The sequence below is a fragment of the Ostrea edulis genome, chromosome 9, assembly GCF_947568905.1.
Source record: "Ostrea edulis chromosome 9, xbOstEdul1.1, whole genome shotgun sequence".
NCBI classification, from domain to species: domain Eukaryota; kingdom Metazoa; phylum Mollusca; class Bivalvia; order Ostreida; family Ostreidae; genus Ostrea; species Ostrea edulis.
This window is the reverse complement of record NC_079172.1, coordinates 44,128,460-44,200,548: the sequence shown is the minus strand read 5'-3', so window position 1 is coordinate 44,200,548 and position 72,089 is coordinate 44,128,460. Positions and strand designations below refer to the sequence as shown.

The following is a 72,089-nucleotide window of genomic DNA, read 5'->3' as shown; positions in this document are numbered from 1 at the left end:
CAGCTATATATAACTGACGGCATTTTTTCAACTATCCAATTATGCATCAATTAACTCCTATCGGTATAACTACATGTAATATAATCCCCAAGATCTGAGGAAAAATTCAGCAAAATAAACAAGCGAATATCGTTTGAGAGCATACCTACACTGGGCGTTTCGTATAAACCGCCATTGCGTCGTATGTACACGAACATGGGAACGATGATTGCCGAACATAATCGGGTTGCTAAGAACGAGGTCATATTCAAAAATGGAAACTGACGTGAGTAACTACACGTTTCATGAATAGCAAGAAGCACTATAAGTGTAAGAAAGTAATTTAATTCCGCAAATGTGCCACTCAAATGAAATTTTGATTGTGAATTAGCATGAAATATAATACGTGCTCAGTGCCTCTCTTTCGCTTTTTTGCGAACTGATGACCTCCGAGGTCAATGCACATCGGAGATTACGAGCAGGAATTACCGACAGGATGACAACGATTCGCGAATCGACATTTTCTGCTGATTTGACGGGTTCATTGCTTCAGATTCACTCTGATTCTATTAAGTTATATGTATTCAATCACAAATGTGTTAATTTTAAAATATTTCTTTTATTTTTCAATTTTATATTTACCGTCAGTTACAGCTTGTATTGCTTTAACCCACATTTACATATATTATGTTCATCCTGTTTACATCTCTGTAATCCAGTTTAAGAGAATAAATATATTGTATTTGCTGTCAACTTATTTGATATGCCCATATATGGTAATGCTTGCATCAATGAGAACGCGCTTTCGTCGGCACTTCCTGGCAGCATATGATTTCCCTCTGGTGAGAGAATGTTTGTCGGAATGTGAACAACTACTAGTCTGGATCATCCCGACGTTTGTGTATACGCCGACTCCCCACAAGTTTATGGGAGTCGGGATGATCCAGACTAGAACAACTACATGTTCGCACTGTTTGATTGATTGATTGCTGTTTTCCGCCATTCATCAATTTTTCAATTATCTGGTGGCGCCCAATTTCATTGGTGGAAGAGAGAACCCAGATACAATGTACCAGGAAAGAGATCACCGACCTTCCGAAAGTAAGCTGGGAATTTTTCTCACTTACCCGCGCCGACCTCGCACTGGTTGAGTTTTTAATGTGCTGTCCATGTATGGATTAGCTCCGACCCTTCCTCTCGTGGGGATCCAGGTTAGAATAGGCCTTCAGAACCCCTTACTTATCGTAAAAGCACGGTGGCGAATCACGTGGCTTTGGCATGACATATTACTCGCACAGGGGCTTGTCACGAAATTTTGGTCTTATTAAAATTTGACATCGTCTATTCTATATTTACGTGTAAATATAGAATAGCGAGTGTCGATTCGTGACGAGCCCCTGTGATTACCCGGAAAAATGACGACGAAGTCGCGATTTGTTCCTGAGAAATGTCTTCAAATGTTGATATAAGTTATGTGACAATTTGTTATTGACAAAGGTGTTACTTATTCTTTCGAATTGTCCCTTGTTTGACTTTCGTTGTCATTTTTCCGGGTAATAAGTCTTGCCAAAATCCTGAGTCACAGCAGGTGTGGCACAATAAAGATCTCTTCCTGCTCAAAGACCGTAAGTGCCGAGCATAGGCTAAAATTTTGAAGCTCTTTAACAGCTATGGTGACGTCTCCATGTGAGTAAAAATTCTCGAGTGGGACACAACTAACCAACCGCCTCTTCCACTTACGAGATGAAAGGTGAAGATAACCAACAGTGATCAATCTCATAACTCCTATAAGCAATACAAAATAGAGAGTTGGGCAAACACGGACCCCTGGATATACCAGAGGTGGGATCAGGTGCCTAGGAGGAGTAAGCATCCCCTGTCGACCGGTTACACCCGCCGTGAGCCCTACATCTTGGTCAGGTAAACGGAGTTATCCGTAGTCAAAATCAGTGTGCCAAGAACGGCCTAACAATCGGTATGAAACACGTCAAACAGCATTTAACCCAATGATAGGTTGTATTTGGAAACTAGATCGTTATAACGACCATATAATTTGCGAAATGCTGACTTTAAACGAGACTGTTGGAACCCCTGCACCATGAACTTGTTTGTCAGGAGCCTGTTTCGATTTAAAAACTTACCATAAGCGGAACAAGCTCTTGCGTATCGAATCAGTTGAGAGCTATAAACACCATATGCAGGTGATAATGGAATATTTCTTCATAAACATGGGAAGTTGACGACGGAGAAGCTGAAATCATCCCGTTTGTCATAAAGTTAAATTGTTAGTTTGCCGTCAATATCTACTTTCAATAAAATATCTAAGTATGAAGCAGAAGTGGACGACTCTGTGGTGTCTTTTATTTCGAGTTCACTGGGATATATCGACATATGAATGAAACTTAAAGATCTCGCGTTAACAAGCATGGCGGAACAGACCAAGAATATTGCAGGATATAGGGCTCACGTCGGGTATGACCGGTCGACAGGGGATGCTTACTCCTCCTAGGCACCTGGTCCTGGTGTGTCCAGGGGTCCGTGTTTGTCCGACTATCTATTTTTTATTGCTTATAGGAATTGTGAAATTGATCACTGTTCGTTATCTTCGCCTTTCATTTAATGAAAAATCGTTTTAAATATTAGACATACCCAACCGCAAAGTTAGTACTCTTCTTGTTGTAAACATCATCAGAGACAAATACACGGAACTTCTAGGTTATTCTTAAAGGTATTTTGCACCATTAAGATGATCCTATGTAGTCCTCTTCCGAAAACGTCTGAATGAAAAGAAAATCTTAGAAATGTGCTTATACAGCAAACTTCATTTTGGAATTTAAGCCGAGATATTTTATGGGCGTATTGGTGGAGGTGACGCGACGGCATCTTAACTCCTGATCTTTTCTCATCGACTGGGATTAATTACATAACACTTCATTGTAGATAACACTGATCGGCCTCGCCATTAGTAACTCCCGTACAAACTACCCCCAACTGTCACCTATTCGTTACGCTTCTCGGGACTATAATTGAACGCCGAGACTGAATGATAAGTTAGTCGACGCCCCCTTGACAGTGCTATTGTAGATGATAAGATTTGTTTTGGTCAATAGTAGGTTCCGATGTATCTTCTTAAGAAAGATATGCTACATAATTCACAATGTCGACTTTAAAATTGAGTACAAGTGCATAACAATAGTTGTGTTTATTGACCTATTAGTGAAATGATACATTATATGGAATGAATGAATTTTTACAGACATTTAGTTCAGTATAGTAATTAAATTTGGTAGATTGCAATATGTCACTGTCGAAAAGTGATTTTCAAAACCCCATTGATAAATTAAAAGGTAAATATATGAGAATGACCTTAGATATTATTCTTTATGGTTGAAGACATACGTCTAATGGCATACATGTTTACAATAATAAACAAGTTAACAATTGTATTGTATGGCATGGCATGCTATTATATGGTATGTTACACAATACTGATGTGAATTTATAGACAGAGAATGCTATATAAGTAAATCATTACGTAAATTAAAGGCACAGTAAAGATATTTCCCCAAATTACACAATTCTTGGAATTTTTTTTACACTTAATAATTGTATAAGTTTAAAAGCAGATGGGTTTTTCCAATAATACCTCTTGATATATTTCTTGTGCAATTCAATAAAGTAAGGACATTTTAAAATAAAATGAAATTCATCCTCAATATCTAAATTACAAAGTTTACAATAGCGGTTATTTTTTGCTACATTAAAATGACGTCCACTCTCAATGGCAAGATTATGCGAAAACATTCTAATTCTACTAATGTGTTGTTTTTTTTTTTATAAACATGTGGTGTAGCCTTCATCAAGTAAAATTACAATGAAAAATAGTCATAAATGTACATATCAATTTTACATCTTGGTGAGAAGTTGATTTGTTCAACAATACTCTGAACAAAAATATCAGAAATTCTTTGCTTAATTATTGGGAAATAAGTATTACAATATACGCCATTATATTCTTGATTACACCAAATATGACCCAAACCTATATCAAATAGTTTGTTTTTATATGGATAGCCCAATTAATCACGTGATTTCCATCCTTGTCAGCTTCTTCACGTAAATTTTTGTAACATGTTTTCAAAATACAATTTTCACTTTAAACCAAAATTTAAAAATTCTAAACCAGCGAACAATGTTCATGGGCAGTCTGCCTGTTTCTACATACACCATAGCATTATTTGTATTTTTCCTGACACCCAGTACAGACTTAAAATATTCCAAGTGCACTTTTTCAACATCTTTTGCACTATGGCTACCCCAAACTTCACAACTGTAATTCAGTATACTTGCAACATATGTATCAAATAAGGATAACATTGTTTCTGTGTTTTAAAATACATTTGGCTGATTTCAAGGAAAACATTGCTTTTCTGCCCTGACTGGCCAATTGCTTTTGTGTGGTGCTAAACTTTCCATTGTAATTCATTAAAACACCCAGGTATATGAATTTATCAACAATTTCTATAGGCTCCCCATTCAGATGCCAACTTTCATTACTGTTAATTTTACTCCCACTTCTGAAAATAACTATTTTTGGGGTTTTTTCTACATTCACTGAAAGATCCCACTTTGTGGTATAAGTAAAACGGGTATCCAGCATGCTCTGTAACTCATTAGCACTTTCGGAAAAAATAATCATTTCGTCTGCATATATCAAGACAAACAGATTTAATTCTTGTATTTATACAGGGATCAACCCTTTTGTTAAGAATTCGATCTCAAAATCATTAACATATAATGAAAAAAGTATGGGTGACAATCCTTCCCCCTGTAATAAACCGATATCGTTTTTGAAAAACTCAGACAACATTCCTGCTGATCTGACACAAGACTGCATATTTCCATACATCACACGAATAATACCGATTAGTTTCCCCTTTATGCCAACAATGCTAAGTTTTTTCCCCCATAATTTTATTCTTTCAATTGAATCGAAAGCCTTTTTAAAATCTATAAAACAGCAGTACAAATTTTTTTTCTTACGTAATGTCATATAACCTCCGCTGTGCCCCGCTTTGGCTGAAAACCAAACTGCGCATCGGTAATAACATCCTTGGAATTTGACCATAACAATAATCTCTAGTTCAAAATAGAAGTATATAATTTACAGAAAAAACTAACTAAGCTAATACCTCTATTATTATTAGGGTCTAATACTCCCCTTTCTTAAGTATTGGAACAATGACCAACTTACAATATGTCGAAACTGTAGCTTTGACGAAGTGGAAATCCACTCTGTATTTTGCTGATAAACATAAAGAGGAAAGAAAATATTAGCTGGAATGTATTTCTAAATCTGTAAGTTGAACCTTCAAGAGAAACTTTTAATGACCTGTGAAGATCTGTATAAATGTGGTAAACTGCAACTAATATTGTTTAAACATTGCAATGTATTTACCCTCTTGCAGTTGTCATATGGATCTATAAATTGAATAAATTTGCGAACAATTTTGCATTAGACACAGGGAGAATCTATGGTCATACATGTACATGACATAATAAGATTATTTTAAATTCGTCCCCTTGTGTCTTCTGCATATTTGTTACCAGATCTCATATATACATTGTATTTACAATTGCAATCCTCCACTGGATACAGGGAAAACCCTGTCACATATAACATTAAGAGATCTGTAAGCACTGCCCCTGGTATCCATTGCAGATTTTTAAACCAATTCCATTACATATGCCATAGCAATGGGACGTGTATTGCACTTAGTCATATTCTAGTCTACTCACAATCAATATAAACTGTGTGAACGAAGCTGTTATATGTCTTGTGTACATCTTATGTAATCATAAATGTTATCAGTAATGTATTGCCTTTTGTGGGTCCACGATACTGGTCAATATTATTATTAAGTGTTCATAATGTACACGAACTTTGTAAATTAGGGAAATATTTATGTCTTGCACTTAAGTTGCGAGAAAACCTTGTTTAAGTCATTCTCCGCTGCTTGCTTGAATTAGTACACTGCCATACAATGTCATTTTTATGTACATGTATTTATGAAATTGATGAGATAAGACATATGTCTTAAGCAATAAAGAATATATAAAAATAAATCATATATCATTTGTCGTGGGCGCCTTAAAATGTCTTTAATTTTTAAGGAGATAGCTAAATAGTTTCGTACAATTAACCACCATCAAACAGTTTAGTCGGGTAGACGGTCTGGTATCCCGCGCAGCGAAATATTATGCACATCATGTGACAGGTAGCAAATGGATGGATTTAATTATATGCTAGTTAGAAGGTAAAGCATTGTCAGAAATAAGAAAAAGGTGCTGGGTATTAAACAGTGTACTAGAGCACACGAATTCACAGATATAATGACAATTTCAAAAGTTTTATTCAAAATTGTAGGTTTATACAGATAATTACTGTAGTCGTCAGCCCGCGTGCATGACCTTGTCAATATTGTACATCTATATGTGTAACTTCCCGAATATGTGACTATATTCAGATATGATATTATATCTAAAACACAGGGAAATTCACCATACATATGGATATCATAATACCCACTTCCTTTCCTATTCCAGTCATGACATGCAGAACCAAATCTCCTAGCAGCATGTGACCAGCGCTCTAGACCGCTCGATCATGTAGACAAGATGTGCACAGTATGTACAGCACATCCGTACAAGAACAGTCCAATCAATCGCGTGCGGATATGATATCTCTGACGTATTTGAGTAGATCGAGATACAGCACCTTTTCCAATAATCTCGCTGAGTCGTGTATTAAAATGGAATGTACCTGTTTCTATAAATAGATTTACCTGGCGCGTTGGAATCTAAGGCCAAGTTTATGTTATGTTTCGTTTATTACAGCCATATGCAGGTTTTCGTTTTTAAATACGGCAAAAATGCAAAATGCAAAAGGCCAATTACGTGAATTTATTGTTTAAAAACATGTTATCATATTTCATCATGTGATTTTAATTTATGATTATTGAACAAGAAACAACTTACACAGTCTTGTAGTAGATATCATAATTATGTTGATTATAACTTCATGCCTATATCAATATTTTGATTACTGAAAAATACTATTTAAGCATTTACTTTATTTCATGACTAATCAGGATGTTGTTTACAAACATCAGTCTGGTTATCAACCTGGAGACTCAACTATATTTATCAACCAACTTATGAAATATATAATACTATTATTCTATGGTCGTTATAACGATCCAATTTCCAAAGACAATCTATGATCATTGGGTCAAATGCTGTTTGACGTGTTTCGTACCGATTGTAAGACCTTTCTTGGCACACTGATTTTGAGTACGGATAACTTAAAATAACTGTTTTGAACATTGTTAACAAATTGAGTATACACTGGAGGCTGAATGTGAACATCACCAAATCAAGTGTTGTGCATTTTCGGAAGGAGAAACTCCCACGGTCGACTTTCAACTTCCAAATCACACAAACTGTGAAACAACATCGCTATATAGGGATAATACGTCATGAAAATTTGAAATTCCAGGAAACAGTGGATATACATGTACTATCAATTCTTTATTCTCCTTACCAATAGTAAAGGTATTGAGAAAATACATATAATACAATACAATACAATAACAATACAAATATACAATATGATGTGTTCACAATAAATACAAATGTACAAACTGCAGCAATATAAACAAAGTCATTATAGAGGGGACAGAGTATGATGTATAGCTTTTACTTAATTTTCTTAACGTGACAATATTGTCAGTATTAAAAATAGATTTTGTTGTAAATACACTATCGAGGGCCGGTGGACGAGCACTCGGTGCGGCCGTTTCTAAAGTACACCCATTCAAATATATAGGTTTTCAAACTGTTGAATCGTTATTTAACTCTTATATGTGATACCTGCACTGGATTATTATTTTGGAGTATGGGGATATGAACATTTTCCATGTATTGATAACATCCAATGCCGTGCTTTACGTTATTTTGTAGGACTGTACACTTACATTTACCCTTCTTTCTTGTTTTACATGGCGAAGTCGGATGGCTTCCATCTACTCGACGGTGTTGGTTGAATATGTTCAAGATGTGGAACAGATTGATAAAGACGGAAGATCATCGTCTGATCAAATAAAGCATTCTACTATGATTATAATATTCGGAGTTCTTGGTGCTCACAAATTGAACGTTTTATGTGAAAATCTCGATAATTATGTTTCTCAACCAGTTTTCTATAGATATTACAGAAATTGGAAGTTTGCTATACAGGTAAAATTGCAACATATGTTTAACATATGTTTGGATATTCATATGTTAAACATATGCTTAACATATGTTAAACATATGATTTTATTATCATGTGGTGAACATATGTTTCAAACATACATAATTTCACTAAATGTGTCTGGAAGGATGGATTAACAGTTCTTTCAAAACTAAGAACATACATCACATTTAAAACGAAATATATTCTTATTCTTGAAACCTTACGTCCTATCGAGGCTGTCAAAGCAAGAGAGATCACCATTCCGACGCTCAATTCAGATTCGGAACACTCCATATTCGCGTTGAATCTGGTCGATTCCGAAATGAGCCAATACCGCGTACATGACCGAATTTGTGTTTTCTGTACAATTCCGTGAGTCGAAGACGAAAAACACGTTTCTTTTGGATTGTTCTTTATATAAAAACCTGAAAACCCCACTTCTTATCTTTAATACAGAACAGTTTATCAGTAATGAACATTTGTTTTTTAAATTAGTTAATGACTGTCCTTTACAAACAGCCAGATGTGTTAATTCAGCCTATCTGTTAAGAAAAACATGCATCCATAAATAACAAAATGCATCTGAATGTAAATCAAAAATATAATTCATATCCATTCATTATCCTTACTGAGATATCCCATGGCATGCATTGATATTTCAAATATATAAGGCGACTTATAGGTTCCATGGGCCGGGTGAAAATTGTATGTATATATATATATATATATATATATATATATATATATATATAAAATTCATTTACATGTATGAACTTGTAATGATGCACATGTCACTATTAAGTACTTACTTACTTACTGTACATTTGGGTCGCCACATTTGAGTTTTCTTACCGTTTTGCTTTAATATTTCGGTAGCCACGGATATTGGTTGGTCAGAACATATCGATGTAAACATATTCCTAATACAAAATGTATACAAGTACATGTATTTATAAATGCGGTACTACTGTGGCCTCTGAATTAAGCCCGAAAGTATTTCAGAGCGTGACTTACAAAACGGAACCCTTTGATAGAACATAAACATAAAGGGAAAAGAAAAGATGAAACATCAAAAAAATGTCAAAATATATAGACAAAGTTTGTTGTTGTAGTTGTGTTTAAATCTTTTTGGGCCAACACTCTAACCACTGCGTCAGGAAGGCATTGGTTTCTAGATCTTTCAAGTAAATACAAGATTACAGATTGCATGGTCGTACATTTTAATCATTTCAACACGAAGGCCACCTTCTATCTAATCTATGCAATGGAATTAAGTACAGAGGTACCCTATTAAAACAATTTGAAAAGTTTTGATTCAGGTTAAAGGTGACCTTTTCCAAAATTTGTGACTGTATAGACGATACCTCTACTATTCATGCATAATCTCTGAATTTCATGCTTATAAAATAAAAGAACTGTTGACGTTTAAAAATCCGAGTTCACAAGTACTAAGATACTTAAATTATATAACAAAATATTGTTAAAATTTTGTATTCAAGTAAACAATCCCCATATAGGTAAAAATGCCTCCAAGTGCTTTTTTCAACGGAAAGGGAAGCAACTCGTAACCATTAACGAAACCTCATGCGTGACAATGGCAATGTGTTCATTTTAGAGTTACCCTTCTTTTCATTTGGAAATGATTCATTATCCAAAATGTTTTCGGTGAGAGCATCTCTTTGCAGTGGCGGATTTAAGGGGGGGGGGGGGGGCTCTAAAATTTTCAAATCTATGGTAAATCGTCGTGGTCTCTTGTTTAGAAAAGTGTTAACGATAGAAGAAGCAATCACTTCTTTCACTCTCGGAAAAATAAATGACAAAATCTTTTTATTTATTGGATCACTTTTATTGGGAGAACTTACATTTTTTCCAAAACCCCTTAAAATTTGCGTTATTTTATTAATTTCACCTTACCAAAAATGACAGAAAATAGTTAAAATGACTACACAGGAGACATATTTCTAGCCTTATAAAATGCCGAGCTCCTGAGGGCTTCGCCCCGTAGGCCCCCACCAGGGTTCGCCCTGGACCCACTGGAGGGCCTCAAGGCGGCCCCAGACCCACTGCCTCAAAAAGTTGCGCCCTCTAACCGCAATTCCTTGATCCTCTCCTGCTTTGTGACATCTTAGGCTTTTTATGTCAAGTTTAAAGGTCACTAGCGTAACGAAGTATATACATTGAATTAGGAAAGGTTTATAAATTACTGGCAAACATTGGTAAAAATATTTCTCAATCAAAACATTGACCGTTCTACAAATAAGTATCTATAAATTGTTGTATATTGTGGGTTATGAAGACAATCCACGAAACTGATATGCATTATATTCCCCACCTATATTGCAAACAACCTTGACATTTAAGTAGTCCTTAAATCAGCCACCTGGCGGTGAAACTAAAGGGTTTTGCTCTCAGAATGCCCGGCAGTGAGTCAGTCTCTCGCACTCATTTTCCGCACTTTTTCCTTATTGCCTTGTGATATTACGTGGAACTTTGTAGGTTTCTAGCGAACACTTAATACGATTCCGTGTTCGTCTTCAAATCGTTATGTCAGACCCACTTTTATCAGATTTATGTCCCTTTGAATAAAATCAGTTTACGGACTCTTTTTGGTCATATTCTGAGATATTTAATTATCATTATACGACAAACATCCCTCTTACTCGTTCTCTACATTTTTTTCTTTTTCTCTTTCTATTCTTCAATTTTTGAAGTAACTTGTTTGTGAATATCGACCTACTTTAACCCAAGTTACAGGTGATTAAGGTTGTAGGAGTTATATGATATGTAGCGGTTAAATAAATAGCAAGACTCTTTAAAAGAATTTTCATGAATATGCATGCTGCTGCACTTGCAAAACATTGGACATCAAATTTGGAAGACTAAAATAATTGGCCTAGTTATATATAGTGCATCATCTAGACTGATATTCCTCTCTGCTCGTCCGAAAGTCGCCACACCACCCTGGTGAGGCACTCTTTGTAATGTAGCCCTCTCCGGATAGGCTACATTATTGCAAATCTCTACACAAGTGTATCTATACATACCATTGTATTCATACATAAGTGTAAGAAGTGTATCTATACATACCAATGTATTCATACACAAGTATAAGAAGTGTATCTATACATACCAATGTATTCATACACAAGTGTAAGAAGTGTATCTATACATACCAACGTATTCATACACAAGTGTAAGAAGTGTATCTATACATACCAATGTATTCATACACAAGTGTAAGAAGTGTATCTACGGTATCTATACATACCAATGTATTCATACACAAGTGTATGAAGTGTATCTATATACAAGTGTATTCATGAGGTGTATCCGCGTAGAGGAACGAAATTGACAAGTTTAATGTTGCATTATTGCAATGAGTTTGCACTTCCCCTTTAAAACTAATTTGGCACTTCTAAAGAAGAATATATTATGAAAGCTAAATTCTATATTTCAGACTTATACTTGCCCAGGTCTATCGGGTATCGGGGGTGGGGGTTGTCCTTTACGGCAGATGGAATTCAAATCCCCACATTTTGAACTCGCATCAAACTCCTGCCTAAGTGCCTGTATGAATCGAACAACAACTCCATGATTATATAATTATGCAATCAGATTATCCTAGTTAGGACAATGTTCTACATAGGCGAATCCAGGATTTTGTGAAAGGGGGGGGGGGTTCTAGCACTTGATCTTTTAGGTACTTTTCACAATCTCCACCCCCACCCTATTTACAGATATACATGAAAATGCTCTGATTTTGTACTTGTTTCCCAAATTCTAGTCATTGTTATTGCCAACCCCAGAACTGATTTTAAATAATAATAATAAAAGAAAAAGCCGATTTAAAGGTTACTCCCAATAGGCCGGGGGTCTGGGCGGCCCCCAGAAGCTCTGCGGTAAATGGTGCAAAATCCTGCATTCAGAGCATTTCCTGGCGCACTCCTTTCTCACTTTTAAATTGTCTGCTTCTTAAAAAAACCCTTTATGTTACATATACTTTTGAAGAATTCTTTTAAATGAGATTAATAGAATCCTTCATTAGTACGAGTGTGGGATCGGGAAATTCCACCGAGGGGACAAGATTCGCAGTCTAGGACGAGGCTTTGCCGAGTCCAAGACAGCGAATCTTGTTCCAGAGGTGGAATTTCCCTATCCCACACGAGTAAATAATGAAGGATTATTTTTCTCACATTTTACCTACAGTTTAGTGCATAAATTTAGGAGCTTTGAGAAAATTCTAAATTATCAAAATCCTCATTTGAACTTCGATGCAAAAACTAATTAGATAGGCAGAAAGAGCATACCCGAAAATGGTTTACACTGTAAGTGTAAACTAAAAAACCCATGGTTGTCCAACGGAAAGCTATATACATTAAAATTTAAAGATAACAATACAAAATATTTTTGCTTCACCGTGTAACGTAAATCTTCACCGTGTAACGTAAATCATAGAAAATATATGACGTCACAATCAAATGACGTCGCAGCAGTGTGAGACATATATAGAATATCAAACTCCCCGTCGAGGCCTCATTACGTCACAGTGCCTACGAATAGACCTCTCCTATGTGACGCACCACAATATACAGATTTGTATATTGTGAGTCCGCGATTATCACGCAGACAAATTACACTAAAGAAGTAGTTCGCAGTTAAAAGTCTGAAGATATTAATATTAAAAGCATTAATATAAAAGTATGGATTTTATTTTAAACATAAAATGATCAAAAGATCATTAAAAAGTAGGGATACTCTGTTCAAATTATTGTGTAAAGTAATGAATTTGATGTTTACGTTCTTGTTTTGAAAGTTGGTTACGTTTGACGTTGTTTTTTCGTCATTCTACAGTGACGTCACAGTATACGCGGCCTAAGAAATCGCTATCCCATAATGCCTAAGTGGAAGAGTTTGGTTTGTGAGCAAAAGAACTCTGGTGGAAGTTTGTATAGAATATCACACTCTAATGTTGATCTCGGACCTGGGATTGGCCCCGAGATCACTCGAGGGGCAATCCCAGGTCCGAGATCAACATTAGAGTGTGATATTGTTTATATCATATACCTAAAACACAACAAGTTGATAAACATTTTTTTTTTAAATTGGGGGGGGGGGGGGGGGGTATTGACCCTAACATATATACATGGTATACTATACAACGATATTTGACTATTTTATTCCTTCGGTGAGTTTACTTTAATGGTTATGTTTCCAGTACTATTGGCATTGTGAAACATGCTAAAGTCTGGGTTTTGTAGCTTTATTCCACTGTTGGTCACAATAATTGGATGATTAATCATGGACATCCCCTCATGTAGTCTAGAATCTGGACGTTTCAATTAACTGAACTGCTTGGCTGAGAAACTCGTCATATCTATCGCTGTGCTGTTCATGTACATGTATATACTATTAAGCAGCTCCTAGGGGCCTGCTAATGAATACTAAAATTGGAAATAAGTGAATTATTTTTATTTCTTTTTTCGGATTTACCAAACTCGCCCGTTTTCATATAATTTGTAAGAGTTGTAGAACTTTGTTTACGTGGCGTCATCGTATGAACGGGAATGTTTACAGATCTGATGCTGCTATTTATTTGCTTAGGGAATGTTACCTTATACTGAAGTAAGTTTTTTTTTTTTACCGTTTCCCATCTGTTTAGCATCTATAAGTCGTTGAAAAACGTCGGAAGATATTGGTTCTGCTTTTCTCGTTTTATTGCCAAGTCCTCGGGATTTTAGATTTCAGAAATCGTTTTAAAGCAGTTTTCTACATCAAAATTACCGTAAATTAACATTTTGATCTCCATTAGGACCGGGAATTTCTAATAATGCTTTAGTATCACCCTCCATAATCCTCCTACTGTTTTCTGTCGCCTAGAACGTTGATTGTTTTGAAATGAAGTTAAACGTGTTATTGTTCTAAATAAACAATTGTTACTTGGGTTACCCCCCTTTGCTTAGATACTCGCTACAATTTAGCGCTGTTTTTGAAAACGTTTTTATTTAATTTTTCTGCTTAAATTAAATTTTGTCGTGGAAGAAAGTATTATATTTGAAAAAAATTGTGTCTAACATCATTTTTTCATGTAGTTATGTTAGATTTCAAAAGATTAAAGAAGAAATAGCCATTTGAAATTTGAGGGCGAGACAGCCCCTTGACAACGGGCCGAGACAGAGATATCTCGGCCCTTAGGGCGAGACAGCCCTACCTACTTGCAGCTGTCTCACCCTAGCCAAGATAGGTGTATCAGGGCTGATACACTACTAGGTATATGATATATATAGAATATCACACTCTAATGTTGATCTCGGACCTGGGATTGGCCCCGAGAGTTGATCTCGGCCCGAGCCCGTAGGGCGAGGGCCGAGATCACTCGAGGGGCAATCCCAGGTCCGAGATCAACATTAGAGTGTGATATTGTTTATATCATATACCTAAAACACAACAAGTTGATAAACATTTTTTTTTAAATTGGGTGTGTGTGTGTGTGTGGGGGGGGGGGGGGGGGGGGGGGGTCATTGACCCAAACATAAATACATGGTATACTGTACAACGATATTTGACTATTTCATTCCTTCAGAGAGTTTACTTTAATGGTTACGTTTCCAGTACTATTGACATTGTGAAACATGCTAAAGTCTGGGTTTTGTAGCTTTATTCCATTGCTGATTTTTATTTATTTTTTCGGATTTACCAAACTCGCCCGTTTTCAATATTTCATATAATTTGTAAGAGTTGTAGAACTTTGTTTACGTGGCGTCATCGTATGAACGGGAATGTTTACAGATCTGATGCTGCTATTTCTTTGCTTAAGGAATGTTACCTTATACTGAAGTAAGTTTTTTTTTTTACCGTTTCCCATCTGTTTAGCATCTATAAGTCGTTGAAATACGTCGGAAGATAATGGTTCTACTTTTCTCGTTTTATTGCCAAGTCCTCGGGATTTTAGATTTCAGAAATCGTTTTAAAACAGTTTTCTACATCAAAATTGCTGTAAATTAACATTTTATCGCCATTAGGACCGGGGATTTCTGAAAATGTTTCAGTATCACCCTCCATAATCCTCCTACTGTTTTCTGTCACCTAGAACGTTGATTGTTTTGAAATGAAGTTAAACGTGTTATTGTTCTAAATAAACAATTGTTACTTGGGTTACCCCCCTTTGCTTAGATACTCGCTACAATTTAGCGCTGTTTTCAAAAACGTTTTTATTTAATTTTTCTGCTTAAATTAAATTTTGTCGTGGAAGAAAGTATTATATATGAAAAAAATTGTGTCTAACATCATTTTTTCATGTAGTTATGTTAGATTTCAAAAGATTAAAGAAGAAATAGCCATTTGAAATTTGAGGGCGAGACAGCCCCTTGACAACGGGCCGAGACAGAGATATCTCGGCCCTTAGGGCGAGACAGCCCTACCTACTTGCAGCTGTCTCACCCTAGCCAAGATAGGTGTATCAGGGCTGATACACTACTAGGTATATGATATAGAAAAATCTCACATGGCTGTCTCACATGGGTAAAGTCTATCTCACACTGGTGATAATGTGAGAAAATTGTATCTGACGAAAATATTTATAGGTTATAGACTTTGTATGGGAAAATATGACGACCGAGTTTTTTGGCGCAGACAGACCGAGCTTGCGAGGTCCGTTCGCGACAAAAAAATTTCCCATACATAGTATATAACCTTTTTATTATATACTTTCAATTTCATTTAGAAACTAACAATAATTTTATTTTTAACAATAACTTTATCGGTTTAACTGAGTAAAAGATGAAAAACACGAAAAATTTGAAAATTAACGGCGTAGAAATTTGATTGTGACGTAATGTTTGCGGGCCGGAATGTTTGCGGGCATATATCGTGTGATATATGCCCGCAAACTTTTAAAGAAAAAAGAAGAGATGAAATTGAAAGTATATAATAACGTAAATATATATCAGTGTTTCGTCTTATTTATCCTAGAATTAAAGGATATAGACCTACTGGTGTTAATAAATTCGAATGATGCAATTACATGTAAATATCCACCTTTCATATCATTTCGACTCAAAGTCTCGTTAAAATTGATAACAAAAAGTTTTTGGTCAGCAAAATAAAAAAAAAGGGGGGGGGGGTCCGGGCCCCTGCCCCCCCCCCTTTGTTCTACAAGTAAATAAATTTACACCCCCCTTCTAAAAAAAAAGAAGATATTGCAACTTTTATGAAATTAATATATTTTATTTTATTTCGAATACATTTTTTAAGATACATATCATAAGTGTTGTAATTTTTTTTCCATGACTGATATCAATACTGTTTTTCCTTTTCTATACTTTGCCAGCATTTTAAAAAAGAAAATGCTTATAGGCCTACTTGCTAGGTCTTCTAAAATATCTTTACTTACTGTACAGACCCGTGTCAATCTTATCAGAAAATATCAGTACAACAAAATGATGAGAGACTAGAGCATGTTGGCTATTTATTTGGACCATTAATTGGTTTTTATAGCTATGACTTACTGTTTGCTTTCACCCACTGGGGATTTCAAGAATTTCCATTAAAATCAAGATGACTAATTTCATAGTATGTACACAACAATGCGCCTCCGTACAAGAACCGTCTAGCCAATCGCGTGCCGTCTTTCATCTAATCCACGAAGTGTTTACTCAAACATTCTCCATGTGTCACGGTGGAACAGCTGAAGGCTGAAAATGTATTAGAGTGTGCAACATGTGAAAAGCGATGCGATTATATTAACACCTCATACGTACTTCACAGAAAAAATTATATTTTAATTATCGATACTTATTAAGGACCAAGAAAATGGCGAAGAGTTATTTTGTGTATTTCTTTCTGTGGACTTTCTGTGCAAATTCTTTGGCGGATCTTGACAGCGAGAGCCAAACTACCGGGTGTCACCGAGTGAAGCAAGCCTACCTTCGAGAACACATCGGGCCGGGGGATCTAGTCCCAAGTGAACCAGTTTATGGTATAGAACTGGAAAATTATTTTCGCTTGCCTTTGTACTTTTTTTGTTTTGTTGATATTCTTTAATAAGGCTTGACACTTGGTGCAGCTTCTATAATTCCTAGAATTTTCGCATCCTTTTTGTATTCTAACAGACCTCTGAAATCTTTTAGTTTTAGCTACAGATAACATATTGGGATCAATAATATTCTAGATCTTTGTAAACACACGAAATACCATGGTCCGATTGTTATGTAATTTATCATTCGCTTTCAGATGGAGACATTTCAATATGCTTTAATGCAGCGTCTAAACCTACAACTGAGAAATCCTGCTGTTCCAAATCCTCAGAGCTCACTTATGTCACGGCAGCAGAAAAATTCATGAGAGACACAATACGCACTAAAAATGCGTACCTTAAAAAATTAGTTATGGACCATATTGAACAGTATGAAGGTAAGAGATAAGGCTAACGACCATGTATTATATTGACATAGAATTAGTACTTTTTATGTATGGAGGACAGATTATGCAATGGCAGCTGATATAATCATGATATATACATGGCATGTTGCTGACATTTGTAGAAAAAACCTTCTTGATGTACCCCAATTACAGATCACACTGTGTGTCAATATTGAGTAAGAATTGGTTTCGGTTCACTAGATTAACTGTCTATTTGATACTTATCAGATGATGGTCATTTTTACAGTAGTATGTACAACAGTAAAGAATTTAAATTTTTATTTTAAGAATAACTCGAAAATTATTATCATATATAATGAACTAGCTGAAGATATGTTGAAAGGCACAAAAGATATGCCCTTTCAATTCCCACATTTGTCTTCAAGATCAAAGACGTCTAAGCACTTCAAAATGGATTATGAACACCTTCTTACTGGTATAAACAGGGTATTATGACAAACTGCTAATTGATAATCACAGAATATACACTCTAATTGTGAATGTATGAAACTTTCAGACGAGTCTATAGAAAATGCTGTCTGATCACATTTGATTAGCCCTTTGAAGAAAAATTAAGGAATTTTAAACTAATTATGCTGTGCCTACTTCTTAGACAAACATGGAATTGATTTCAAAGAGAAACAGTATTTTATTTCTATTATTATAAAACATCATAGCAGGTATTTATAAATCATTGATTAATTCCACTTTGAGAAAAAATGCCTTTAGGGATAATTTGCAGTAATTTCCCTTGTAATCCCTGACCTTAATTACTCTCTAATGCAAATAAATCCAGTATTATTTTAAATCTTCCCAACATAGCTATTAAATCTTGCAGATTTGATAATGAACCAGTGTTGGAGAAGGTAGTATTTTGCACTTGTAAGCGTGGGATATAATGGTTTAAAACACTTGCGTAAATACTTAGGTTAAATTATCATAATCCCAGCTTCTGTCATAATCTAGCCTTTCCCTAGGAATGGAATTTTGTAGTCATTGATGTTGACCACTTCAAGGTTGATTCAGTGAATTACTGAAATATGAATTTACCACACACCACAACCGCAGATGTGTTATCATGAATATTAAATGTACAGTCTTATTGTGCATGATGGGATGTAAACACTTTGTAAATAAACTTTTCTCACCAGTATAAACTCTAAATTCATACATTTTTCATGAGCAGTTGGGTAATTAAAAGGAAAAGAATGTGCTATTAAAAAATATACCACAGATATGATATGTTAAAGTGCAAACTGCACTTGAGAAAAACTATTGGTCACATGTACTATACATAGCACATTTATAGAGGATAACTTGAAAAAGAATCATATATGGGGAGAATTGGAAGGGGGATGGGGTCAAAAGTGCCCTGGTGGTATTCAGAGGTTAAAAAAATGCCTGACATGGACACGCTGATGATGGATTTTTATCCTTGGTTGGTGCTTCTTCAGACAAGGTGAGGTGTGGACACAAGGTGACAGAACAGGCAGGCATTTGACATTAGTTGTCTATAAAGACCAGGGGTGACTTAGGGGGAAGTTCTGTTGACTTATGTTAGGGAGTGTTGGTTATTGTCATGTAGTACTCGTTATCAAAAATCATCGGGGGTTCTTCTGTTAGCTCTGTTAATTAAACATTTGAATGATACTCTGTGATCAGCTGATTTTTTTGGTAGACCTATCATCCTCTTCGAACTTTTAGTGAATTTAGAATAACTTGGGAAAAATTGATAAAATGGGGGGGGGGGGGGATGTGTCTCCGAATCGTGCCAGCATAAACTGGCCTAAAAGAAATTAAAGTTACTGATATGGTTTTATTCTGTAACAGTTTACATGATGTAGCGCACATGTATATCTTACAAAAATCATTGTGTCACATGGAGTTTGAATTACACTGTAGTGTCAAACTCCTCTGTTTAAGTTGTCTTTTGAAGACAGATGATATTGCAGATTGGTTTCCTGGCATTTCTGTGTATGTCATGTGAATGTGACTTGTTCTGCAGATGATTTGAGTATTTATGTTGCATGGTCACCCCCAGGTGCTGAAGTTAAATGTACAGTAAAATGTCTGGAAGATAATGGGATGTAGATTTTCATTCACTCAATCATATCCCCTTTGTATTTTGAAGATCAGATTTTGCACCTGAAAGAACCTGACTGTCCCAAAGCCTTTAAAGATATGAGTAATTTTTATGACAATTTAAGTTTTTCTTATATATCAGAGCATCATTGAAAAGTTTGAAACCTTGTATCATGCTGTGTCTTGCCAGATTTTTTCACCTAAAATCAGGTGTGGCTATCAGATTTATATGATCATGAGCTTACAGGTGTAATATCTAAATGCAAAAACTCAGTTTGGCAAGAGATCAAATATTCTAAACACAATGTTTAAAATAAAAATCAAATATACTGAAAATAGTAGCATTAAACCATTGAATTATCATCACATATGAAATGATAATGTCTGTGTGTTATACAATTATTCCGATTCATTTTAAGAGAGAGAGAAAGAAAGAGAGAGAGATGAAGAAAACCTGGTACAATTTTAAGAAAAGTAAATGAGTTTATAGGCATCATATAATGATTGAAAGGCACAAGAAGTGTTTTTTCTTTTTATGTATCATATAACTGTCAATGTATTAGCAGGCAGCAGATTTTTTGGAGAATGGTCTGATGGTACTGATTTTTACACAAACAAATTAAAAACTAATGTATAGCCAATGATTGACATGTTAAATGTTAATTCTGTATCAGGGGTGTGCAGACTGAAATACTCCAGACTGAGGGATTGTACTTGAGCCACTTTCATGAAACACATCTTCACAAATTAGATTTTAAAATATTCGGTTATCTTTAAAATGCTGGAATAAATATTTTCAACAAAATTTGAAATCCATTTAGCACTCTCTAAAAACATTATATATATTGATAACAGAAGGTACTCTGTCAACAGTTTGCAGGGTGTAAAGAAATGATCAATTATCTAATCGGAGAAATAGTAAAAAGACACCTTTTATTCGACATTTCCTTTACGTTGATAACAAAAACAGTTTGTTAAATTTTATGTGTATTGAACAATTTTCCCCATTTAATAACACTCCAGTAATTCAGAAAGAATCTGAATCCATAATCTTTTTCAATTCAGCATTGAAGAACACATTTTCTGAGATATTTTGTTATGCTGATTTCAACGTAGATAGCCTTTAAATTTTGCTCACTTTTATGAAAGAGGTTGCTACACATTTAAAAAGAGACGATTGCTGTGATAGTCATTGTACATAGAATAAAATGATAGTCATTGTACATAGAATAAAATGCTACCTGAATATTGTCTGTATGCTGATACATGTTTATTGATTGAATCTTGTCTGGATTTACAAAATGTTACATTCGATATTTTCCACCAACCAATATTCACATCCTTTTTGTAAAGGATCATTTACATCATTGACAAATATTTTTGTCTGGTAAATATACATAACAAAAGAAAAATAAACAATAATTGATAACAAAATCAGTTGTCTTTGAATTTAATTCAAATAAATTGTCACAGCTAGTTCTTTCAGATTGATGATGAATTAAAATGTTGATTAACTCATCTTCATTATTGTTCTTTAAAAAAGGAGTTTCGTTTAAATAAGGAAAATGGAAAAAACAGTTCTTGATAAAATCGTAACATTATTTCATTAAAGATCTGGTTCAAATCTTAGAGTTGTGAAGGGGAGGAGGGAGCATGTGAAAATCAGTGGATGTTCCATGTTTATAGATGTTTAATGCCCATCAGTTCAATTACAAACTCATAAGCAATCACCATAAACAACCTGTGCTGTACCTGGGCACGCATCAAGGGCTTTGGTCATGCAGAACTCCCTTTGGTGACAGAAGACCTTTACACCTATAGACAGAGAAGGGGTGAAAAAGTTTCTTCCCTACTAATCTGCTAGAATTTCATGATATTTCTTTTTATATACTGACTGCTGTTTATCAGCAACTTTGTGGGAGTTGCAGAAGGCACATAAGACACAACATTTTTATTTCTCACTCTTATCTGATTAATTTTGGTCTAGCCTTCTTTTGATAGCTGCCTAATTGGCAGCCAGATAGTACAATATTTTGTTCTGGAGTTGTCAGTTATGTTCTTTAAATCAGAGGCAGTACAGTTAAAAATGATTTAATATTGGCTTGAAAACATAAATACGGACATTTTATGCTTCATTTGAAACAAGGTATATAAAATGTACATTAATATGACTGTCTTCTATTTATTAGTCGTGATCTAACTCAGAAAATGTTTACATTGAACATGAATATTGCTGTTTTTTGCCAAAACCCCAATCTTTGTAGTACTATGTTCCATATGAGACACTGGCAGAGAGCCAGTATAATCTCCTGTGTGCCATGAGGCCTCGGTGGTAGATCTTGGCTAGCAGGTTGGTTAGATAGATGTCTAGTCTAAGGACACTAACAATAATCAGAGGTAATTGACTTAGATGTGAAAGTAATTAATCAGGGATGATCAAGTACTAGAGTCCTGTCTACAAGTGTTAGAGTTCTGATGTACAATAAATCACACACAGCTTATGTCAAGAAGTATGCAAATCTTCCAGGGAAGCCTTCAGAAAAAAGCTTCACTGGAAATGTTTGCTCTCTAATACAGTGTAGCCAATTTTTATTCACTGATCCCAATGTTTTCCCCCTATATCCTTCCTGCTTCTGTTACAAAAAACCCCAAAAAATTTCCCGCATACCATGAATCTCTGGTTTTTAAAAAAAAAAAGATTATTGTCTCCAAACAAGCCCATGTATTTTTTATGTGCTCCTATTCAAGTATGCCTCAGTACCCCTTGCTTGTCGTAAGAAGCGACTAAATGGGGTGGTCCTTGGGATGAGACTGCAAAAACCGAGGTCCCGTGTCACAGCAGGTGTGGCACGATAAAGATCCCTCCCTGTTCAATGGCCATTAGTGCTGAGCATAGGCCTAAATTTTGCAGCCCTTCACCAGCAGTGGTGACATCTTCATATGAGTGAAATATTCTCGAGAGGGATGTAAAACAATATTCAATCAATCAATATTCAAGTATGGCACAGTGCATAGATCTGTCCCAGTGCATATCTGCACATTGAACTGTCTGTCAACACCTTGTGGTTCAGATGAAAACGGTACTTATTACGGTAGGTGAGGATCATCAAACTTGGTGCATATTCCCAATAGTTAGAAGTAAAAATAAGCCTACTTGTTATCAAGGTCAAAGGTCAATGTCAAACTTACATGAAAGATAAAAACAGTACTATGCTAGAATAATTAAACTTGATACACATATTTATATTGTAATGTCACATTTGGAGTGCACTTTTAATGCTAAAATAATAGTTAGGGTTTGACAAAGCCACAACGTAAAGGGGAGTGCTTTATTTGTTAAAACCCTGACTACCATTTTAAGATGGTATGCATAAAATGTAACATTGATATGATCACCCCAGTATTATGCTGACTGTCAATTTTTTTTTTAATATTTATGTTTCAATGGAGCAAAGGGGATCACTTGAATTTATATATGGCGCTTCAAAAGATATTTTAAATGTGATATCAATATACTTTGTTATTTTATTGTTGCATAATTATGAAGTTTTTTTTGGTGTTACTTTTAAAATTTTTAATAATGGTTATAAACTTTAGATAAGATTTATTGTCTGTACTCTGTTTAGTGGTTCCATGGCCTAATTAATGGATAGCATGTTCAATCACTAATTGGCAAGCATGTGGTCCTAGGTTTATTTGAACCCAGCAGATTGGTAACAATTTTTAGGTGACCTGAGTCACTTGGTATTGCTTTTGCTCTGCATCTGTCATCATCTGTCGTGAGCTAATAATTGAACATCTTTAAATCTAACTTGATAACTATCCTTCCAATACTTTCCAAATTTCATAAGAATTAGCATCTTTGGAACAAGCTAGGGGGGCATAAATTATGGATTTCAGGACTCCTTCATCCTAGGGCCTTAGGGGTGTGGCAAAAACTACCAAAATTGACCTATTTTCAAAAATCCAAACTTTTGTAAGAAAAACTAAATGTACATGTAGTTGTGTAGAGCAGGCTGCAGTCTCTACCAAATTGTAAATTTCATGATCCCTGGGGCACTATTGGTTTTAACTACAGGGCAGGCCAAACTTGGCATATAATGTAGTGTTTATGTGTAAAACATTAAAATAACTCCTTCTTTAATACTAATTAAAAGTAAATGGATAATTAGGAGGAGCAAATTAAGGCCTTATAAGGCATTACCCAATTTGTAAATTTTATGATGCAAGGTTTAGGGGTTTTGGTACAGGGTATCATTTGAAAGACTTCTCTTTTAATTTTGGTTTATTTTTGAATTAATTGCTGCTTCCAATGAATACATTTGTAAACAGCTGTGACAATCCATAAATAAGTCATTTTTATTAGAATTTATTGCTGGAGCATATAGATATGGGATTTTATTGGTCTTTCACTACAGTAACACACTATGGAGTCTAGAATTGGTGTAATAATTAATACAAAAATATCAAATAAAGATTATGTAAAATGAACTTGATCAACTTTGTTATGTTAAGTATATTTGAGAAAAGACAGAAGATTTTGCAGACAATTGAAATTATAATATGTAGTTTGGGTTGAACAGTATACTGAAGGGTTTGATAGAGGTTGTACATACAGAATAGATTTTGCCCAGTTTATTTTCACCTACTTTGCACTTGCATGTATAATGGTGAATTCAATACCAGGTGAATATAAATTCATTCATTACTTTAAGGTAGTAAGAAACACAAATTTAAATCTGAGTGAAATCGTTTTCCAGTGTGTGTGGGCGAAAATACCTTGGGGTGAACTTATTTCCATGTATACAATATGTACACATGGTAAATGAATTTGCAGTTACCCAGGAATGACGAGCAGTAAAAAAAATAATTTTGTTATAAAAATTTCCTAGAAATAATGATCGTCTGCAGCATATTAATTTTGGTTTGTTTCATTCATTTGTCTATCTATCCATTTGGAAGTGTTTTAGAGCAACTGCATGTCTGTCTGTAGCAGTTCTTGGATTCAGGATGTTTGATATCTCAAACATCTTTCAATGAGCTGTAGCAATGAAACTTTGCACAAAGAGTCGCTTTTATTTTTTTTTAGACCAAAAGAACCATGGGACATAAATTAAACATTTCTTTTAACATTATCAAGCATTCGTTTGTAATTTGTGAAGTTTACATGGTTTTTAACATTATTGATCCATTGTTTGTAATTGTGAAGTTTACATGGTTTAAATGACCTAATATTGTTTTCAACAATTGGGTCACATTTTTTAATTGAAGCCCAAAGTGCAGTCATGATTGGATCAGAATTGATATGAGATGACAGAAGTGTACTGATAGAAGGAAACTCTTCATTGTTAGAAGTTAGAATCTGTACCTCCTCAGACTGATACAAAAGACAGAGTTTCTCTCTGAAGCAATCAATTAATTGAAAACTGACAAACTACATCACAGGATACAGCATTGGTCTAGTATTCAGGGCTTAAAACTGACAAACACCCTTTCTCTTCATAATTTTCCCCCCTTCCCTCCGAGAGTTGCAGTTCGTCTGCATGGTTACAGACATTTTGGAGTGCAAGCAGCTAGGTGCAAAGTAACCCATGCAGGTTTTCTGGATGGATGCCACAGGGATAATTTGAAAAACGAGCACTATTAATTTTTGAGAAAAAAACCTGTGTTGTGTTTTTAGCTACCACCACGTGTTAACTCTTGGGAGATCCCTTATTGTTCCAGGAACCAGAATGACTTTGAAATTCTGCAGAGTTAGATTATGTAGGAACAGACACATTAGAGAATTCATCCATTCTTCTCACACTTTTCCTGTTTATTTGCTAATTTGTGGTGTTACATGAAATTCATTGAACAATAGTAATGGTCAGTTTGCAGTGTAGACCTTGCCCCCATCCTTTACCTTTAAAACTATACTATTAGTTTAATTTACATGAAGGCAGAAAAGTTTTTTCCCTCAACAATTCAAATGATTCAAAGAAGAAATATAAAAACATTAATTTGATATAAATGACTTTCATAGTTATAAAAAACACAAATCAACTGTTGGTAAAGTTGATTGAATTTTAATGTATGGTAAAACATGTTGTTTCCTCAAGTTAGCTGTTTCATTCACTTGCATGGTGATGCAGGTCTGATCCACGTGGTAAAATTGATCCACTTTTTAGCTCACCTAAGCAGAAAGCTCAAGTGAGCTTTTCTGACCACTTTTTGTATGGCATTTATCTGTCAGTATAGGTATAGGGACCACAATAGGAGAAAAAAGTTTTATATGGGAATAATTAAAAACAAATTCCTTTCATTATAGTCAGGGCCATACACTAAATCATATCAAAATGCAAGCATTCCTATTAAGGTGTATATAGATTCAAATTTTTTTTATGCCCATGCAGTGACTAAAGCCAGGGGGCATATTGTTTTTGTCTTGTCTGTCTGTCCAAACTTTAACCTTGCTCATAATTAACTTTTGAATGGTGAGTGATAGAGCTTTCATATGTGTATTTCTTGTGACAAGTAAGACCTTTCTTTCTGTATCAAAGTTACCTTATGACTTTGACCCAGGAGTTCGGCATACTGGTAAGAAAATCTAACCTAGGCAAAAGCTTTAAACTATTTAAAGTAAAGCTTTCATTGTAAAAGATTCCCTATAGCAAGACCTAACTTACTTTTCATGCCATGATATTTGACCTTGTGATCTTAGCCTTGGCATTTGACTCAAATTTCAAAACTAATGCTCATCTCATAACTTTTGAATGGTGAGTGATATATTTCTTTCATATTTTGTTTAAGCATTCTCCTTATGACAAGGCATTTTTAGTACCAAAGTTTTTGACCTCGTAACTTTTGATTTTGACCTACTTTTGAGAAAAGGAAAGCTAGGCAGTATCTACCGACTGATTAAGATAGGGCTTTCATATTTTGTAGATAGATTCCATATGATAAGACCTTAGATTTCACACCATGTATTTTGACCTTGTGTCGTAGTTGTGACCATATTGGACTATGTTGGGGCCACAGTATGGGGTAAAAAAAAATGTTCATAGGAATGAATATTTAAAAACAATCTTAGAAATTTAACACCTAAACAACAACAGGATCATTTAGTGACTTAGGTAAGTCGTATGGCCCATGGGCCTCTTGTTTTAACAACAGCAGGATCATTTAGTGACTTAGGTAAGTCGTGTGGCCCATGGGCCTCTTGTTTTAACAACGGCAGGATCATTTAGTGACTTAGGTAAGTCGTGTGGCCCATGGGCCTCTTGTTTTAAATTATCCAAACGCTTGTGATGGTTAACTTGATTGTATGCGGACAAAGTATTAATTATGAGTCTATACAGCTCTGTGTTTGATATGAAAATGGATGGAAAGAGTTGGACAAGAAAATTGAAGGATGAGAGATATGTTATAACTTTATCCAAGTAGCAATTGGTTTTCTGTGAAATAAGACCATGATTTCTAAATTTTAAGAGATTGCCTCTGCAATAAGGAAACAAAAAAAAAAGTCATCTGTAATGTCTAATCAACGATAAAATGTTTGGAGATAATGTACAGTTGAACAGCTGTTCATTCCACAAAATCATCATGACAGTTTATGCTTGACATGTCCTTCCTACTATCATAGTACAATGATTGGGGGTATTGTCTAAACTCATATTTTTCTGAATGATCAGATTTAAAAATATTTAAAATTCCTCTGTCATTTAGCTGGAGTCCTTAAAAGACAAATCTGATTTAGCAATCGAAGTGAGAAAAATCTTTAAGTCTCCTTGATTGGAATCTTTGTGAGGGAATTGAGAGGTTTTTTTGCTGGTATACTTTGTGAATAAATCCCCCTTGAGTGCATTTTAGAATGCCCTGAAAACAGTGTAGATAGGACAGGTTATCACAGAGTATCAATATTTACCCAGAGTCTAAAATAATTTCTTTACACATGCTATTCTGTTTGTATACTGTGTAAGCTGAATATTCTCTAGGATATTTGTTTTGTTAGGGACTTTAAGCACAAAATTAAGGTTTAGGGAAATCTCTTCCAATGCTCAGAGACTCTATCTCTTTTGTTTTTCTGACTTAAAAGTGATTGCCATGGCGTTTTAATGTGTCACAAATTGATGAAGAAATTAAATTGGCATAAGAAAAGATTGTTTTTTATTAATTTTCTTTATTTCAATTATGATATCAAATATGGCTATTTTATTGATAAAATTCTCTTCAATGCATTTTAAGACAAATCTGCCGTATTGTATCTTAATTAATTTCTCTTTAATATGATTTACTTGGTACATGCATGTATTTAAGCTTATTTTCTTGCTGCCCTTGTCACATTGAAGGGGTTAAGTTAGGATATTGGATTAAGTGAACTATCAGCTGGAATACCCTATCCATTGTTGGCCTGACTCGCATCTCTAGACTCCATGCAAGCGGTCTGACTGCTACACAAGAATTCATCTGAATGAAATCTTATCCCAAAATGGAATGTTCATTATCCTCCCATAATAATTCACAGCGCAGAGTGATATGTTCGACAGGAGAAATATAACAAAACATACAAAACATCTGAAAGCCATTGCTTTATAACATCAGATATACTATTTTTTAAATTTGATGTGGACGACACTGGTTTGGGGCACAATCAGGAATCCTGCCTTTGCAATTAAATGTGCCTATAAATGTCACTATCTGATAATGTGATTTTTTTATGTATTCTGATTATACCCAGTTTACCCTATGTTTGGAATGCCTCTTTAAATTGTACTTTTGAATTATTAACATGTGGCCACACAGGTGAGAAGACATAAGATATCCCTTAAGTTAGTGGAGGAGGATTATTTTGACAAGTATGACTCTCCATACATAGAAAAATATCGACTGGGTGGTGCTGAAAATGTTTGGTGTCATTTCTTTTTACGGTAGATTAGAAAGGTCTTTGCCTACTGTATGCATAGATATACTTAAAAGATAAAAGCCTTTGTATTTTCAATAGACAGGAAAAGGTGTCATTTTGATGAGCAGAAAATGAATGTGTCACTTGTGACATCTGTAGGCTCCAATTTCAGAGCAATCCATTTTTATGTTTGTTAGTTGCTAAGGGAATTGCAGTCTTCAGAGTTTAGAAACTGTAGATGAAAGATTAGGAAGGAGATTTAAAGAACATAATTATATGACTGAATAATTCTGAGCTTTTTTATAGACTGAGATCCAACAAAATAGAAAATAGCATGTTGGATTCATGCTATATTATAAGTGCCATTAAGGCGAAATTAACATTTGATTTTTTTCAAACTTTGGACCAAAAATAAATTGAAAATTCCCACATTGGTGCAATTATAGTTATTGGTTTTTTGTTGTCCAATGAAGACTTGCTTCTTTGATTAACATATAGGTCTTCACTCTAGCTGTAAAAAAAGATGGTTGACCATGCAGGTGTCATCTGTTATATATAAGCAGATTTCAATTGTTTTAAAAACTAAAACAATTGATGACATTTTCTTGGTCGATTCAATACTTTAGCTACCCAAGAAGTATGCTTTTCATTAAGTGAGCCTTAATTGAGGGCGAGGTGAATATGATTGTACCTCAAGTATAGCTAAAGCACCACACTGACCTTAAAAAATGTAAATGACTGTGCATCAAGCAATATATGAAATAATTCTGAATTTTGCTGTTACAAGATCTCGGCCTGAACCTTGCATTGAATTCCAAATGAAAAAATGCTATGCTTCACACAGGAATACTTCAATCATGAAGCAAATTATGTTAGTTTATTTCTTATATTCACATTTTACTTTTATTTCTGTCTGAATTCCCAGCCGTTAAAATAGATATTCTATATCTATTTGTATTCATACATGCATTGTTTATAACTGCACTTTCATGAGGAAATGGCTATCATTAAAATTTATAGAGATATCGAAAGCAAAAATATAGGAAGTGTAAATATTTGTTGATGCAGACACCAGCTGTTTAATAGTTACCATGGGGAATATATTTCTATACCTTTCATCAGATGTACCAAATGCTATAGCACATATTAATTATTACTAATGATATTTCAAAACAACCTGAAATATAAATGTTTAGCTGGAAAAATTGCTTGTTCTGAATGACGCATTGTACTCTTTCATGCTGGTATCTGTATCACATTATGCAGAAACTGAAAGCAGCAGGCCATTCTGTCTGGGAAATGTGAACCTGTTGTATAACGCACATGTTTATGTACCTCGTGAAAATTACTGATATTGTGAAAGACTACATTGAAAGTGTTCTGGATGTTCATTTTGACAGTTTATTGTTGTGTTGCAAAACTAACACTTAAATCTCATGAAAATCTGACAATTTCTATCAAAAAGTATTTCAGGAACATTTTGAACTGTGAATTGCAAGTTACTCTTAGGTTTTAGATAAATTAAAAGATAAAATGGGTTTTCCTTATATAAAACATCGTTTCCTGTTTTTGTGCAATGACTAAGTTTGAGACTGAAAGTTTTCCACCTTAAACTTTACCTTACTGTGTGTTCAGTCCTGCATTGTTATTATTCAAGATGAAATGTCTATAGCTTATTGGTATTATAAGGGTATAAAATCAATGGGGGCAATGTTGGCAAAACAGAAATTATTCCATTGTTTATACCCCCCCCCCTCCCCCCCATATTATATTCATATTTTGAAGCATATTTCAAATTAAAAAGTCAACATCTTTATTGAGAAATATTGTACTTTGAAACAGCATTGGGTAATAAATTATCAGGGAATGCAAATATTAATTGTGCATAAATTTATAACATTTTAAAATGCTAAGATTCCCCCACTCTTGAATTTGCCCAGTGACAACGAGGATTAAACGGATGAAAATAAAACGAGTATTTCTTTGTATACAGTACGAAAGATATTTATCAAAGTTCAGAGTTATAATTACTGAGGTGAACAAAGCTGGTTAAAGATTACTTACTGTGTACTAATTTTCATGAAATTAATATGTTTGTGCATCGGTATGGTTGGTGCTACATGTACTAAGCAAATGCTTGTGCTAAAATGTTTATCCATGCAGTATTGAAGAATGCAGTGTACAGCACTACTGTAGATTCAGTTTATTTTACGTGAGTACGTAATATTGCGAAATGCCTCGTGGACATCAAATCACATGATCATGAATTCGCGAGTGGTCTATTGATCAAGATTTTTAACGTGTATTTCTGATCAGCATATAAAAGCGGACAATCTTATTGTGTGTGAGATGCTTCTTGTGAAATTACGTTATAATAGATTCGATCCTCGCATACATCTAGGAATCTGCAGTAATTTATTATTACTCCAAGTCAATTGAAATACACTGAAGTATACATATATGTATGTACACATGCAATTTGATGATACTACTTGTTTGTGCACCAGGAGCATATGGTTGGGGCACTGAGCATACAATTTTATACTGACAATTCCCCACCCATTTTGATATTTAGTTATTATGAATTTTAAGTACATGAAAAATCTGGATGGAGAAACATGATTATGTAAGAAAAGTGGCAAGTAATGAACTGCAGCTGTAGTCAGCTGTGCAAATTGCTTTGCAAGCTTTTCCATAGTAAATTTGCTGTGAACAATCATAAATGTAGTGCTTTATACGCACATAAAATTCTGATCTTGGACTAAAGTCAAACCACATGAAGTTTCAATATAGGTAATATATAACTCAAGATGTGTTTGTCTTCCTTCCAATTGGGGAAACCCATAGGAAGGAAGGAGGAAGGTCTTGCAAGGTCATTCAATATTGCATTTTACTTTAAGGTCATTTAAATTGGAAACGAGTTTATTAGTACAAAACGGAACAGTTTAAAGCATTTTTAAGTGACTACTGATTGACATTATATATAAACAATGGACTTGCATGTTTTGGTCATCATAAGAGAAATCATCCTGGTAGTCAATATACCTTAAATTTTCCACAATGGTGGTAACTGTTATGTTGCTTGTGATGATGACAAAAACAAAAACAAAACACTTTTCATTGTTGATATATATTTACTTAATAGCACATACTTACTGTAAAAACATATTTTTCAGCTCTGCATTGTATAAAATTAAACTATATTGGATATGAATTGTGAAACTGACAGCAACATGACGTAGTTTTTACAATTTAGAGGAATTATGTGAATATACTGAAGTTTGCTTTAGCTCTTCTAAAGATGAGCTAAAAAATTAATGCAAAATATACAGTTGAATTTTGGTATCTCGAACGCCTATATTTCAAATACCATGGATATGTCGAAGTGATTTGGAAGTCCCGACCACTCATTCTTTAGGTATTTTACCCTCGATATCTCAAATCTTCTGATATCTCTTAGTTTTTTCTTGGTCCCATTGAATTCGAGATAACAAGGTTTGACTGATTTAATTCAATATCATCGAATGACTAGCAAAAACGTTTTGTTTATGGCAAGAAAATTGTCACCAATTGGTGTAGCAACGTGTGGTTCAGAGAACCGTGCATGTAAACTGTGTGTAACCTATAACATGGGTATATATTCTAAAGATTGTACAAAAATTCTAATACTGACAGATGATGCAAGGTTGATTTTCATATCTCCTTGTTAAAGCAAAGGTAGATATTCTGAATTTTTCTTCTTCTACCAACCTTAGCCTTTCAGCTTAAAATTGTTAAGATTTTTGAACAGCAGAGGAAATCAAGCCTCTGTCAACAAAGCAAAAAATGTCTTTATTGGACATCATGTTGAGTAAATAGAAGGAAAGAAACAGCTGGGTGGTAAGTGTGGAGTAAATATTTAACAAGTGTTCCTGTGTGGTGTGGATCTAGAGTTCGTTGTTGGGACAATGATTCTAGCTAAGGCCCTGCTTATAACCTATGTCATATCATCCTAAAATATCTACCCTTTTATAAATGGTAGCACATTCCTCTGTCTCCAATGGAGCGTGTGTTGAATTAATTCGCTAAGATATATTTCTATCGATGGCCAGAGATACTTTTGTTCGGCATGCGATATAGGTGTATTGTGTCATTGTAAATGCTCAATTTACATATTTTGTTGTTTGAGGCTTTTAACATCTTTTAATGGCTGGTTGTGATATTTGAGATTTGATAGACAAGATTCCATGTAGTTTTCATTGTAATTAACAATCCTATCGGGAAGCCCCAATCTTTAACCCTCTTTAATAATTGTCAATGTCTTCATGTTAAAAATGACATAGTTGGTTTAAATGAAATACACAAGACTGTAATATATTCATTAATGCATGCATATATATATATAGAGAGAGAGAGCCAAGAATTTCCCTTTAATGTATCAAGTATTAGGAGATTGACAATAGATAGAGCATAATTATTGTACACCATGCATCCCAAGAATTGGGAGAATCTCTCATCCAGCAAAATCAGTACTCCATCAGATAATGAAATTGATGATTAATATCATATTGCATTTTAGAGAGAAATAGATGTCACACTTTTTAAATAGTTACAGTATTGTTTGTATGTTTCTCCAGACCTCATAACAGCTAGGGCAGATAGAGATTGACAAACTAAAATGAAATGGACAGTATTCTCATGCGAGGCAAATGAAATAATCTTTGTGCATTTGTTTATTTTCAGAACGTTTGGAAAATGTGATCAAGAGTTCTTTCAACAGGACGAGTCAGCTGCTAATAGACTTGTATGATATTCCAGCAAGTGCTCATAGCAAACCCTTGCAAGAATTCTACCAAGACATTAGGACTTACTTAAAAATGAAGCATGTGAGCCTGTATGGCTCCGTGAATGCTCTGTTTGATTCTTTATTCCCATATTTGTACAAATTCATTCTTGAGGGGAAGAACTCTTCTGTGACACTATCCCCAGAGCACATCCAGTGCTTAAAAAACAAGCGTCAAGAAATTACCCCAAACCCGTTTGGAACGCTTCCATACAATATGTCGCATATACTTAACAAGGCGTTGTCTACGGCAAAATCATACATGGATGTGTTGACCTTATTAGTGGAGGCCATTAATACTACTGATCATGTGACCTTGACTGAAAAATGCCAACATGCAGTGACACGGCTTCAGTATTGCTCACATTGCCAACAGGAAGTTGACATAAAACCATGCAAAGGATTTTGTCTAAATTCAATGCGAAGATGCTTGGCACAACTTTCTGTCATAAGTAACGATTGGAATGGATTAATTATGTCTGTTGGTCGTCTGCAGACATGGATGGCTCAAAAGTATGATGCTGAACACACACTGAATAAACTGGATGGAAAACTGGACACAGCTATCATGTATGCCCTAAGCAGCCGTGACCAGTTCATGAATACTGTAAGTATTTAACAGCCGTGACCAGTTCATGAACAGTGTAAGTATTTAACAGCTGTGACCAGTTCATGAATACTGTAAGTATTTAACAGCCGTGACCAGTTCATGAATAGTGTACGTATTTAACAGCTGTGACCAGTTCATGAATAGTGTACGTATTTAACAGCTGTGACCAGTTCATGAACAGTGTAAGTATTTAACAGCTGTGACCAGTTCATGAATACTGTAAGTATTTAACAGCCGTGACCAGTTCATGAATAGTGTACGTATTTAACAGCTGTGATCAGTTCATGAATAGTGTACATATTTAACAGCTGTGACCAGTTCATGAATAGTGTTAAGTATTTAACAGCCATGACCAGTTAACAGCCGTGACCATGCAGTTCATGAATAGTGTAAGTATTTAACAGTTGTGACCAGTTCATGAATAGTGTATGTATTAAGCAGCCATGACCAGTTAACAGCCGTGACCATGCAGTTCATGAATAGTGTAAGTATTTAACAGCTGTGATCAGTTCATGAATAGTGTAAGTCTCTAACAGCCGTGACCAGTTCATGAACATTTTAAGTATTTAACAGCCATGACCAGTTCATGAATAGTGTAAGTATTTAACAGCTGTGACCATGCAGTTCATGAATAGTGTAAGTATTTAACAGCCGTGACCATGCAGTTCATGAATAGTGTAGGTATTAAGCAGCCATGACCAGTTAACAGCCGTGACCATGCAGTTCATGAATAGTGTAAGTATTTAACAGCCGTGACCATGCAGTTCATGAATAGTGTAGGTATTTAACAGCTGTGACCATGCAGTTCATGAATAGTGTAAGTATTTAACAGCTGTGACCATGCAGTTCATGAATAGTGTACGTATTAAGCAGCCATGACCAGTTAACAGCCGTGACCATGCAGTTCATGAATAGTGTAAGTATTTAACAGCTGTGACCATGCAGTTCATGAATAGTGTAAGTATTTAACAGCTGTGACCATGCAGTTCATGAATAGTGTAAGTATTTAGCAGCCATGACCAGTTCATGAACAGTGTAAGTATTTAGCAGCACTTTTTGTCTTTCTTTATTGCGTCACCATACAGGATGAGCATGTGTTCAGTGTTCATGTGATGCATATTTCTAATAATCCTGGGATTAAGAAATATTAGGCTGTTTACTTACAAAATGGTTTACAGGGATAGAATTGTAAATTTGTAATGTTTTGAAGGTTCATAGGATGATATTATCCCTGGTAGATTCATTATGGTGGAAAACTTAGGTGGTCAGTTGATGGAGCCACTCAAACTGTAGTTTCAGGATTTGAATGTTAATCCTTCTAGCTTTAAGATGTGTGTAACAGGAATCTAGTATGTCAGCCTAGTAACTCAGGTGGTAGAACATCAGCACAGCTCACAGGAAATCACATGAGTTTGAGTCCCAGTCTGGATGATACATTTCCCTTCTTATTACAATTTGACACCCAACAAAAAAAAAAAAAAACCACGGGTAGTTAAGAAAGAGTCTTGTGTTTGAAAAGGGATAGAAGAGTTTACTGGGAATCATGTACATCAGACAGGTAGTTCAGTTGGTAGAGCACCTGGATTTGAATTCCATTGTGGTGGACACTTGATTTAAAATCAAGAAATGTTGTCTCTTTTTGTGATTGATATTAGAACTTGTACAGTTGTACATCTGTAAGTGCTTTTGCTTAACCAGACAACACTGTACTAAGACAGTGGATGTCAGCTGTATAACCCTGATATTTATTAAACTATGACAAAATTTATTGAAAGATATTAACACCCACTCCCTTAATGATGTGATTGATCATTTTACAAACTATTATTGACAACAGATTGCAAAATATAAGATAAAGCAAGGTCTCATAGAAATGGAATATGTTCCTATAGTATCATCAAAGACTGAGGGAGACAAACGACTGCTTTGTCGGACAAATCACCAACTGACGTCGCTTGTATTTCATCAAATACTAAGGCCTAAGCACAATACTACTTAGCATCTTTGCCAAAGCTTAAGATAATTGATTAAACTTTAAACGCCCATATTTGGACGGTCTGTCACATTGAGCCATTGTGACCACTGTATTTATCCAGTATAACAACAATTCAACACTCCAGTGTCTCACTGTTTGCACACAAATTCCGATCATATTTTGAAATTTCTATCAATTTTCATTGTATGCAAGTGTTTTATTATTGTTCCTTTTGTTAATCTTGAGAGTAGGTTTTTGGCAAATGTAAATGGAAGTTGGAATGCACTTTGATATAGCTGTTCAATAGATCTTGTTCTTTGTGAAAGCTTTTAATGACAGTTTTGATGGTACAGACAGTTGAATAACAGCTTAATTTCTTCTTCTCCATTACCTGTAAACCAAGTATATTTTTATCATTTTTTTTTTATCTTAAATCGATAAAAATGACTTCCTTATCATTAAATTGAATTGAATTCAACAAGAAAAGTTTAACTTCTAGATCGGAATGTGATATTAATTTACAATTGTGTAATATTAATTGTAATGATGAATACACAGACGATATTGCTTATTCCAGTGGAGAGGATGACAGCGTATTCTTGAAGTGTTGACACGTTTCTCTGTGTGATCTAGGTTACATCAGGTCTATATCTAGTGGTTAAATACCTGGGGAATGACGCACCTGAACTTATGCCATCTTCTCACAACCTTCTTGTACATTGTTGACTGGAAGAAAAGAATGGCCCATGGAAACAGAGGACCACTCACACATTTCTGTGTAGCTAGAAAAGAACATTTTGTTTGTGAATACATATTTACAAGTTGACTTAAGTTTTGAAGAACATTTATTTTATTTAATTTTTGAGATGATCTAAATAAACTTAATAGTAATAAGACATACAAAATTAACCATTGAAAATTTAAGAGATTGTCAATGAAATTTTCATATTTTTCTTAATGTATGTTTCCTGTCACATGGGTGGGTAATAGTTAAGGCATTTTAATTTTTTTCTCCAATATGAAAAATATACACATGCCATTCTTTCAGACGCAGCATGGTCACAAAAACGTCAAGGCCTCTTTCAGGCTTTGGCGGTCTATAACACAGTTTCATTTGTACATATGATCTCAAAAATTAGAATTGTAATTCAATTTCATTCTGTTCAAATAAAAAATCCAAACAATAAAATCATTAAAAGAAATTTTGTAAAAAAAAAACAACCAAAGCAGATGGCCGGGTAGATAAGGTTACAGGAGACACCCTGGAATGAGAACAGATTCACATAATCCCATGGCTTGTTTTCCAATCTCATTTATATTTATTGAATGAAGTATTGTTAAATAATGATAAAAAACAAAAGTTACAGGAAAGAACAATGTTTGTGGGCATAGTAACAATTTTCTTAGAAATTCATAGCTTTCAAAAGAATTCAGCTCTCTCGGATTTTTTTAGAACCTTTTCTATAGGGATGAATTGATTAATAATGAAGAACTCTACAAACATATTTTGAGGCACTTCTGAGCATTGAATTATGAGGCAGATGTGTAAAACATAACAACAAACAGCTTTGTAAGTTTTGAAGCTTTGAAGTCCACTTGTACATGGTAATTTCATTGCTCTGCACCAAATGCAGCTGCACCCCCCTAGGAATAGGAAGATCAAGTGGTGCTGCAGAGATTTGGATGTTTTAGTGGCAGGTGATGAATTGAATTACACTGACCCTGTCATGGAAAAAAAGCAGAAGACATTTTTTGGTAAAATTCTTAAATCACTATGCAGTAATAATTTTCAGAAGTCGTGGTCTTTGAGCTCTGGCTTTGGTATATTGCATAAAAGAATTTATGATGGATTTTCTACTGCTGGCAAGTAGTGCTCTTAGGAGTTGGTCATGTGACTCCAATGGCCTACCTTTAAGTAATATATTGCATGCTCTTTGGAAACTCTGAACTTAATATGAATCATTTTTGTAGAAATTTGAGTAATTACAAAGCTTTTGTTATTAGAGTTTTAAAAAGTATCTAAAATTGTACATTTGCATCTTCATATTAAGAGAAAACAAGAAATTGATTCTGGAAAATATTAATTTTTCAGCCCCCCCCCCCCACCCCCTCCCAAATGTTGAAAGATGAATCTTAAATCGAAATATAATTTTGCTAAATGACATGCATGCAATTTTTAAATATTATTTGAAAGAAAAAAAATCTAATATTTCTTTAGGAAAAGCAAAGGTTGCAAACTTGCAAATTTTTAATCATGAATTAAAAAAAAAAAATGATGAAAAGAAGTCCCCAATCTTTTTGAAGAAGCTCTGTATAAATTTAATAAATAAAACATAATCCTTAGTGACACCAGGCATTTGCCGTGGTGTTTTGTAACTCATATGAACATAAAAATGAAATGGACCTTTATCAAAATGTTAATAGTTTCTCAATTTAAAGAAATTAAATAGGAATTTGATACCATCGGCTCGTGGACTCTAAGCAGAAAAAAATTCTTAAAATGAATCCCTGTTGATAAATTCCTGAATGGGGGTAATTATTGGCAAAAGGCAAATAAAGACGGGACAGGCAGTGGTTGGAAATTGAGCTGGTTGACTTTGGAATGATATTCACTGTTGATTCATGTTGTGATCATGAAGTGGAGGCGATTTCCACCTGTCTGAATGGAATGCTAAGGACAGATGCCCTGCCACATGGTGTTTCCTCATGAAATGGGAGGGACAGATGCCCGCTAGCATAGGTTACTCTCCTTAATAAAGCCAGCTTCTGAAGACAATATTGTGATGACAACCTGCTAAATGCAAAGCAGCTGAAGTCATATGACATTAGGATCAATTTCAGTGTGTTAGATTTTACTATCTCAAAATTTCATATCAAAATTATTTCTAGAGATGGGTGGACATTACAGTAACTGGGTGCTATACATGTATAACACTATGATAGAGAGTGTAGGCTAATTAATATCTTGTGTAATATGATATACAACGTCCTGTACATGTATAACACTATAAAAAAGAGTAGGCTGATATGGAATGCTTTATTCCTACCCCTACCCCTCCCAGTTTGTAAAGTTGTGTTACCAGTGACCAATTCTTCATCTAACTCTTCCCTCTTCCTGAAAAGAGATAAGATTATCATTTTATATTGATAACATTCAGATTGTCTGCAACACCAGGTATGGGGTATAATTATTTATAAACATATACTGTACTGTTTTGGGTCCTGAACATGAAGATTTATACCTCAGTTCAATTGCATCCTTTCAAAAAGATTTATACCAAAGTTCAATTACATGCTTTAGATAAATACAAATTTGCATTGCAGGTAATGTAAGTAAAGTATTCATTGAAGTTTTGCAAGAAATGTTTTGTCAATATTGATCAATGGAACAAGGTGAAATAATCTGAATTTGTGAGAAAAATTTTGTTGAAATTCGTTGAAGTGGACTAAATTTCAGAAATACGTGTCCAATCTTCAGTAAATTGAGGAGGTGGTAAATGTTGTCATATTACTCTGTCTGAGGTTTTTGTTGTAAGTAAAATGGTATGTACAGGTTTCACATTTGTAAAGTTAAGTGACTATGAATTGTGAGCTGACCTGAATTCATTTTATGCTAATGGTTACACTGTGTAATGACACGGTAATCTAAGGTTAAACTATCAGTCCCACTGTGAGTTTGTAGTAACCTGGCAGGAAATAAATAGGCAGTCTGTGATGCACCTGCTGAGCAGGGTGTTTACATGGATAGTCACAGTTTGCCAGAGGTGTGTACCTGTGAATGTGCAGGTTATTGTGCATTATTAGTAACAGAGAGATACTGGTATTTACATTTAGAAGATTATCAAAGCTGCACTGTAATCTCCTTTGTAATGTTAGAGAGAGGAGCAAGAGTCATAATGGTGTTAAATTTGATTGAGGCATCTAGATTCATAGTCTAATGAACAATCAAATTATCCAACTTTTGGATGCAGACCCTATTGAATACCGCATGGTATCATGCGCTCATGACAATCTTCCGTAATTTTAACCTCAAGGTTTTGGTTTCCAGTTTTTTTTACTTTGTTTGAGTTTAATCAACAGGAAATTCCATGGCTTGGTTTGCAGAAATCTTTCTTCTAGTCCATTTATTCTATACTTTAAGGATCCCTGGAACAGGACCACTTGCAAGTAATTCAGAGGCCAGACTAGTTCATCCACTATGAAGCTTGTCTCTATTCTTTGATCTCTGTCATTCTCAATGTTACCCCACAATTACCAGATAATCCACTATATATACTCTTTAAGTGCATGCCCATAAACATTACATCCCTAATAATGATACATGTATATATATATCTGATCCTAATTAATTCTCTCTGCTTATTCACTGTGTAATGTCTATCCATAGTTCATTCTGACCAGCTCTCTGCATTCTTTTACACCAGTGTACCAGTCACTTCCCTCATTTATAGTAGGGGCCTCCGTGGCCAAGTAGTTATAGCATCACGCTTAAAAATCACACGGCCTGTCACCTCTGATCGGCGCGGGTTCGAATCCCATTTGCGCCATTAAGTGAGAAAGTTTCCCAGTTTACTTTCGGAAGGTCGGTGGTCTCTTCCCAGGTACATTGTATCTGGGTTCTCTCTTCCTCCAATAAAAACTGGGCGCCATCAGATAACTGAAAAATTGTTGAGTGTGGCGGAAACAGCAAAACAATCAATCAATCAATCCCTTATTTATACTATCCATCTATTGAAATTTCACTATCGTGAAACTTGTTTTTGATGGTTCATTTGACTTCATCAATACATAATATATAAACTCAGCCGGGGTGAATTTCAGGTTGCACCATATGATTCATGGAAATAACAATACAATACATTTAGCAATTCTGTTTTCATTTTGTTGCTATGACAATATTGCTTCATGCTACAATAATTATAATTGCATATAAAATCCAAATTTTCATTTAGAAATTATATTCGTAAAATTACATGAAATACATTTAAAAAAAATTAAATTCTAGGAAATGAAAAAGGATCAAATTTTTACTGATATTTTATATGATGTAAATATAAGTTCGGACAGTTTGAAGCAGTTTATGTTTAGTTTAAACTATCCCAACTTATTTTATATTATTACTGACATTCTATATTAGTGGGAAGGCTCCATGTTAAGTCAGACAATCAGTGCGTGCAATATGCTGAATCATGGAGCTGGTGGGAAAATTTGAGCTTATTTGACACTTTTAGTTTTCATTATGATCTTTCCAGCCTCATAGTAATGCCTCTTAAAAAATCGATTTTATTTTTGAAAATATGTTCAGGTTATATGAACTGTTTTACTTCACGCCAGCACACTTCATGAAGTGCATTAGTGTGAAGCATTGACTGCAGTTCAAAAATGAAGTTCTTTCTTATATTTACATTATACTTTCATTTTCTGTAAAACTTCCCAGCTGATAATATAGATAACCTCATAAGCTTGAACTCAATGTGGCAGAAACAAAACTTCGCTAAGATATCTGAGGGTTTGTTGGTTAAGGTTAAAATACATAAAGAAAATATAGTTAAATTAACTTCCTTCTCACTTTGCCATATCCATGGTATTCGAGATATTGATGTTCGAGATAGTGTCTCATGAAGCGGAATTGTATTTATCTGTATTCGTATGTGCATTGTTAAGAACTGTAACACATTTATGAGGAAATGGCAAAACATAGGAAATCTAAATACTATAGTATTGTTGAATCTACCCTCTGTGTAGGAAGAATAAAAAAAACGGAGTTAACATTAAAAAAAAAAAGAAAAAAAGATTGTAATGGCATAATAGAAATATTAGTATTTTGGTTCTAGGTGTGTAGATTTAAGATAATATTTTAGTGATCAGTTTTCATTCCTTGAGAAATATATTTTGTTACTTTGATCTGTTGATACTGTGTTAAACACCACTCTGATTCTACACACAAGTACTCTGAAGTTGATATTAAAAAGTTGCTGGCCTGGAGTTCCTCATTGACAATATTTTCATAGTCTTAATTGGTGATCCGGTCTTCCAACACTGCTGGAATTCCCATGGGCATGAATTGTGCCCCTTTATTAGCTGACCTGTTTTTACATTCATTTTAGGCAGAATTTATTTAAAAGCTCAATCTACATGAGATGAAAAAATCTCTTGCTGTGGCCTTCAACTCGACATTTAGATATATTGACGAAGTTTTATCTATTAACAATAATCAATTTCATTCATGTTAATTCGATATATCTCAGTGTACTCAAAATAAAAGACAGTCTTCCACATCTATGTTGTAGGTAGATATTTTATTAAACATATAAATGTTAATGGCAAACTAGCAACTCAACTTTGGGACTCCAGCTTCTCCATTGTCAACTTCCCATATTTATGTAGCAATTTAATATGCCATTATCACCTGTATATGCATGGTGTTTATGTCTCTCAACTGATTGATACACAAAAATCTGTTCTGCATCTGATAAATTTTTAAATCAAGGCAGGCAACTGACAAACAAGTTGATGTTACTGGGGTTTCAATAGTCTCGTTTAAAGTCAGCATTTTGTAAGGTCATTATAACAATCTAATTTGACAATACAACCTGTCATTGGGTGAAAAGCTGTCTGACATGTTTCATACCAATTGTTTGGCTGTTCTTAATTTACACACTGATGATTTTGACTATGGATTACTCCATTTATGTGGTCAAGATTTAGGGCTCACAGCAAGTGTGACCAGTCCACAGGCAATGCTAAATTATTCCTCCTAGGCAACTGGTCCCACCTCTGGTATGTCCAGGGTTCCGTGTTTGCCCAACGCTTAATTTTGTATTCCTAATAGGAGTTATGAGATAGATCACTGTTGGTTATATTCACCTTTTCATTTTAGCCATGGAAGTTAAAATAAAATACTACATTGGTGCCAAATGATGGAACTCTATACTATCCCCATGATGTTGAAGACATCTTTCAGATGTTTTAGCGCACACTTCTTCTTGATGATATAAAAACCAATTTGTAAACTGCTAATTTTCTGCAACAGAAGGTCAATGTTTCAGATGGAAGTCGAAATCTGCAAGAGAGATGAAAAGAGCAGACTGCTCTCTCTGATAATGGAGTGTGCGGTAGCTAATAGAAAACGGTAGATCTTTCATTGATTGATATTTATTCTGTTTATGAAAAAACCGTATAATTCACTTACACTCCATGATATTATGAATAAAGATTAGTGTTTTTTGAAGGACAGTTTGTTGGTTCTTAGTGTACATTACATAAACCAAATCCAACAAGCTTTGGCAACAGTATTGCCTCGTAGTATAACAATGACAGACTTCAGATATCATGATAGGATGTATGTTATAAATTTGATCAAGATACTGTTTATAATGTTTACCCTCTCTTCTGATGAGTAAACAAAAAGTGTTTATTCTGGGATGTGGAGTTTGGCTGGTGGCCACTGCTACAGATGCAGAAAAAACAGACACTAGTTCACTGCAGCTATAGGGGCGGATTTTCCTTCTATCAGATTCTCCAGAATTTGATTGGAAAAATCCCTGATGTCTTTCGATTAGCCACCTGTGGCTCCAAGGCAGAAAAATTGAATTTTCAATCTGCAAGAGTTTACATTCTTCTGTCTAAATTTCTTAGGAAGAGAAACCAATGGCATTTTGCTTAAATGCTTAGCAATTTTTAGTAGAAAACTTGCAATTAAGTGTATCTGATTAGAAAAATAGGAAGTTTAAATAAAATCAGCAATTGAAATGCCTATACATTATTTAAGTATGACTGAATTATTACATCAATTTCCATGAATGTTGTGTATTTTGGTACTGGTATGTGTTCATGATGTACGTTCATCAACAGCAGAGTAACAGCTCACTTAATTGGTCTGGATAGAGTCCAAAGTGATCAGAACAACCAACACAAAACGAGATAGGAAAGACTTTTCACTTCATCTTTTTCCCCCAATCACCACTTATTTTCGACAACTCTGGGACTCAATTATATGCTGTATTTGGTCCTTCATGAAATTGATGTAGCATTTTCAATTTATCTTGAAGAACTGTCTGATGTTTAAAGTGTTCTTAGCATGCAAGATCGTGATCGTTTTCAACAACTTCTTCCACTGTGCAGATAATTGGCCATTCATAATTCGTCCATCGTGGCACGTCCTTTAATATTCTTTGTTGAAAAAAAGATCATAAAAATGTTGCTACCTTTTATCCCATCCTTAGTGGTGGCTGTTTAATTAAGTTTGACTGCTCAATGTGGAAATATTGAATTCTCAATATAGTCGAATCTGGTGAAAAATTTGTGTTCCAGACGCACTTTTTTCTCAGATAGCTTATAAAATAGAAACATATAAAACCACCAAGGATGTGTCCCTGCTTTATTAAACTTAAAATAGTTATATGATTATAAAAAAAATAAAACTGATTTTTTTTTTGCACTTCCTTAGGCTTAATTGTGTCGGCAGGTTCTATTTAGTTTTAATTATTTTGCACTCTTGGATTTCCAGTTATCAATGTTACTTGTGATGACGGTTTTAGATGTTACATCTTTTTATTTTGTTGATGAGACGACTAATTTTATCTTAGCTTAATTAACATTAGTAAATATGTAATGAAGAAAAAGCAGAGTTTTTTAACAGTACCATGTAGAGTTGGGTATAACGTCAGTGAAAATCATAGTATTGTGATATATTATAGATAATATTACATGCAAAAATTCATATCATAAATGCCATATCTGAGCCCAAGTGGTCTCATATCAACCCTGAGGGTTGATATGGGGCCCTGAGGACTCGGATATGACATACATATGTGATATGGGTTTTAATTGGCATGTAAAATCTATATCATAATTACGACATTTATCATTGACATAGTTAAAAAGGCTTGACAATTATAGGATCAATCTATTTATTTAACATTGTTTTAATGATGCTCTAAATATTGATATATATATATATATATATGCAATGTAAACATATTGTAAAATACTAGTATTTGGTTTTCATATTGTGATATATTATTTTATTATTATTTTTGTCTATGGATTACTCCATTTACCTGATCAAGATATTGGCTCAATTGGCAGGTGTAACCAGTTGACAGAGATGCTTTAACTAAGGCACCTGATCCCACCTCTGCTGTGTCCAGGGGTCTGTGTTTGCCCAACTCTTAATTTAATTTGTATTCTTTATAGGAGTTATGAGATCGATCACTTTTCCTTATCTTCAACTTTTCATGGGTCATATCGTGATCTACCAGTAATATTGCACACCTGTAGTACAAATGTACTTTTATTTTCTAAACGTTTTTACTTTAAGATGGCTCATTACAATAAAATTTTATTTACATGGCTCGACATTTAAGCACCTTGTATGAAGCATGGTTTCACCATTAAAAGAGTAATACAAACTCTCAAATTATTTTTATATGATTTTTTTGGTGATTTTTTTCCAGAATGACATAAAAGGTGTTTCGTTTGCAAATAAGAGATTTTAGAGTCCAAATATCTAATAAAACATGCCTAAATGACTCAGATAGAATTTTTAGTTTCTTAGATTTTTTAATAAAAGATATTTTTTAGATTTTTTTATTTTTTTAATCTATATGGATCAAATTTTTTTAACAAACATGTCAGTTAGAAAAAAAATATATCTAGACAAACACATTTTAAAGAAGAAATTGAAATGAAATGACCAAATTTCAAATATATCAATATGTATTTTAGATTTGAACCAAATGAGAGAAAAAAGTACCGATCCTGATCAAAATTCATTTAATTTGTAAACCAATTTACCTCAAGGGAATGTAGTTTTATAATAATTGTGTTTGCATGGGCATGGTTCATATTTGAAAAATCACAATATTTCTAATTTTGACCATTTAATTTCAATTTAAAAAAAAGAAGAAGATATTTGTCCGATTTATCTTTTCCAATAGACCTGATTTTTGAAGATTTCATCTGTAGGTTTAAAAGATATTAACAAATAATGTTTTCGATTTTCATGAGTATTTTTTTAATTAAAAAAATTAGAACATCTATTTGAGTTACTTACGCATGTTTTGTTAGATATACCATGCATCAAATCACAGCGACATTTGGACTCTAGATTCTCTTAATTATTTGCAAACAAAACACTTTTTTATCATTCTGAAAAAAATCACAAAAAATTGATATGAAATGATTGCAGAGATCTCTGTTTGTGTCACTCTGTCTATGGTGCAATCATCCTTTTTAAGAGGTGTTTTCACGATCAAGCCATCAAATAAAGTTTTGGTGAAATGAGCCACCTTAAATTCTTAATTTTAATTAAGGGTCCTTGGCATAGTTTGAGCATTCTTGCTCTTGTATGTATAAGTACATTTTCTTCCAATTCTAGTACTATTTTTGAAAAGAACATTAACTCCTTCAAGTGCTTTACAAACTATTAAGAAAATTTCAACAGTCATTCAACAGTTTCTGAATACTGTCCATGAATTCCTGGTTGCTCTGGAAAAACATTGCCTGAGTCTATATTGATCACAAGATTTGGTTTTGAGTGTTTTATAAACACCGATGATTTAAGATCTTTTCCAATTACACTTGAGCAGTGTGTTGTTATCTAGCTTAAAACAAAAGATCAATTCATCGTTTTCCTTGAAAAGAATAGAATACTTAAAAATAAAAAAGCCAATGAAACAGATTTTACATTATAAATAACTGATAAATAGAAACACTTTTGACCAGTTTATAAAGATTTTTGTTGCCCCAGTTGATGAATGAAAACTGAGCACCAGAGGAAGCGGATAGGCCCGTCAATGATAACTGAGCACTATAGAAGAAGCTGATAGGCATGTCAATGAAAACTGAGCACTATATAGAGGAAGCTGATAGGCCGGTCAATGAAAACTGAGCACTATAGAGGAAGCTGATAGGCATGTCAATGAAAACTGAGTACTAGAGGAAGCTGATAGGCAGGTCAATGTCAAATTTTGGCATAGGAAGCACATGTATCATGTGGCTATTCATGTCATCCTCTGGCACAATGAACATATTTATCGGATTGTCCAAAAATAGTCTGCATTGTGATGTTGATTTGTGTCAGTCAGTCATGGTGATAATCTTAAGTTTTAATTTCAATTGATTGCAATATTTCTTTTTTATATTTGGTTTTAATTTCATGATTTTCGATCAAATCATCAAGCTCTGCAGTTGAACATATGACTAGATGAATATAGTTTTAATCACATGATCTGAATACCGGCTGTCTAGCCCATAACAATTTCTCCTTTACACTTGGTGCTCATTGTAAGCCTGTCTTGTTCCCAGAATAATGGAACATTGAGAGAGGGAACAGACCCTGGGTTGATACTGTAGGGTGTGAAGATATGAGGAATGTGGCAATCAGGTGAGGTTTTATTGCTGGTGTCATCTGGGTTTGCAAAGCACCTGAGGGCTGACAGTTTAATCGGACCCAGGAGGTTCAAATCCAAGTCTGGTCCATCATCTGTCCTGAGCCCTTCCTGTTCCACATGTCTGATTTCCTGAATGTTAATGATTTGATTGTTCATAATTAAATTAGTCATATACATGTATAATCCATAGAGATGATGTGAGGCCCCATAATTCAGATTTCATAGGTCACAAAATGTTTCCTCCTTTTGAATGGGGAGGGGGTGTTACCCCTCAATGTCCACAAGTTTGTCGTTGGAAATGTAGAAATTAGGGTAGGTATTAGATTTTGTGTAATCAGAAATAAATCTAGGTACAGCTGGATTGCTCAAGGGAAAATGACTTCAATTATGAAAGAAATACTTCAAGGACTGCACTATCACATGTGAAGGCTACATCCACGGAGACAATTTTATATACTGACACTGCCCACTGTTTACAAAGCCGACAAACTAATGTCTTTTTGCACATATCAAGGAGGGAAAGACGTAAATTTTTCAGTGTTCAAGTTTACTCGTGTATTAAAAGTGTATTGAATTTTTCTGTAATTCTTTCATCTTTGAAGTGTAAACAGTCCCTTGCATTAAATATGTATAATCTGTAAGTGTTAAGGTGTTTGTGTATTGATTATTTGAAGCAAAGACGACACAGTCTTATTATAAGATAAATTAGAACGGGCATATTTAGCCAAACTATTTCAGGTGCTCACAATTTCAGAATTAAAGTACCATTTTATACAAGGCCTGCACCTCAGTCACCACTTTATCAAATTAATTTTATAAAGCACTGAATAGGGGAAAGAATATTAATGTAGCATTTTATGTGAAAATTGTAAGTCACAATATACCCTTTAAATTAAGGCCATATATCATTATTTCAAGAGAGCTTTCAACAAGTATAGCCCACACTGCTATATTTTCCTGTTTCTTTTGCTTATCAACCCAATTGTAAACAATTGGCGTGGGATTCAACACTTTGGCTTAATCCTGTTTAGGTTTTATTAGCTATTATTTGTGAACTTTAGGTGAAGTCTGCCATGATTTACTCCCCCTTGTAGTGCTTGTTTTGCTTACCCTCCCTTTACATGGAGAACATATACCCCCCATCCATCCAATTTAATGCCATATGCTTGTAGTATTTGGTACATTTACTGAAGGTGAAGATCTTATAAATCACAGCTGATCCAAGGTGTTGCTATATCAATTTTCATTAGTGGGAGTAATTATTAAATTTTAAATATCAATTAAGAGGTGATGCAGAGAGATTACATTTCATATATCGTGACTTAAATACATCCCAGAAATTATTTAATCAAAATTTACAAATCGATCATTGATATTTTCACCCCCAACTCCTTTTTTGTAAGTTATTTACTATGATTTTCTTTTCTTAGGCAAAAAAAGTCTGTGGTTTCGAGACAGCAGTAAGTCCAAAGAGGAGAATTCCAGAAAAATTACCAGATTCAGTCAGTTCAGGTTCCATGAAAACTAAACGAGAAATTGGCGGGGAGATGTATGAAAAAATTCTGGAGGTCATGAAGGAGTTGCTGACCTCATTGAAGATGTTTGACACTATTGCTGATGATATCTGCAATCAACAGATTTTTTATGACCAGGATATTAACAGTACCCAGTGCTGGAATGGTCTCACAAAAGGGAGGTAAGAAGGAAATGTAAAATGTTATCTCCTTTTGAAATCTGATAAAAAATTTGTGGGCTCAATAAGAAAGTTTGATAAGAAAGATGAAATGAGTTTATGGTAATGAAGAGAATGTTCTAAAGTACAATGTAACCAAGTGCTGAATAAAGGAGCAATCCATTCTCTTGAGAAAGGTCGCTGTCATCTGGCTATCACACCAATAACAAAAATAGATGTAAACATAAAGTGTCAAAAAGAGCTCTCAGCTAAAATTTCAAACAACTGCTGTACCCCAGTGAACTGCTTGTATAGACCTAACCTTGCTTGACCTCATTCAGGGCCCAGCCAGACAGGGGCTGATATTATAGTCTGTAAGCAAACAGCTTCCAAACATAAATCGGGGGATTTAAATTCAATTTACTTCACATTGGGGACTAGAAGGAAATATTTGAAGTATGTTGAAAGGTCTAATCAATGGATCAAAGTTTATTTTAGGGGTCTGAGATCATCACTTTCTTTGTCTCTCAAGTGTTTCACACAGGTGTGTAATTTTAGTCCAATACATTGACATTTCATTTTTCATTGCAGTAGTAAGCCCATCTTTACTGGCCATTTATAAATAGACCTTGTGCAATTCATTCCTCATTATTTCATTCAAAGAAAGTATGTAAAAATGCTTGTTGCTACATTTTCTAGAAATTTCAAACAATTGCAAAATGAAATACAACTGAAAATTGAGAAAGCTTTTGAGGCAAGTGGAAAATGAATGATATGCAGATGTAGCAATAGGTTGAATGAATTCCCCACATTCTTCCTCTACATTATCTAAGGTGAGAAAACACAAATCTATTTATGCTCTTGTGAGGCATATGAAAGAGGAAAAACTAGTCCATGTTTGATAGGAGGACTGATAATGGATTAAAACTTTATTTATTGAACAGTGTGAGGACATTCATCGAAGGCTTCTCAAATCTGCTGAGAACGATATTTATAAGTACAAAGATTATGTATATTGAAAAGAGCAGTGATAACATACATTGTCCACATTTTTTCATTCAGGTATTTTGATTTTAAACATTCATTTAGAATTTGCTCGAAACAAGTTTTACTTCAAATGGTTGATTTCTCTTTATTTGTCTTTAGGCATTAGTTAGAATTGCTCTCTCAGATAAAATGGTTGTATTAGTTGGTATAGTCACACATTACTTTTGGCAACATCCAGCAACGTCACTCCTACAAAGCAGAAAAATGCAAAGAATTTCCTGCAAAGTGTTCTTCTAATGAATTTATGGAAACTTGCACTGTAACCAAATTATTGAATTTACAACGTCGTGTTATTTTTTTTACGTGCGAGAAATGTGTGTGTACACTCAATATCCTTCCGTACAGAATGATTTTTAATGAACGAGATCACTTTCTACAGTCTGAAAGAAACCCAATAAAAATCATACATTGCAGGTTTTTGTATCCTCCAAAGTATAAGATGATTACTGTAAAGCATGCACATTTTATGATACATGTATCAGTGACTCACAATATTGGAAATGCATGTCATTTTCATCTCAGATATATGGTGTGTGTTTTTCACTTTTCAGTTCTTTCCATTATCCCCATTTATATTAAGTTATCAGAATGATATTGCTTGATGATCAAGCATGCAAATGTATAAGCTAGATGAAACGTTTAACCCTCACTGGTTCAGTGAGAAGCCTTGCTGATGTAGTGACTATGTCTGGCATTTTGATCCTAGAAGTTATACTGTCATTAGTTGGTGAGTCCTGTGGGACAAGACCTATTGAATTCAACCATTAACAGTACAAATGCAAACTATATATATAATCTTGTTGTCATGTGAAGTATGGATATATTTGTGATTTTCAGTCATATAGCAAGTGCATGTAAAAAATGAAAGAATATCTGATTATAATTGTTTTCCCAGTGCTGATATTGAGTAATGAGACGTACTGGATGTGGGACTTAGTGCATGGACAGTGACTACAAAATACTAAATGCCCACATTGCTAGATGATGTAGCTTTAAGAAGCAATGTCCCTTAATGTGCATTCCCAAGAATTTTGTTTTATTTTTGTAAAGTTTAATAGTAGTAGAGTAAGCTTTGGTGATGCGCCCATATATGGACTCATCAAATACTGAATTTTTACTGCTTAAAGTTGAGACTCCATTCATACACGTCAACAATTCTTAAACATCATATAGCTGTTGATGACATATATCTTTTTTTTATGTATGGGTCGCAAAGGGGAGGATTTTTTCAGGTTTGTCGAAAAACTTGACTGAGCATGCCCTTAGAAACTCTAGCTGTGCTAGTATGAATCATCATCACCATATTATATACATCACAAAAATCGCGTGGTCCTTTCTCCGTGTGCAGTGTGATAAACCTCACTCCAACTGACAAACATGTCCTTTTGTGATGTACATCAGAATCAGTCAAGCACGAGAGGTCCCAGGACAACTTGATGGTCTGTTGCCTCCCAGCTAGATATAGCTAATTAACATAAATCTTATGTGTATTTATCAGGAGGGTGGTCACTTAGTGTGCGACCCAGACAATATACATTCGAAATTGTTACAGACGACAAAAACAATATTTTGTCTGGTCCAGCCAGGTGAATAATTTGTATGATTTCATCAAGAGATGTGAATTTGCTGGTTACAATATCTGAAGTTACGGTTTATCAAATGTGCCATAAATTAACTCTGTGTTTATTTTGAGCCATCCCTTATTACATAACTAAACACAAAAATTTAAACTTTTATCATCATCAAACTCTGTATAACTCTCCATGAAAAAGATCTCTGCACCTTAACAGAGTTGGAATGTTTTAATTTCTTCTTGTTTTTTTAAAACAGTAATACTGACTCTATAACTGAATTCCTTCTGAATCTATTTTTAATGTTCAACCTATTTTCTGTAGAGAAAATTTTGACTTACAATACTTCCTATAGGTTTGTCTCAGGTTTAAAATAAGAATTTCCAAAAACTTTGTACTTTTTAAAATTTGAATCAATTGTATTAGTATCATGCTTGTACTTCATTTGATCTTCATTTCTTCAACAGGTTTTTATAATATGAAACTTAAGATTTCTTGAAGTTTTCACAGTTTAGTCTTACAATTGCCACATAAAGTAGTTCAAGACTGATATTATCAAACAATGAACCTCTTGTCTTGATCTGCACATGATACATCGTCATAACAAAACATGATGAACATTTTTTGGTGATTATCATAATTTCAAAGGAGAGAACCTGATAGAATATATCTTGTACCTTTTTAAAGTTCCTATGGCGTTTCAAAAAGGTCAGGTTTTGTTGTCAGAAGAGGAATAAATACGAGTATATTTCATAAAGAATGACAGAAAACATTGTAAAAGGATATGTACCAGTACAGATTTGAACAAATGTTGGGTGTGGTTTGGGGCAAGAAAGAGTATCAATGGTCTCCTATAAAAACTCAAACAGTTGCATGTTCATCATTGAGATGCCTAGATCCGGTGTCAGAAGACATAAGGAATACCACACTGATATAGAAGTCATTTGCCTGAAGCAAGAATCTTTTGTATTTTGTAACCTTTTTAGCTGAATTACATCAGCAATCCATTAACTGATCTTCAGCTTCATTAGACAGAATACAATCTTGTTTCACACCCTAGTTCAGCTCTTCTGTTTTATGGTCTCACACCTTAGATCTGCTGTTTTTCCTGTCCTCTGATTGGATAGTGGTTAAAAAATTGGTTTTTTTGATAGGTGTAGATTTTATGTGGTTTCAAAAGATTTTTATCTCCAGCATTTTCAGATGCCTCTGTTTTATTGATTTGCACTGAAAATATTATCACTGACAGAATTTTGAACAATTTTCAAATCTACAGACAGAATCCTACAAATATGCAGTTTATGTTCCATAACAGCAGATTTCACAATCAAATATAACTCAATGTTTGAGAAAGGAAATGATAACACACAGCGCCAGATGTGTAATAATGAATGGCCAAGAATTTCGTGGGAAATCTCTTCTGTAGATTTGATTAAACATCATTTTCACCTTATTATAAGATAACATGATTTTTGCAATTCCACACTTGCCTGTCAAAAATTGATTCCAGTGTCTTAACTTTTCATTGCAAGATCTAGCTTCTATCAAGCTCTCAGTAGATCAGCAAATGTCAATGAAATCATCTTATATCATCTCATCAAGCAGAGGATGTACTCTTAAAGGAAAAGGAGCTCAAATTTAATGAATTTAGACAACAGAGGAAAAGAAAAATGAATGATATATGTCAGAGATCAGGGCCGTTTAGCACAGGTGTTCTGTATCTAATGGTCGTCTTGCTATGCAGACAGTAAAAACTGCACAATGAAATCTAGGTTGCTGCACATATGGTTATAATGGTACATACTTTTCAAAAAGTGGTCAGACATTTTAAAAGTGGGTCACCTTTAGGAAAATATGGGACAAAAGTAAGGCATTTATAGTTATAATATGATACAATTTAGGATTTTAAGTGAAGAGTAAAGTAGGGGTTGGTGGGACTCTTTATGCTTGTGAATCCTTGTGTATGAATGTTGTGATTGTGTGGTAAAATGATGTGTGGAAAAAGACAATGATGTTTCTTTATTTGGAGAGAATAAGTACTAGGATCAATTCCAGTGAAACATGTGTTAAATACGGCAAAATAGAAATATCAGTGAAACGTGTGTTAAATATGGCAAAATATTGAGAAAAATCAGTGAAACGTGTGTTAAATACGGCAAAATAGAGAGAAAAATCAGTGAAACGTGTGTTAAATACGGCAAAATAAAAAATAAAAATCGGGTTTTCTTTTGCAATCCTCCTGTAGCATTATTTTAGAACTATCGCCCCACAAATGGAGACATGTGAGCCTGAGTGAGGGCCAGGATATTTCTGCTGTAGCCCTGGCAGTGCGAAATGATTGTAATTACAGGCTTTAAAGTTGTAACCCTTTTTGTATCAATTAAATCGACTTTGAACTCCCTACCTTGATACATACAATTAGATGCAGGGTATTTAATCAAGTGTAGGCATTTGGAAGATATGGTGAGGTGTCCCTCAATTTCATTGTCAGGTACGACATGATATACTGTGTATGTTTAACATTACTGAGGTATATCTAAATCTTTCATAAAGACCGTTTTTCTATCAGATTTCCCAAATTATGGGGTAGTAAACACATATTTGGCCAATTTTCTCTGAGGAGCTCAAAGCTGTGGAAAGTTATTTATTCCAAATTGTGTACAAGCATCGGGAGTGCATCTATTGTCGTAAAAACTCCATATACTTTATAACATTCTTTGAACTAAATATATACATGTATACCCACAAATTGAACTTGATGACTGACAAAGATAAACTAATGTTTCATTGTTGCTAGCTTGTTCATTTTTTGATCAGTGGTGTATCAGATAGAAAGGCTATTTCACACTCGACTTGAAGTCAACAATGTAAAGTATGAAAAAATCACTGTCAATCTTGGGGGTAATTAACATATCTGATTAGTTCTTTTGAAGGATATCGTGTCAAGCAGCACATATAAGACCATACTGTATGGATTACGTGTACTGGATTAATTAAGATAAGATTACCGTTAGGCCACAGTTTAATATTACTAAATTACTAACACCAGTCCAGTTGTCGGTAGGTCAGCAAAAAAAAATTATAGGATTTTTCCACAATGAAAATAAATCACATGAAACACTAATATATCAATTTCATAAAAATCTATAGAGAATTTTGAATTTGGCAATAGAAACATCAGAGGTGAGATCAAAAGATCAACTTTGGATAAAAATCTGAATAAAAGCAGTTGGGGAGGGGGTAAAAACTATGTTAAGTTTCTGTCATACTTCTTTGCTTACACATGTATTTGGGGGGGGGGGGGGGGGGGGGGGAGAGTTAAGTTTAAATTAACTTTTTAATGTACATTGAGTGTGACATTTAAAGACTGTAAACTTTCATTTGTCACAATGAATAAACCTTAGAAAATGTATATAGTGATCATCATACATGTACAGTGTTCCCTCGATATATTGCCAACAAGACCAATGTGGGCAATAAAGCGGGGGTGGCAATACATCAAGTCCACCATTACTGACAATTCACTGAGCTGTCAAAAGAAATCAGGTACATTATTTTTTGGCTATATTCTGTATGAACATTTAGATAATATTGAGTTTTATTCAGCAATTATTCGTAATAAACCTGACCACAAGAATATCTTGTCCAGCCTGTCACACTTCACTGCACCGCTCTCTAAGTACAGGTGTGTCATTGCCCATGGGTGTAAAGTATTTGGCATTTTATCAAGGGTAAACCCTATAAAATTTAACCATTTGTTTGTGAAAATCGATGGCATATGGCATCATGCGGGGTTGGCATTATAATGGGGTATTAATTAAAACGGGGAGAAATCTGTTCTTTGGGATTTTCAGGCAATAAGTGGGGGTGGCAATACAATAGGGGGCAGTATATCGAGGGAGAACTGTATTTAATTTAAAAGAGGAAAAAGGGGGGGGGGGTATTGGTGTAAACTATGTGAATTTAGTTTGCCCTTAAGAATAAAGATCAAGAAATGAAGATAGAATCGGCCGGGATAAAACTGAGACAGATAATTGATTTTAACTATATCAAGTCCTGTATAAACCATTTTACAAATTCCTTGAAATATTCAATTGATACTATCTTTATTTTTCAAATTCATTAATGATATAAGATCATGAAATAATAAAGTATTTAATGTCACAATTTTATCATACAATATATTTCAACGAAACCTAACAACAAGAGCATTCCAGGTGTGTTTATAGAGCTTAATCTAGATGGTCACATGTTCAAATTTACATATTGCTATGGACAATGTAGTTGAATTTCATTACAAAACAAACTGTCTATCTCTCTTTCTCCCAAATGAACATTATTATATGTACAGTAGTACTATATAACATAAAATTTGTACATTAACTGTGAAAAACAAATTGTGGTCTGAAGAGCCAAAGAGAGGTAACTCTTTTTAAGGTTGATATATGATAAGATTTGTCTCTCCTAGTAAAACTTACTATCCTTATAGTAATAAAAGTAATTTACAGCTCTGTCAATGTCCTTGATTCTTGTACAACTTTTGATAATGACTTCAGTAAATTCCAGATTCTAATGATATGTCACCTTCAAAACAGAGATCCCATGCTCACGATTAAATATCTATCATTTGAAAGACTTGATTTGATTTTGCTGATACTGTGAGCAAATGAAGAAGTATAGTAAGGGACGTTAACCAAAGTAGTGAATTTCGCAATCCCAGGGGTAAGACCTTATGACAGGTCCAAAATTGTCATGATAGAGTGTTATTATAACATATATTATGTGAAGTCTTTCATCAGTATGGACACTTTTGGGGGGCATTGAAGTTTTAAGAACACATCTTGTGCTATACTGCTGCTGAACAGGAAAGTTATAGATTTTGTAGCCCTTTGGGTCAAGTGATACTTTTTACTAATACTCAGGTGACAGACAATGCCTGTGGGCCTCTTGTTAATGTTTTGTATTATGGAAGTGATTTGGAATGGCAACTGTGCATATAAGAGGACATATTGTGTTTATAATAATTTTTGTGCAATGTGTCTGTTTATTTTTTAGATACTCAGAGGTTATTGAAGATATTCCCACTCTGCTAACCAGGACAGCCATGGTTATAGACCCCAAGCTTGTTGGCTTGAAAGACAAATTAGCAGCCATGAGAGTGGTAAGGGTGTTTCTTAGGTTGTATTACATTTCCACAAATTTTGAAAATTTTCAGTTTTACTTTTCCACAAAAAGTTTTATTACGTTTTGTGAAATAAAACTCACCAGTTATTGTCACAAAGCACTGCATTTCCGCAATTTAATATCTTCCTGTTACCGAACAGTTCAATTCAGGTTGATTTAAATACTGTATAAGCAGAATTTTTTAGTGAGGATTTAATTTTGGCATTATTTTTTTTTTTTTCCAAGTTCAAGTTAATTTATTCTCTCAAAACCATTTATAACATATGGTACATGAGGACAATAAATAATATACATACATTTCTTGTCAGAGATACAAATTTAGGAGTAACTGTAGTTTTGGAATGTATGATGTGATAGATACATTTACAATGGGGCACATGATAATTTGCATAAACATGTGCTTCATTGTAATTTTCGCTCCCATACTCTCAAAAATCAGATAATGTTTATGGATTTTTCCATGCGTAAAAATTCCCTAAAGTCAACATAATGTCACAGATGAATTAAACTGTATATATGAAGATATGCAAACATTTTGACAGCGATTTATGTAAAGATTTGGATGTTTCAGAACCTTATGACACGCTATTCCGACTATGATTACGCAACAGACAGGCGGCACATACAGTCAGATTCATTTAAATATGGCAGTGGAGATTACAACAATCATCACAACCACTTGTTAACAGATGACGAGGATCTCTTTGGTAGCTCAAATGATATGTACAGCGGGAGTGGAAGTGGTAGTACGTCGTCCACCATCGATGTAGTCATAGGTTGGTGATAATAATAATTAAGTATCAATTAAATAATCACCTTAATTAATGTAATTCAGAAGAAATGGGAGAAAAATACTTCTTCATGAGTTGACTTTTGTGGGATGAAAAAAAATCTTATCTTCAGGTTTGAATATTTTGGTTAGAGTTTACAAATTTAACATAATATGTAGATCTTCAGGACCTTGGAGATCAAACCAAATATATCATAATATTCCATATTTCTCTTGATGCTTTTGTCTCTACAAGAATATGATAATGAAGATAATAATGGTTTCAATCTTTTCAGAGGATGTTGGAAATAATTTGACCCCAACAACACCAGTTAAACCGAATCCAAGTGGAGGAAGTTCATGTGCGACTGTTTCCATATCAACAGTGTTTATGGTGATTTTTTCATTAACAGTGTTATGATAGTGCCTTTGATACCATAAACTTCTTCATTACTATGAAAAATCCAGACTGCTAGAAAATATTGGAAAATGAGTCCACAGCTTCCTTTAACAGGGAGAATTTCCATATAGAAGGACATTTCCTTGAACAGGGAGAATTTCCATATAGAAGGACATTTCCTTGAACAGGGAGAATTTCCCTATAGACAGACATTTCCTTGAACAGGGAGAATTTCCATATACTGTAGAAGGACAATTCCTTGATTTGGGAGAATTTCCATATAGAAAAGCATTTCCTTGAACAGAGAGAATTTCCATATAGAAAAGCATTATTTTAAAGTTCCAAAAAGAGTTTTTTGTGGACTTCTCAATATCCATCTGAAACAATTGAAGATAAAACATCTTTTATAAATCCACCTCATTTTTCATCCCTTTATACATGTATATGTTGGTATGGATGAAAACTTTTGATATGTCTTGTGAAAGTGCTGTGTTTAGTCCCATAATTACCACATTATGCTCCAGAGCTAGCTGGGATAGAATAACTTGTTGAATATTCACAAGAAAAATTGTCAGTGAATGCAACCTTAAGTCTGATGGATTTTTCAGTAGCTTGGAAGAGAGTTAAAAGGATTGTTGATACCTACATATAACTCATGAATGGCATAATGTGCAATTTTACATTTTGTGTATATTCTTTCATTTACATCATTTATTTCATGTTCTTAGAACTTTTCAGCATAATTCCAAATTGTAGAATGATTTTAGTTGAACACTGTAAACAGTTTCTGGCTTTGATATCACCATTTTGCAAACATTGTATAGCTGACGGTATAAAAGAAATAAAACATTGTTAATGTACCTGTAAACCATGCAGTGAACTGGTGTAGTTACTATTCTCATACTAAATACAGTATATTTACACCAGACAAAAGTACCAGATTTTCAAATACAGTGTATTATACTAATTTGGCGGCTTTACTATGACGAAATAGTATTATATGTCATGTTTTGTGATGTTTTATACAAAACATAGTGTTTATGATGATGTACATACATGTATGCAATACAAGTGAATCAGATTCCCAATGTATATAATCAAGTTTTATGTATGGTATATGTGTTTTCTTGGACTCAAAGTCATTGTCTTTTGATTTCATTATGTGCAGTATTTTTTTTTCTCTTGTAGATAGAGTAGATAAATTAAGCAGAATGTTTTTTAATCTGTTTGTTCTTATTTATGCTGTCTGTGATTATGAAATATTTTGTCGATATATCCATCACGATGTTGCCATGTTAAAAGCTATATGTGCTGTATCAAACTGTATTTTTTCGGTGTGGGAAATCAAACCAAAATTTGTTTGTATGATAAACTATGAAAAATACATGTGTAATATCTGACGGTTTCAACAAATCATATACTGGTCTATTCATTGCAATGGAGAACAGGGATTTTTTAATGCATATTTATGAAGGAGTGATGTTTATGGTGGATGTGCACAAATGCACTGTAAAAATGTTATTTGAAACATCATGGGAAAAGATTTTGTTGACAGTATGAAGTTGTATTAGAATGATTTTATGTTAAACATAAAACTGAACTCCCCTTTCATCGCTCAAAGTAGTTTTCCCTTCCTGGTTACATTTTGACTGTCTTTTATTGTTGAATGTGTCCGATCCTGTCAACAGCCTATGGGCCGTCCACGTTTTTGATTGTTTACTTTCTAAATTCAGCTTGCCACGTCAAGTTATCTTGAGTATTTTGAAATGGGGCATTCATCATCTAACTCAGAAAATAAATAAATCATCAGGAACTTAGGTTGATTACTTTTTAATCCAATCAAGTTAAATTGTATGAAGTGTATAACTTATACATAGATGAATAAAAAACACATGCTTTTTATTCCTTTGATCATATTTAATGAATACAGCATATATAGCTTTGAGTATTATAGAAATATAGCCTTTAGATGAGGTCAGCAAATATATATTAACCTCAGACAAAGCATATTGACTGAGCACAAAGTGCAAGGTCAAGATATGTTTTTCACCAAGGTTGATATATTAATGGATTGTACTGACTCAAAAGGCTACATTTGTTGTATTATATTTCAATGAACGATTGACAGTAAACAAGTGTTGTTATGTTTCAAATTTTTTATTTTCTAAATAATACATGTTAGATATTGAAGAGCATTTTCAAAATATCAATTGCAAACAACTAACTGTGAAGTTTATCAGTTACATGTGTTTGTATGATTCAGCACAATATTACCTATGTATGGGTCAGGCATTATGTTGTAATTGATAGTAAATACATTATCATTTATATCAATACATTTACTTATTTTCCCAAAATCTGTTTTTGGAGTAACCCAGACAATCCATTGTCATAAACAGATAATAGAAAATGAAGTGCAAAATTATCCTATAGAAAGAAAATTCTTTAAGTTTATAATTGTCTTTTTAACTGTAAGTTTAAATGGGGGAAATGGTGGTTGTGTTTTTGTCAACTTTTTTAATTGATATACTTTTTAAAATGTATTGTAAGAAATATATATTTGGGGCAAAATTAATACTATCTAATTTCCTGTTTTTGTTCATATTAATCAGAAAATAATTACAGATGGGTGTTAATACACCAAATATTTTGTGAATTATTCAAACAATATATTACCATAAGCTGACCCCTCTGTTCTTATAATAGTTTTATCTGTAGCCTTTTTATGCTGAATATTGTCCAGACATCTTTTTATCTCCAAGTTTCTTTAATTTGTCCTCTATCTCACTATTCCAGCCCAATTCTGTGCTAAATTAAAACGCCACAAAAATTCTGTTCTAGGCACTGATATGTTTCGGAAAAGTTAAATATTTTCCCCTAAGAATTTGATTCCTCAGATCAATATAATTGCATTCATGTATTGACATCTTGATCCACTGATGTACGTGTATATTATTATGTAAGTTACAGGGGGAAAGTCAAGCTAGAAGTGTGTATCATTGCACAAAGTGATGTATATTTTCAGTCAAGATTTCTGTTGAGGAGATTGATACTGTGAGAGTGTTGTGTAAAATGCATTTCATTGTGACGTGAACAGGAAGCAAGTGTGGCTGTGTCGGCGTGAGTTATTGGTTGTAAAATCCACAGGTCATCCTTATTTACATATATGCTTTACATATAGGTTATGTGTTTGTGACAGTGGCTATTTTTATCAATTTTAAATATTTTTCATGATCCACAATTTTTTAAAATGAATTAAGATAGTGTGTGTTATAAACAGTTTGAAAACTGTCCACTGTATACCGTATTTCATTTAACACACTTTGTATCAATCAAAATGTTACCTCTATCTTCACAAGACAAAAGTAATTTTATCTGGCATTATTAGTTAAGATACTAAATGTATGTATAATATGTAATTTCTACGAGTCAACGTTTTGTGAAACAAACTCATCAGGCATGATAAGACCTCGCATGCGACTATTTGAATCACTAAAATGTGTACAGATTGTTAAAGTTTGACGCTAACAGTTACTTTCTGTTGTTAATTGATATATGAAATGTTTCTAATACTTATATTTTGTTGATTAAATCATGTGATAATTATTGGTTTTGTTTGTTTTTCACTCATATTGAGATGTCAGCAGCCTTAGATCAAGTACTACTCTAGACCTATTCATCATACGCTCAGTAGGACTACTAAACAGACAACCTTAGATATTTTTAGGTCACCTGAGTAAACTCAGGTGAACTATTGCAATTGGTCGTGCGTTAACAACTGAACATATTTAGGTCACCCGAGTCACTCCGGACCTATTGCTATTGGTCGGAGTCTGCTGTTGTCCGTTAACAACTGCTTTCCAGAAACTACTGGGCCAATCTTGACCAAATTTGGTATGTAGCATCTGTAGGTGATGGAGACCAGAAATCGTAAATTTCGTGACCCTCCACCATAAGGGGCCTTAATTTGGGGGTAAAATTGATGTATTTCTTTAAAAATCTTCTTCTTTACCCCAGGGCATCTAGCAGAGAAAGTGAGTATATAGTAATGATGAGCAAGGAATCTTCTATCAAAATTATAAATGTCATGATCCCCGGGGTAGGCGTTTTGAACCCAGGGCGGGGCCAAACATAGTATAAAGTGTTTATGTGTAAAAAAAAGTTAAATACATGTAACATCTTTTTAGTGCTATTGATACTAAATTGTAAGTAAATGGATATTTAGAAAGAGCAGGTAATCCTTTACCAAATTTGATGATCCCAGGGGGTAGGGGTTGTGGTATCAGGGTGGGGCCAAGATGGTCAGTTATTAAATGTGTGAAGAATAGAAATTTTTAACTTCTTGAAAACTACCATTCAAATTCTTTTTAAATTTAATATGAAGCATCTTTGGAATGAGGGGGACATAAATTGTAAATTTCAGGACCTTTGGGGCAGGGCAAAAACTGCCCAAAATTGACCAATTTTCAAATATCTTCTCTAGAACTACACGTTTAAGAAAAACAAAATGCATAGTGATGTAGAGCAGGAAGGCCTCTACCAAAATTGTAAATTTCATGATCTCCAGGGTAGGGGTTCTGACCCCAGGACGGGGCTAAACTTGGTGTATACTGTTTTTGTGTAAAACACTTAAATAACATCTTCTTTATTGCTATTGATACTAAATTGAAACCAAATGGATATTTAGAAAGAGCAGGTAGTCCTTTACCAAAATTGTGAATTGCATGATCCAAGGCGTAAGGGTTTGGTTTCAGAGTGGTGTCAAAATTAGAATAATGATTTGAAGGAAGTTTGGTGATACTGTATGAAATTTAAATGCATACTTGGGAATAGCAGAAAAGGATGTACAAAAATTGTAAAATTTCACAACTAGGGATTTGACTATAGGATGGGTCCAGATTAGTCATATCTTTTAATTTTGATACACATATTATGTAAAGCCTTTCACCAGTGTATGCACTTTTGAGGGCATTGACGTTTAAGAACACATCTTGTTTTTATACCGTTGCTGAACATTAACATTTAGCTTAGATATTCAGAACAGGAGTTTTCCCTAGATTTCATAGCTCTTGGGAGTAGTGATACTTTTCACAAGGCCACGTACTCAGGTGACCGATAAGGCATGTGGGCCTCCTGTTTACTCCTTGATAATAACCGCCGCGGTGGTCTAGAGGTTAGAGCGTTCGCCCCGCAAGCGGAAGGCCGAGGTTCGAATCCCGGCCACTACAGGTAGTGACAGTTCCATCGCCAAACGCTAAAGAACCTTCACTGCGCAATGGCCTAAAATTTGCAGCCCTTCACCGGTCTTGATGACGTCTCCATAAGAGTGAAAAATTCTCAGACGTTAAACAAGATACAATCAATCTCCATTTTTTTGGTAGATCATATCTGCGAGACCCGTGATGCCGAGCGTTTAACGAAGGAGCAATCACTACCTATGTTAATGTCTTAGGTTTGACGCGACCATGGCACGATAGGGGCTCGAACTCACGATCTCCCGGTTACGAAGCGAACGCTCTTGAAACTTGATAGATGGACGAAAATTTGGTCGTTTAATTGATTTGTATACTATCTACGAAAGCCTATTAGAATCCTGTAAAATAAATGATAAATTCACATTCTATTATCTCGTAATTACGAGAAAAAAATCTCGTAATTACGAGATGATTATCTCGAAATTACAAGAGAAGATTTCGTAATTACGAGAAATTATATGTATATAAGTCCGAGTTGCACAACTGATGGATAGTCTTGGAAGCGTTTGATTTGATAAACGAGAAAATGTGCGATGTGGGTAATTTAGACCTTCTCCTCTTCAAGAACCAGAAATCCAGAAGCCTGATGAAGATCTTGATATCAGTATAGAACCACCAAATAAATCTGAAATTATAGCTGCCATCAAGAGTTTAAAGAATAGAAAAGCACTAGGCTATGACAATCTAAATGCAGAACTTTTCAAAACAGACCCAGTAATAGCAGCAAACATCCTGCATCCCATCTTTTATGAAATCTGGAAAGAAACAATATTACCAGAAGAATGGAATAAAGGCACCATCCTCAGAATCCCCAAAACGGGGCCACGAAGTGACTGCAACAACTGGCGTGGAATTACATTGCTCTCTATCTCAAGCAAGATAATGACCAAAATCATCATTAAACGAATATCAAATGCGATTGACAACTTATTGCGAAACGAACAAGCAGGTTTTCGCCCAGGTAGAGGATGCACAGACCAAACATTTACACTACGCAATATCATTGAACAGTGTTATGAATGGCAAAGAAAACTTTACATCAATTTTGTTGACTTCGAGAAAGCATTCGATAGCATCCACAGAGAAAGCCTATGGAGGATTGTTAGATCTTATGGAGTGCCGCAACATCTTATCCAGCTAATAAAGAGTTTCTACAACAACTTCAAGTGTACAGTTGATAGCAGTGATCTACACTTTCAAGTAAAAACAGGCGTCCGTCAAGGCTGTGGTATGTCATCAACATTTTTTATCATAGCCATTGACTGGATAATGCGTCAGATAACATCAGATTCTAACAGAGGCATTAGATGGGGCATACACTCAACATTAGAAGATCTAGACTTCGTCGATGACATTGCCATGCTCTCTCACACGCATCAGCACATGCAAGAGAAAACCAACAGACTACAAAATTATGCAGGACAAATTGGATTGAACATCAATGTCAAGAAGACAGGAATCATGAAATTGAACATCAGTAGACCATCACCGGTCATGTTAGGCGAGCAAGAACTGCCTAATACCAACACTTTTACATACCTTGGCAGCGTGGTAAGCACAGATGGTGGTGCAGAGGCAGATATCCAACTAAGACTCTGCAAAGCAAGGACAGCCTTCAAGAACCTACAAACTGTATGGAGATCAGGGCAGTACACCATCCGCACTAAACTCCATCTTTACAAAAGTTGCATCCTGCCAATATTATTATATGGGTCTGAGTGTGCTGGAGGATAACAGAATGTGACCAACAGAAGTTGTCAACCTTCCATACAAAGAGTCTGAGGAGGATCTTAAGAATCTTCTGGCCGCAGAAGATATCAAATGAAGACCTTCTCAACAGATGTCAACAAGAAGACATGGTCATGATCATAACAAAGAGACGATGGAAATGGATAGGCCATGTCCTTCGTAAAGACCAAGATAACATCTCAAGAACAGCCCTGTTTTGGACACCTGAGGAGAAACGAAAGAGAGGAAGGCCTAAGACAACATGGAGACGAACAGTAGAAGCAGAGATGAAATCTTACCATCAAACCTGGGGAACTCTGCAAAAGAAGGCAACCGACAGACAGGGATGGAGAGACTTCGTTGCTGCCCTACACGCCAGAGGCGTAATGGGGCAGTAAGTAAGTAAGTATCTCGAAATTACAAGAAAAGATCTCGTAATTACAAGAAATTATATGTATATAAGTCCGAGTTGCACAACTGATGGATAGTCTTGGAAGCGTTTGATTTGATAAACGAGAAAATGTGCGATGTGGGTAATTTTATCGAAACGTTATTTTGCCATCTTGGGATAATCTTTTAATGCTCAATTGTTGGAATCAAAAAGATACTCAAGTTACTATTCCCTTCTGTTGCTTGGTCAGCAAATCGAAATGATCTTATTTAAAGTGTGTGTGACGGTACATATTGTCGTAGTGGCAGCGTAGTGACTCTGGTGTCTGGGTGATTGATTGTATGAAAGGTGAAGATAACGAACAGCGATCAATCTCATGACTCTTATAAGCAATACAAAATAGAGAGTTGGGCAAACACGGACCCCTGGACACACCAGAGGTGGGATCAGGTGCCCAGGAGGAGTAAACATCCCCTGTCGACCGGTCACACCCGCCGTGAGCCCTATATCCTGATCAGGTAAACGGAGTTTAACGCCTCTCTCGAAATTTTTTCACTCTTATGGAGACGTCACTAAGATCGATGATGGGCTTCAAATTTAGGTCTATGCTCGGCGCTTATGGCCATTGAACAGTGAGGGTTCTTTAGCGTACTACACCTATTGTGACATGGGACAGTTATCTCCGTTTTTAGGTCATCTTCGAGGACCCGTGACACTCACACCTGATGCCGAGCGTTTGGCGATGGAACTGCCACTATCTGTTTTAACGACTCAGGTTTGTCGCGGCCAGGATTTTAATCCCGACCTCCCGCATGCAGGGCAAACGCTCTAACCTCTAGTGTTTGGTGCACCTTCTTCAGGTAGAGTCTCTTCGGAGCTCTGGGACTTCGCGTCCATGTGCGGACGTGGTTTCGTCCGGGGACGACAGTGGTTGCCGTCGGGAACGGCGGATGTCGTTGCTGAGGAGGTGTCAAACTCTAAGAGAGAACTCTCGCTAAACTTCGGGGCGAAGTGGACGTGTAGCGTGCAATATAGAGGGCACTTATACCGCCTCGCTAGTTGGCTAGGTTTTCTAGTTTTGTGACAGAGTTTTCCTCTTGATCACGCAAGTTAAGCAACAGCGAGCGTAAGCAGCACCTCACTGGGTGATCGCTACACGTTACAATATCTTACATTCTGACCCACGTAAGTTTAGTTTCAGCCATAATTTTTGTTTTCGTACACACAAATGCATAGCTTTACGCATATTTTTATGGGTTTTGTTTCTTTCATAAGGTTTTACAATAATTAAACACTAACGTCATTAGAGCCGGATTATATATACATGTACGTCTATTTTTGTGTTTTCAGAAACCAAAAATTGTCTGATCGACAGGTGTTTATTTTTGTTTTATTACGGAGGTTTGATCTCCAATTTAAAGGCTTGTAAACTGGAGGTTTGAAACCTGTATAGATAGAGTTGTTATGTATAGACACAAACTCTCACCATTATCAAATGTACATGTACAATGTAGCATCAGGTACTGATCTACACATCTCGAGTATTAATGAGACTTTCATTGAAATAAGTTTGGAATTATTTTTACACATCTAGACTATATACATAAATGTTTGCAATATTTTTCTTTCTTTATTCATTAATGCCATCATATATCTTTAATGATCAAATAATTTCGTACTGGTGACTTTAGAAATTGAATGAGAGAGAGTTCTATGTACTATATACATGCATGCAAATAAGAAAGTAAAAACAAATGATGCATACACTTAATGCATCTGTTTGACACTAGATAGTGGTTTGTTAAGATAATGATATTTTCATATTAAACATATGTTAAATTGAAATTTACCAGTACATAATATGAAACTAGTCAAACATATACATGTAATCATTGAAGGAGGTATGCTACACCAGAGAAATTTCATATGGATGGGAAGTGGTGGATATGTACAATATGTTTCAAATATACTTGATTTAGTCAAAATATGCAGTTTTAGTAGAGAACAATCTAACCAAAAATTAAAAACCCCTGATGGACTTGAACCCGCGATCTACAATTCAAGTCAACATGTTAACTTACTAAGCTAATCAGCTAGGCGATGTTTTTTTAAATGAATAGACAACTACTGTATTGCTGATACGTGTATTTATATTTTCATCCATGTTTTAAAATAAAAGGAAGTCAGCCATTATGATGACGTAGAGTAAATTCTTAACGAGATTAAGAAAAAGGTGACCACGGCCTTCATATCATGTAAATGTTTACGAATATTTTGTATGGGTTCCTTCATCGGGTTATACAATGATAAAGACTATTAATTAGTATCGTTAGAGCCGGATTTCTGCAATGCTAGAAAAATTGATGATGATTTTCATTTTTTATTCAGATGTCAAAAATGCAACTACCACAGGGTAATTTTTTAAATTAAAAATCTGGTTATGTCCAACTCTCAAAAAGTTGAACTTCTAAGAAAGCTTTGTGTTCGCATAAATGTACATGGTTTAGCATCTATTTCTCCTTTTTATAAAGTTTGTGATGGATTTGCACATTCAAAACTGCTAGTAAAAAATTACAGCATTACACTTCGTTGATATTGCCAAAGCAAGCATATGCACACGCTCAAGGCACTATTCAGTGTTTTTCTTATTTTTCGTAGTGTACGTGTTTGACCTTCGATTTATAAATATACAAACAACATCAAACTTTTCCGATGGTGCACACTTTATTGAGTATAAAAGGCAAACTATTTTTGTAAAATAAAAGGGAAAAATCGCTCCATAGTTGAGTACCTGTGGGAATGAGTGGGGCTCGTGTCCACGTTGTCATGGTCACAAACCGAATGCTATTGTAGCGGACGGTATAAGGGGAAACTTGTACTGCCTCGCTGGAGAGCTAGCTTTTCTAGTGATGTGTATGGCACGCCAAATTCACAAAAATGAGCTAAACATAAATTCACAGTTGATAAACTAGGTTTATTGACTGTAAACTGTAAACTATAGTTTACGGAGCGTAAACTATAGTTAACGACGTTAATCTATATTTCACATCTGTAAACCAAAGTTAACAGATAATCTATGTTTCACAAGCGTAAACTATAATTAGCAATGAAAACAATCATTAGCGATTGCAAAACATAGTTTATCTGATAAATACGGTTTCACGATTGTAAACTACGGTTTACAAGTCTAAACTATTATAAAGTTTATCTGATAAATATAGTATCACAATTTGTGAAACTAGGATTAACAATTGTGAACTATAGTTAACGAATGTAAATTATAGTTTACAAATGTGAATCTGTATTTATCAGCAAAATCTATTGTTAACGTTTATTTAAAGACAGATAAACTTGGATTAGCATTTGTAAACTATAGTTCACAACCGTTAAATATAGTTTTACGGATGAAAACTATAGTTAACGAATCGTTAACTATAGTTTACAGTTCGTAAACTATAGTTTACAGTCGATAAATCTAGTTTATCAACTGTGAAACTATGTTTAGCTCATTTTTGTGAATTTGGCGTGCCATAGATGTGGTAGAGTCTCTCTCTTGATCACGCAAGTTAAGCAATGGCGAGCGTGTTCAGCACTTGGCTGGGTGACCGCTACACGTTACAAATTAAGTGTAGCGGACAGTGTAAAAGGAAACTTATACTGCCTCGCTAGTGAGCTAGCTTTTCTAGTGATGTGGTTGAGTGTCTCTCTTGATCACGCAAGTTAAGCAACGGCGAGCGTGATCAGCACTTGGCTGGGTGGCCACTACTTGTTACAAATTGGTGGCAGCGGTGTGAATCTGGTGTTTGTTGGGAAGCCTGCTTCAAGTATAGTCTCATCGGAGCTCTGGGTACGGACGTGGATTCGTCCGGGGACGACGGTGGTTGTCGTCGGGAACGGCGGATGCCGTTACTGAGCAGGTGCCAAACACTTAGAGAGGACTCACGCTTAGCTTCGGGACGAAGCTTCTCCGAGTTTGGGGAAGTGTAGTGGACAGTATAAGAGGGAACTTATACTGCCTCGCTAGAGATCTAGCTTTTCTAGTGAGGTGGTAGAGTGTCTCTCTTGATCACGCAAGTTATGCAACGGCGAGCGTGGTCAGCACTTGACTGGGTGACCGCTTAACGTTACACTATATATACAGCCACTGAGCCAACAGAAAAGTTATACATATAGTTTTGTGGATGTAACTTGTGATCATCAAGTACAGACAACATTTTATGGACTGGGGTAGTACTATATAGATAATAGCGTCTTAAACCAAAGGATAACTGTACGGATATGTCGTAAAGTAAAGGACGAGTTGCCCTGGCTTGTCCTAAACCAAATTGCGAGTCGTTCCTTAAGGTAGCTCCATCCTGATGTGATGACATAGGTTTTTGCAAAATCTTTATTTCATTAAAATTCGTGCATGATAGAAATATAATAAAAGTATTGGTAAACTATCTGATATTGAAAAGGTTTATATTTTCTATAAATAATCAGTTATTTATTCTACAAATGTTGTCAAGGAAAATGACTAATATCCTGGTATTTCTCTATTGTATGTCATGCCATTGTAACCAGTTTTTATGTATATTTATCATGCGGTTAAATGAAAATGTGCGATTTTCTGATATCGATATAAACATTTGATTTTGATATCTGACAAAAAGTTGGCAAAGTATATAATTTCTTTGGTTATTGATTAGATTAACTTATATCAATCGGAAATCAATACTGGTTTTCCACTTTGAACCATTAAATTTGATAAGTCACATGAGGTTGTAGCTACCTTAAACTAAAGGATAAGTTCTGACTTGTTCTTGTAGTTATAACTCGTCCTATATCAATTGCAAAAGGAACGTTGCTTTCACTTGTCCTAAACGTATAGTCAAGTTGATTTAAGATTTTTTTATAAAAGAATCTGCTTTACAACCCCCAAAATATGGCCCTTAAAATATATAGAAATAAAAGTAAATGTTGAATAGGAGTATCGGTGTCACAAATACGTATCAGAATCCGGGGTTAAAAATGATTACAATACCTTTTGCGAAGGGGTAACAAATTTTGACTATTAAAATACTTTAATACAAGTGTCAATTAATTTTGCTCTTACAACTCCTTTAGATTAAGGGGTAGAAAAATATGTTCCTTGAAATCAGGTTTTAAAACGTCATATATTTTAAAATGCTTATTGATATAAATAAATAACCATAGTTTTACCCCATTTGCAATTGATCGAAGAGTGAACATTTTCGCCTTGTTTGATCTGTAAACATGTGTTCCCTCCAGTGAAACAACAAACATTTTGGTAAAATTTTGCTAAATGGCAATATTTCATACATGTAGAAAGGAATTTGTGTTTGGGGGATGATTTAAAAATAGTTTCTGTTTTCTATTGATTTTCTAGAGTGAAATACGCGATTTTAGCCCAAATTATAGAGTTATCTCTCTTCGATTTGTCAAATAAATAAACTTTTATCAAAATTCATATAAATATCTCTATTGACGTAAAAATCATTTTAAAAATTGATCAGAAGGTAGGCGGCGAAACAATACTATCGTTCGCAGTTCTTTTGAAATATAACCCTGTGTGTGTGTGTGTGTGTGTTCCAAATACAAATATTGGGCACATCAATTTGCGACTTTACTTTACTATGACAGACAATGACGTTAAAACAAAATGGCCGATATAGTCAACTACACACGGTAGGTATTTTTACCGCCGGACACCGCCAGACACAGCCGAACACCGCCGACCACCAAAAATATTATGTATATATTAAAATAAATCCCCAAAACAGACCATATGTGAATAATTCAACGTATTTAATTCATATACTGAACTTAAATGTATTAATAACGTGATAGGATACTGTAAAAGTTATGTACAACCACCGCCGAACATCTGCATACTACCGCCGAACACCTAAGATGTGCTTTATAGTATGAAAGGTGGGTATCATGATTATTGTAACAAATATCACAAATAATTTATGATGTTTTTAGCATTTTTTAAAACCTAAAAATAGGAAAATGCAACAAATTTCATGTGTAACTAGGCCTTTTTTTGGAAATACATCAGACTACAGTTTAGCATTTGACTCCGATCCCGATCCCGATCAAATTTAAGCACATTGCTGATCACAAAATTAACGAGTACAATGAAAAAAATATGAATAAATAAATAAAATAATTAAATAAATAAATAAATCTCTACTTAAATAATTCAATGTATCGTTTGTGTTTGTATCAATAACTGTAAAGTTTATGTATATGTAGCTACCGCCGAACACTTGCTCTCCACCGCCGAACACTTTTTCTTTATCTAAACTGAAAATAATTGCCCTGTTATACAAGTAGATTACCCATTTACTTTCTTATAATGTGTTTAGTAATCCCATAAATTTCAGGAGGATAATATTTACTGGTTTAAAAGTTATGTCATAAAAGAACATGTAAAAAAAAAAATGTCCCACTGTGTGTAACGCATTTTTTATGACATTTTATGCAAACTACAAAATGCACTGTCTATTCTACTCTTACACGATACACTTGTAACAATTTGGAGAGAAAAAATATTCTCTTTTTCATTAATATCATTAACTATAGTTATTTGTCTTTTTTTTTTTCTT

The 72,089-nt window shown here is 34.5% G+C and overlaps 1 protein-coding gene and 1 long non-coding RNA gene across 2 annotated transcripts; one reads left to right on the top strand and one right to left on the bottom strand.

Moving 5' to 3' along the window:
- The first annotated feature begins 16,891 nt into the window (after nt 1-16,891).
- LOC125658128 (glypican-5-like) lies at nt 16,892-61,707 on the top strand. Its single transcript, XM_048889264.2, has 7 exons — nt 16,892-17,249; nt 17,504-17,683; nt 33,378-34,084; nt 48,889-49,154; nt 56,804-56,909; nt 57,504-57,708; nt 57,998-61,707. Exons 1-7 carry the CDS (start codon nt 17,084-17,086, stop codon nt 58,120-58,122), a joined length of 1,755 nt encoding a protein of 584 aa, XP_048745221.1. The 5' UTR covers nt 16,892-17,083; the 3' UTR covers nt 58,123-61,707.
- Nucleotides 36,315-48,881, bottom strand: LOC130050171 (uncharacterized). Its single transcript, XR_008798579.1, has 2 exons — nt 36,745-48,881; nt 36,315-36,453 (listed from the first exon to the last, which is right to left on the bottom strand). It is a non-coding gene; the product is annotated as an uncharacterized LOC130050171 (long non-coding RNA).
- Nucleotides 61,708-72,089: the final 10,382 nt, after the last annotated feature.

Bases quoted from the DNA above. Each gene is read 5' to 3' on its own strand.
- LOC125658128 (XM_048889264.2), top strand. From the start codon at position 17,084: ATGGCGAAGAGTTATTTTGTGTATTTCTTTCTGTGGACTTTCTGTGCA. The intron at 17,684-33,377 runs GTAAGAGATAAG...GTTTATTTTCAG, and splicing joins CCATATTGAACAGTATGAAG to AACGTTTGGAAAATGTGATC. The intron at 49,155-56,803 runs GTAAGAAGGAAA...TTTATTTTTTAG, and splicing joins AATGGTCTCACAAAAGGGAG to ATACTCAGAGGTTATTGAAG.